This window comes from Atractosteus spatula, chromosome 19 (genome assembly GCF_055471065.1).
Source record: "Atractosteus spatula isolate fAtrSpa1 chromosome 19, fAtrSpa1.hap1, whole genome shotgun sequence".
NCBI classification, from domain to species: Eukaryota; Metazoa; Chordata; class Actinopteri; order Semionotiformes; family Lepisosteidae; genus Atractosteus; species Atractosteus spatula.
This window is the reverse complement of record NC_142724.1, coordinates 11,152,773-11,224,861: the sequence shown is the minus strand read 5'-3', so window position 1 is coordinate 11,224,861 and position 72,089 is coordinate 11,152,773. Positions and strand designations below refer to the sequence as shown.

Here is a 72,089-nt window from a genome sequence, read left to right as displayed (position 1 = left end):
GCTCAGAGAGCTAAAGGAACTCTTCACCATTCTCTCACACAAGCATCCACATGCTGTAGTACTACCAAGCCAACACTGGATAATCACTGTGGTTCGAGCTGCAGTACTGTGTGACCTGTGAGACAGGGGACACATGGCTCACCTCACACTTCACAAGATTCACAGTTTCACCCAAAGTATCACTTTTGATGATCAACGACATCAACTGCAGGTCACACAGGAAGGATGACTAATCCTGTGCATGAAATGCTGAGGATGCTCTCTGAAGCAGTTATAAGGGTAACACATTCCTAGCCAAGGTGCTCGCTCAGAGTGCAGACTGAAGTCCTAGGTAACAGGATGTCACCTCTGAGATTGCCTATGCAGCAGTGCACGACTGGCAGACAGCTGTCAGGATAAGGTAGACCTTAGTTGGCCAGGACCCAGCGAAACAAAAGTTCTAGTGTTTTACCAGGCACCTGCAGACTTGCAGGAACATCAGTGAGACACAGGCACTCTCTGTAAACCATACTAATGGAAAATGTAAATTTTGCTGACATGTGGACAAGTCAGAGGAGTACTGTATGTCTGCAGGTCCTGACAGTCCATGTGCAATAAAACAATTGCAGCCACAAAGCCAGCTTTTTAAAAAATGTCAGTTAAGGAGGTATAAATACAAAGTATAATATGTCCGACCAAGTGACCTGACTATTAATTCAAAGTTAATAAAAGTAGGAGTTTTAATCCCAGTGTTTTGGCCTGCAAAGTTTTTCACATTAGGTCTTGCACAGTTTGACTCCTTAAAACTCCTTAATTCAGTTCTTAAATATCTCACTTCACTCTTCCCTCTTGATCAGCACATTCAAATCATTGTCCCAGTATCGTTACTAGAGACACTTTGCTGCAGGAGGTGCTGACCTTTGGATGAGATGTTAAAACAAGATCCTGACTACTTGTCATGTAAAATCCCATGGCACTTTTTCGAAAAATTTGGGGTGTCGTGTTGAAAGTCCACACAAAGTTAGTACGAGCTGGCTTATCTCAAGTTCACTCGTAATATAATGTGTTTAGTTCACTACAAGTAGCTTAATTCAACTTCTTACTTCTCCGTCTGAACTCCTGCTGGTGTGCAGTGCCTACCATCAGCAATCATTCTAGGTGCTACAGTTATTTGTTTACTTATTACTCATCTTATTATTGCTTAATTAAGAAATAAATTAGCAATAACCAATCCTGATCTTGTATAACTGAACCATTATATATATAGATAACTTCAAGGTTAGAGACTTGGAAACAGTGGTAACTTGGGCTCACTTTAGAGATCTAACCAATTCTAACAAAAGCCAAAGTGTCTTTCGTCACTCCTGATCAAGATGTGTCTACCAGTGAAATAAACAATAGTATTTCTGCATCTAGGCTAGGATGATATTTTTCAAAAATCTTGAAAATACTGTAAAAAGGACATGAAGCAGCTTTTCCATCAGTAGTGTTTACCCTGTTTGGCGTGTTCCGAGATTGACAAACCACAGAAATGTTCCTCTTTTTTCCTTATCTAGCATAAGAAGCTACTGAGTAATTTTCCCTCCTCATCTTTGGTTAATGAGTGTTCAAGCAATGAGGGGGTGTGAGAGAGCAAGACCCATAGCGTGGTAGGAAAATGACGCAGCAAGTGGAGGCAGAAGATACAAAAAATAAAAATCAAAAGCATGTTCCTTTATTTGCATTAATCCAATCTCCAAACCATAAAAGGGGTCGCAATCATGCCATGAATACTCATAAACAACCAGATATTACAGACACAGATCATTCTAATCAGCTAGACCGAGTTAAATTCAAGTTCACGCCTAAGTGAGCCTCAAGTTTGTCCCAATTTCTATTAGAGCTCAACAAGACTTTCCCTGGATGGGAAACCAGCTCACCTTCCCATTGCTGATACCGATCCGTACAGGATACCTAGTTACAGGACATAGCAATAGTATCTGAAGGGAGGAAATTAACTTGAAAACGTATGCTTATGGATTCAAGCCTTTAACAGCTCATGTTTTCTCTATTTCAGGCATGTTTCACAGACAATTAGCAGAAAAGCTGTATTACATATTTTTAATTCCTTCAAATATGTGTGTCTGACTACAACAAATAACCTGGTATATGTGAAGAAATGTCAAAATATAGAACATGATATTTTTCAAAGAAGGGAGTGGGGGTGTGCAGTATCTATAGTATCTGGCCTTCAAGGCGTTGCTATCAGACCTCTGCATGCCTTATATATTATGACAAAGAAGCAACTCAAAACACTGGAGGCCAAAAGTAGTGTGGTTAGACAAAAAGGGAATCATAACTATTCGTTATTTGTTAGCTGGCATGTCCAACAACAACAACGTCTGCTATTGCAATGTTCTAATCTATTGGAAAATTCCAGGATATGAATCCAAATATACCATTGTCAGATGAGTCAATCTTTCAGGACCAAAAGATTTATTTCCAGGAAAGAATAAAAGCATTCCCAAAATGTACATCTCTGATGGGGAATGGGCAGGAAATTTCAAAGATCAGGGGGCAGAGAAGCAAGGAGAGAGTGTTGCAAAATAGAGTAGGTGTAATAAATGCCACCCCCTTTAATAGACAGACACTTGTGCAAGCGTCTCTGTACTTTCCTGAGCAATGTTTTCAGCTAGCTGCATAGTGTTTGACAATGATTGCTTGGTGACTAAGTGGAATGGCAGCTGTCTGTTCATCCAGACCAGGCAGAGTGTTGGCAACTTCATCAGTCCCCACAGCCTTTTCCTGTTTTAAAGGTTATTCCTTGAGAATGTGGCACTAAAAGTGAACTGCTTTCTCCCGACCAGGTACTGCACTTCAAAAAGCACACAGATTCTAACATTCAGCCTGCATCTCTGCAGCATGCACACCTTCATTGTGTTTGTTTTTTCCTGATTTGCTGCTCGCTCACAGAACTACAGTTGACATACTGGGAGATCTCTATTTCAGCGAAGTGCTTGGAGCTCAAATGTGATATAGCTATATAAGTGTCTGAACAAGAGGGTTTGTGATCATGTAATTAGCTGTAATTAATGAACAGAAAGTGAGGACTCGTTTGCACTTTAAATTATCCCATTAACTCTTGTCACCCTCTATATACACAAAACAGCATGAATTCAATTAGTTTTGTTGTTTTTTTTTTTTGCAAAAGCAATTATTTATGTTACCTGATGTTGCTCTCTTGTGGCAAGACCTTTTAGTATCCTGCGTGTTTTTACACTGTTTTTAAGACACTGCACCAAGAACTGGTCTGGGCTTCTCCAGCTTCCTCCAGACTTATTTCAAAGTGGCCCCTACATGCAATTTATGATAGTGGAATAATATTTTAATTGTTGTAATGCAGAAGATCCTAATGTAGATATTCTCATCTGCCAATTATGCAGAGTTGTAATAGGACTATGATATAATATTTAAGTAGAATATTTATATAATTATATGTAATTTTATTTTAAATTGTGCTTGCTAAAACGGCCATATATACACATTTCTTCTAAGTGCTTTAACAATCTTCTGCTGACATTTTATTTCAGTGTATGTGTGTTTGTTAGATCTTGTGCTTCTCCATTCCACTACTTTTTTCTCTTAAATTGAGTTTTATTGTTTAAAGCTGTGCATGCAATCAGTTTGAACAATGTAGATCTACATTTAGTAGGACAGCATCTGCGTAAACAGAAAGGTCTGAAAAGCTAATGTCATAGGGAAAATCATAGCTGTGTAAATTGGTACTGAGCGGATACCTAGAAACAACTCTTTTTTTTTCCTCTTTGCAGTCTTCCAGAATTCATACATACCTTATTTCAGTCCAAAAAAGAAAATATACATGATAAAAACAATAAGCTCCAGGAGAATATGTTCAATAGGGAACATGGTTCAAGTTAATTATTGCTATCCTTTCCAAACAAAACAAATTTGCCCGTTATAGTTTAAGGGTATATTACACTCTTTTGCATTCTTCTTACATCCTATGCTTCAGCCATTGCAATATATTTAATACCTAAGGCTGGTTTTGCCAGTAATCACAAAGTAAACGCAAGATTGTATTATTGCTAAAGTAAAATAGGAATTGCACCGTTAGACAAAATAATCCTATTTACATCATGATAAGTAACTTCTGGCAGGCTGTTTCTTTTAATTACTTTTCTATTTTATTTTATAATTCCTTTTAGAACTAATAAGAAAATATCATGTAGGATGCAGTGTATGTATCGTACTAACAAAGAAAATATAAAAAAAGCATACATTTTCCTTATTAATGGTTCCAATGTCTTATTACTCTTATTAAAGGTATTTGCTATTATTATGCGCAATAATAAGGTGATCTTAGCAGTCCTGGGTTCTATTCTTGCTTTTAGGCAAATCTATGTAAAACAGAAGACGTTGTTTTTAATAAAATAGACTATTTCCCCCCTGAAGACTATTTAAGCTAAAACGCTTAAGAGACAAAAGTCGAAATGATAAAAAAGCACATTTTTCATTGCCCTCTGTGATATAAATTTGCATTCATACTCTCTGAGGGAATTAGAAGAGATTGCAGAGCAATATAGCAAACAGGCACTCTACGTGGATATCACAGGCTAGCTGCTATCAAAATTTAGCTTTGCTTTCTGGTGATTCATTAAAGCAATCTCTATGTTATTTAAAATAGGACAGTCCCAATAATGGTTTTTGAGTGCTGTATGAGCTTTAGATTTTCGAATTTTCAGATAACCAGGAATTTTCTAGTTGGATTGATAGTTGCAATGAATTGCTCTTACATGTTTAGGTTTATTGCCAAACATGCCATTAGGTTTTTCACACATACAGCATTGATTTCCACTTTTTAACCTAGAGTTGCTGAGCTAGTTTATTTTAGGAACTTGTTGTATTTGGATTTGATGGTTTGGGACTCTTGGGTCTCATTGTAATGGTCGAGCTTCTAGAGAAAAGAAAGAGGTACACTCACCCCTCTTGTGTTCTGTATTTTCCTCATTAAGAGCTAAAAGCGCATATTTGCTATTTGTCCAGATACCCATCCCACACCACAAGGAGGTGTCTGCTAATCAGATTTGGTTTAAGATGACTAAGCAATCCAAGGCATTCCAAGAGAATGGCTGATTAAATGCTTATATACATATGACAGGTGGTTATGAACCCTTGTATTCAACTCCAGGTTGAATATCCTTATAACTACTCATACAATTTAAGTTGTACAAAACTGTGAAATTAAAGATGCAGTATACAGCAAGACAGAATGAAAATAAACACTTGTACCCTGTAGTAATAGAAGGGGCCATGCGAGACAGTATGATGACTCTAGCATTTAAGGCGTTGCTTAAGACCTTGATCATGGAAATGTGTCAGACGTTCAACATTCATCAGAACACCACATGGTAACCTACTTCCAAAGGCAATGAATGGATAAGAGATGGCACAATGATCTACAGCTGGGAAAGTTGGTTAAACAGAAACAATTAGTAAGGGAAATCTAGGGAAGTCGTAAGTCATACAACATGATATTAGATCACTGACAGGGCTGAAAAGCCATTTGATACCTTACAGGGTCACTGAGGCTTGCAAAAATCAACTCAGAGGTTAGGAAGATGTTGAGACTTGGGATTGGTTGAGCTTGTGGTTGGGTCCTATTGTGCTACTGTCAAAGCCAGATGGGACTTTCAGATTCTGTAGTGATTGTAACTCAAGAGCATCTCCACATTTGATGTTTGCTCTGTGTTTAAGACAGGTGAACTGCCAAGCTGACTGTTACCTATAGCACTACCCTAGGCTTAACAAAAGGGTTTAGGCAGGTTTCTCTAGGTCAAAAGAGAAGGCATTTTGTGCTGCACCACAAAGGACAACACATTTCTTCTGGCAAAGTTAGAAAAGGCAAAGTTTAAGAACTTTTAAAAACCTTTATTTTAAATAATGCATAAAGCGTTTCATTTTAGATTACTTCAGGATTGGAGTTAATTCAGAAAATACAATAAAAGTCATAAACTGTTAATAAAATGAAGATCGACATTTCACTCAGAAGCCTTGACCATCTCTGCGGTTATAAGTGTAATTAATCTGGGTGATAAAGCATTTTAAAGGCGATGTAATTAACAGTTAAGAATTTAACGCATTTTAAATTTTGTCATTTTATTATATATGTGAGCAATTAAGCGGTTATATAGGGGTAGCTGCCTACGTGCTTAAGCAAAAGTCTTCAACCAATGTGTGCTACCTGTTCTGAAAAACAGATGTGAAACTAGGACCTTGCATAATTAAAGACATTTCAAAAACCCCAAAAGCATGGAAGAAAATTTGCATAAAACACAACAAAGAAATTAACAGATTGGGTTACAAATAAGTGTTCTTATAATTCACAAATAAGTGAATTCTTATGAGAATTTAAAAAGGCAAAGAGGAAGACAAAATACTGGAGCAGATGGCAAGAGACAAGACAGAACCACAAGAAGGTTCATTGAAGACTATTGGAGAGACCTTCAGCCAGCACTAAACTGATACAGACTAATGATGATAGATACAAAGACGGATCACTTACACTCACCTTAACATCTAAATAATCGAGTCTAAAGATGATATCATTAAATACAAAAATGGATCAGAAATCTCTACAATTACACACAGCCACTGTAACAGGATTTAGCCTCAGACTTCTGAAACACAATATGGAGCGTGCCGCCACCCAACAATATTGCCATACCTCTTCTATGCTTATATCCAACCCTTGTCCAGAGCTTTGATGTAATATAAAAACGAGGAAAAGAAAGACTTTTAATGAATCCAAAACCCCAATTCAGTCTAATCAAGCAAGCATTGAGATGAGTCATGCTTCAGTGATCTCTCTGACCACTGATGAGTGTCAGGAGGAGAGGCTGAGGATGGAAAAAAGTGATACAGTACAGTATAAATTCTAATTATTTTCCATGTAGGGGTCTGTGAAATTGGCAGTCCTTTCCATTGGCAGTCAATAGAGCCATTTAAGGAAGTAATGGTCGCAGTCACATCCACCCTGTAGCTGGAAGAAAAGAGGGATATATTCTATGGTTTATGAGACTCTTACAGAGGAGAGGATGAGATGTCGGGGGGGAAGGTGAGCACAAAATCTGAGAAATGATTTTATTAAGGTAATGCAGACGTAATTAATGAATCCTTGCAGTAATTGGAAAGGTGTGGGATGGTGTAATATCGTAATGATAGTCATCCTTTCCCCACACCCCTCCTGGCCGCCAAACCATCCCTCATCATCCCCCCTGATCTCAGGTGCTTAACCATGCAAATCCTCATGACAGCCTTCTATGTCTCTGTCTGCTTAATTGGGCAGTATAGAGTTGTTTATAGATATTGCAGACATTTAGGCCTCAGTCGGGGGCTGCTCAAAAATCATTAGCTAAGGCCTCAGAAACAGGGCTGTCAAGTGTCTTCCCGAATGTCGGGCGGGAAAAAAAAATGTTGCTTCATCGTGTGCTGTATTCTTTTTGGCATCTGGACTAGGGAAGCTTCCTGTTAATAATAAAAATAATTATTTATTAAAAAAGGAGGGAGGGGAGAAAAAGGGTGGGAATGAGCCTGAGTAGAAGGAGATGAAGTATTCTTACTGGTAAGGGACTGCGATTGGTTTTATTCCATCTACTAACTGAAGGCAAAGAACGTAGCCCTGAGGACCGATTACGCTGTTCAGATTCTGCTTATCCGATTCCTGCCCCCTCCACTGTTTTTACCACAAGAAAATAAAATTGACCAGGATTTTCTTTAACTATTCTCATGTGTTCTTGACAGGGAAAACCCCAAATTCAGCCACTCTGAGTAATGTAAGGACCAAAAGCTATATAAGTATCTTTTTCGCTTTTAAATTCTCTGTATGCGTGAGTCCTGCTCATAGTTAACCTATAACAGAGCTCACGGAGAATCCTGCAGGATTCTGCCTCTCTAAACAGCGAAGGGCTCATAATCTTTGATTTAATGATGTTTCTCTCTCTCATGCTGAGCACCGTCCTTTGATTTTCGTTTTTGTAGACTAAGAAACAAAGCACAGCTTAGGTGTTTGAAATTCAAGGATTCTGAGATTACTGTGCAGGGAGAAACCTTCAGGACAGCCATAAACAGCACTGTGGGGTGCATGAGGCATCTCCATACCCCACTAGGAGCAAGAGGTTTTTTTCAAATCCATGTTTCTAAGGCCCTCTCATCACATCTTCCAACATTCTGGGGGCTGAGACATGAATGAAAGCTGCAGCAGATACTGCATTTGTGAGATTAATATTTTTATTAGTCTCCAGTTCATTAACCCCAAGGACTTTTTTTTCTGAAGGAAAGTTACACAAAGACAGTCAATTACCCTGGAGTCTAGATGTTACTGCTACTTCAAAAAACCTACTAGAAAATATTTAGAAGCTTTCATGAAAAAAAAAACAGTTTCCAATATGTTCTTACAGATAAAGTCTGTCGTTTTCTTCAGAGTCTCTCAAGTTAGTCTCAAACTGTGGAGATTGAATTGCATGCAAAATATTTTAATTTGCAACGTCATGCATAGAGGCTGCTGTCTCTGTGGCTTTTGACCTATAGACTTAAGCATTTTTATCACTCTCCTTTGAATAACACCATTAGATTGCAGACAAGGCAACTTTCTCTATTGCCCCAAGGACTTTGGAAAACATTCCCAAAACCCATTAGAAAGTACTTGGTGTCCTTAAACTTCATTTTAAAATACATTGTAATGTTACCCTTCTAGTTCTATTTTCTCTCATTCTGCCAGGTTTTGAAATGGCTTTAGTTTTTATTTGCCCTTCATTTAAATAATGTATTTTTCTCATCTCTCATGCTTAGTCTTTTATGAATGTCCCAGTATATTTAATTCCCCTTTTCTTAAGAAATTCAATTCTAGTACTCTGGTATTATTCTAGTATTATTATTAATTAGTACCAACATATTTGGTTGAGAGTTTTATCCAAGGCAATTTACATTTGTACTCATTTATAAGGCTACATGTTTTACTGAAGCGATCAGAGTAGAGAGCCTTGCTCAAGGGTATAACAGCAGTGTTGCAGCTGAGATTGGAACTCACATTCTTATTCATCCATCAATTTTCTAAAAGCATCATCCAATTCATAACCGGGGGGGGAGCCTGAGCCTATCTGGGCAAGCAGCAAGTATAAGACAGGGTACACCCTACATGGGACGCCAGTCCATCACAGGGCACACAGACAGACTGAAACGCAGACATGCACACATTCACACTGTAACGATGTGTTGGTCAGGACTCTATGCAGACGGTATAATCCAGAAGTAAGTGAAACGGACACGGGGAGGAGACGACGAGGAACTGGGCAGGTTGACAAACTGGGGGGCGTGACAACTGTGCACTGGTGCTCGGGGGGACGTGGCCAGGACGAACAAGTCCAGAGGAGTCCAGGGGGTAATCCAGGGAGAAGTGCAAAAGTCCAGAGCCGGGTGATCCATCCAAGACAAAGACAAGACAAGGTTTTAAACATCGGAACGGGATCCAGTGCAGGGATGGAAAATAAACGCGGGTTAATGAGGCCAGGCACTCCCAGCCCCGGACCCAGATGGTCAGGACGCCGTGGTGAAGCCTATGTCGTTGGGTCTGTCCTGGACCCGCTGGTAGCTGGGCTTCTGGGCATCCATCTTCAAATGCTGAGCCGAGAATAGTAAGAGCGTCTGGCTTAAATAAGGAGGGGCAGGATAGGAGACAGGTGCACGTAATCAACTAAAATGTGAAAGAGCTGGAGAGCCCTTAAGACGAGGGATTACGATCAAGGCACACACCAGGACCAATTTTCACAGAAGCCAATTAACCCACCACTATGCCTTTGGAATGTAGGAGGAAATTGGAGCACCTGGAGGAATCCCATGCAAACAAGGGAGAACGTACAAACTCCAACCAGCTAGGATTCCAATGAACCCAGGACACCAGCTCTGTGAGGCAGCAATGCTGACCACTGTGCCACCCATTTAGCTACAAATATTGTATGACATCATCAAACAAGTTGGAGTATTTTTACTGTGATCCACAAAAAGACACATCAACAGAGTGCTTTGAGATGCTCAGGGTGAAATTACTACAGAATGTCTAAGTCAGGGAACGGAGCCCAGTAGCACAAAACACTTTACTGTGTTCCCTGAAGCATTTCTTGGGTTTAAGATTGCTGCACAAATCAGTCAAACTTGAGGGTATTAGCCAAGTTTAAAAAAATCTCAGATATTAGTATTAGTATTAGATTTAATATTAAATATGTAATAACATTTAATACTAGTTAAAACAGATTTTATTCATGTTTATTTAGATTTTATAACATTCAACACTTTTAAGATACTTTATCCTCCTAGGGCTGTTTTTTTTATTTTCAAACTAGATGTCAGTAAAATTTTTGCCTGTATCTTCTCTTCTCGATTGTCCACATTCAGCAGTGTCATTGCTCAATGAAAAAGCAGATGGGTGTACTCTGAGAATTTAACTTTCGAAGCAATGCAACATCTACTCACTAGGGTTGGTTCACCCATCCGTAATCAATAGACTCCATACACTGCCTACTAAAATAAAGCACCAGTAGTTGAAACCTGTCCTTGTAAAGTCCAGATAAAGAACCAATGACAGAATCACTGAATTCTGAGAAGCCAACTGGGGAATTGCTCGAGTATAGCTACAGCTATGGCTGCTGTTACAATTAGCATCATGATAGATCAATAAAGAAAACAATTACAGCCATCAGGTGCAGTATGTACATTATCAAGGATGATTACCCCTTAGATATTGGCAAAATGTGATGTTATCAGATGAGCCCTGTTCTGTGGCTCATTTGTCAAAACTAAAGCATATTTTTTACTGAAGAAACCACACAATGTTTAGTGAGGTTGAACTATGGGAATACCATTACTTTGGCTGCAGTAGGATAATTTTGAAGTGGCAGGAATTAATGTAGAGTCTACTTCTTGTTTCCAGTTGTTAACTCACAGTACAGCGTTAAACTGACCAAATTTTGAGACCTGTGATCCACCTGTTGCTACAGCAACACCACTGTTAATGTAATGCCTTAATCATATACAGTATGAATAATGCTTTATCATACACAAGAAAGGTCACCCAAGATTTTGTGCATCAATCTGGAATCAAGATTCACTCACTGGTTCATAGTATCATCAAGATTTTAACCCATTCAAACACTTCTGAGATGAACAGCTAAACAGCTTGTCCTTTAAAATATATTACACACATGAGCAGAGATGTTATCTAAGTGTGAAAGCAGCTCAATGTGTCCTACTTTTCAAGAAAAGCTATACAGCTGCAGAGGCTATCAGTGCTGGCCAATAAATCAATTTGTGGGGCTTGATGAGCACAATTACATTTTTCTTGTAGTGTTTTTAGTTAAAGTTTGGAAATAATACTGCGTAAAATTGAGGATGATATAAATGTTTTTTCCTAAAACATAGATATCTTTGTATGTCTTAACATCCAAATATCTGATCTTTAAAAATGTGTGACACATTGATGAGGATGAGGAAATTGTCTCCAAAATGTGATGGAGAGCTGATATTGTCCTCTTTATCACAACAATAAGTAGGCAGAGTTGTTGTGTGCTGGTTGATCAATCAAGTGAGAGCACTTATTTGAAACATAGCTCAGATATGAGAAAATGTCCATTTTAAGACTTATACATTAAAGAAAAGAAACAGACTGCCCAGACAGATCAACATACTTAAAATGCAAATCACAAGGTGCTATACCAGGCAAGTCACACCTCCTCTCTTGTTATTCAGCTTTCTTAGCTAAAAAAGTACTTTTTCCAACACACCTAAATGTCAAAATATATGGTACAATGCAAGAAATTAGAGAATTATTTCCTGTTAAGGAAGACAGATATTAGTGAATGCTGTACACAGGGTTTAGAAAATTTTGAATGGAGCTGTACAGCATATGCAAGCATCAGAGAATAAAGTAAAATGAATCATTCACCAGATAGACTTCACAGGAAGGGATGTGTGCTGTATTTTTCATCATAGTCCTATTGCTCATAGTCCACACGCCTCTGCCTCTGCTCACAAAGTGAAGGGCTGTATGACGATGTCTAGTCCAATAGCCTTTCCTGCCCCATCACCTGGGTGTCATTGTCAGTCCTGAAATTTCAAACGTAAAGAGCTTCCTCTGCTGCTTGGCTGCTAGTGCATTCTGCAATCTTCCTGCAGCCTGTCAATGTGTGACCACAAAACGAGGTCATCCATCGTTGGTTGACCTATCATTGGATGGACCATTGGATCCATCCATGTTGGGCTACAGATTGGTGGGGGGGGGAGTCTCCATTATCCGTAAAGCGCTTTGAGTGGAGAGTCCAGAAAAGTGCTAGATACTGTAAGTGTAAGGAATTATTATTATTATTATTATTAGGATGTCACTGTTTGCCCCACAGATTGTGTATTGACATAATTTCAACTATTGGGCCCATTTAAATAGTTTTAAAATTGTGGCTCTGTTTTTGTCAAACAATACAAATATATGTGTATCGTGTACTGTAAACTGCACACTATGCATTTGTATGTTCAGGAAAAACCCTTTTTAATCAGCAAACATCTGACTAAGAAAAAACTAAGCATTTGACAAGTTATTTGATTTTTTTTCTGTCAAAGTCAAATTAAAGACCACAAACTCCTATTGTCTGCTCTCTCATAAAGACACAGGTCTCATTACTGAAATGTTTCTTTCCATCAGTTCTTTCACATATCACTTTCCGAGTGACATTGAACTTCTCATGCCCTGGCCACAGACACACATCTCTGAACTTGTGCAATTACTCTTCATCCTCGCTAACAATTTAGTAATGAAGTATTGATTTCCAGATTCGTTCTTATGGACGATATTAGATTTTGTTTGATAAACTGTGCTGAGTGTCTAATCTCCACTGTCCCTTTTGCGCTGTCGGTAAAACAAAGTGCCACTGGAGAGATAATGACCAGGGAACATCGATGAACTCATTTCATCAATTTGTAACACTTGACAATGAAAAACAGGCACAATTTTTCAAGTGGTAATGTCCAAGTTTATTGCGCAGGGTACGGACTTATTGGAAGGCAAACGTCCTGTGCAGCATTCATCTCTAATTTATAGCCCCCCAGTGCCAGTAAGTTTTAAAGGAAATGTTTGTATCCAGTGAAGATATTAGTGTTGCACCTGGGTTGTCTGATTTCACAGGACACTGGGGATCTATGTGTCATACCAAAACGAAAAAAAGCAGAGCATCAGAATGATTCCAAGTTGAGAAAGGCTTTGCCACACATTAATCTTGTACAGATGTAAACCACTAATCATGTGGATGTGAAGACATGGTTTCCTAAATAAACCCCATTTTCCTATTTATCATCGGTAGGCCAAAAACCTTCCCTGTTCCCATCCATGATGCGTAGCAGCTCTCAAAACATTTGTGAACTCCTGCAGACACACGCAGGGCCAACAGAACAGGGCCTGCCGCCCGGCTGCCTTGTTGAAGAGTCAAAGTGGCCAGCTTCTCCAATGCTGGAGTGTATAATGCTTGCTGGTGATATATTAGGAGCTTTGGAAAAGTATAAAGGTCCAAAACCTGCATGATTTAAATGACTGAAAATGATTGAAAATGCTGCTTCATGTATACCCAGGGTTATTGAACTATCAATCTGACAAGCGGAATGTCTAAGTTTATATTGAAATCCAGTTCCATTCTATACAACACTGAAGTGCTGCGAATCTTGTTCAGTTAGTCAGGCAGCGAGAGGTTCATTAATTGCATGTAGTCTATTAAGCCCATAAATGCAATGGGATAAAGACCTGAATCTTTCTGTTCCTGTGTGCACTGAAATTAAGTCCAGAAACCTGTAAACTACTGCCCTCTGACAGCTGAATTTTTCAGTATATGACTCCTTGCTCATTTCTTCCCACTAAATGCCATTTTTCAAGTTGGCTGTTATGTTGTAAGAGATGACTGGTGATTTATATGGATGTCTGTTTATTTGTCTGTTACCTTCTTTATCATCCTTCTTACTCTGGTGCATGGATGGTATAGTCTATCCTGGCTATGCATAACCATTTTATGATAGTTATTCACATTTTTCTTACACTGAAGAATGTTCTTTTTTTGCTTGCCAAATATGGGTCATATGGGTATTAGGCAAGACTAACTAGGAAGAATAATGTGAAACATTATTAAGTTACAAGCACAGAGAAACGTAGCTACAGAAATGTAGATCTCAAATAAAATAATTGTTTATTCATTAGTCCTTATTTGCAATAGAAATCCCGTGCTGAGCAGCCTAGAAAGATGATCACATGATGTTAAGCCAATATGATTCCTTCGAAGACACTTGAATCAATAGAATGTACAACAGTGAGATAATATTTTATGTACAATTTCTTCAGGTTAAGTGACTCAGTGGTCAACAAAGCAGCAGGTGCTTATTGTCTTAAGTAGATAGATTGTTTTAATAGATTTTCTTTTGTCTAATTGATTTCCTTTGCCATTATTGTGCCACTAAGACCCTGTGTTTCCACTTCTGTACTGATCTTTTCCGTCATCGGACATTTTACATAGTTTGATAATACACAAGGACAAATACTATAATATTAACAAGGCAATGAGCAGACCATGTGAATACCCAAGTTCATGGTACAGCTTTCAGGAGGGGCCATAAAAATAATAAAAACATGTGTAGGAGCATTTCACACCAGCAGCTCAATAAGATGTGCGAACATATTTGATTTAAATAATCACGATAAATAATAAATACAGTAATACAACAGTAATTTTTTGTTTTATTTTTATTTGTTTTTATAATAAAAACATACATGGTACATGAGAACAAATTAACCATTAATCATTTGTCTAAGCAAATAAGTCTTTCAGGAATGTTTAACACTGCCAATACAGAGAGCACCTCCTAAAAGCTGACTAAAAACTGTCCAATTGAGTTATGATCTGGAGTAGAAGTAGTTTGAGTTTTTACATCAGATGTCTAAAGCTGGTATTTAAGAGCACATATCTTTCTCGTATCTTGGTGAGAAATGGATGGATTTTAGGTGGAACAGAAAGAGTCTTAAATGTTCAAAGAACGTTATAGACAGTTCAGTGTCTTTCCCTGAACTATTCATAAAATGGCCACATTGACGATCTGTGATGTAATACTCTGATATCATTCAACAGAAAAAAAACAAGACATTGAAAGGCAATAAAGATCACTTTATATCACATACTGTATGTTAGAGGGCTGAACAACTGATTTTTTCAATCCCTCTCACTGGTGGGGATTCAGATATAATGTGCACCTCTGTGGTCTTTATTACTTAGCAGAAAGCAGAAAGAGACTGACAGCCACACAAACACCTTATCAACACTGATCCATACCACAGCCGTTTCCAAGATAGGATAATGTTACAAACAACTGTGGCTCCTTGACAGCCAAGATTCGCTTTGCAGCAGGTCTTTCCAGACCGCAGAAATTTCACAGGTGAATGCACACTTCGGGCTCTCGGAAGGCTTGGGTGAAAAAACGCAAGAGAAAAGGGTCTTATCAGCCCTTGTGTACGTGTGCAGATAGGTGATATCTCACTCAACACCACTGGTGTGATTTATCAGTGTTTGAAATTGGGAGTGATAAACGCTGTCTCTTACTCTAAACAGCAAAGGGAGAAACCTTCTCAATCCCATTCCCCACCTTCCTACATGTTTTCTGTCTTTATCGGGGGGAAAAAAAGTACTGGGTGAACAATTAGAAGATTTTACATTTTTCAATGTCGCCTCAGTCATCACCCAGAACAAACCCCAGTAGACTAAGCCAACTCTTTTTCTGTGATCTGTATGTCTGGTGGTTTTCAGCTATTTTGTGTTCCAGCCAGGGAAAACAAAACAACACAATCCAAAAACATTATTACTCTTCAAGTGGTGTCAAGTAACATGAGAGAAGGCAACTTATTACTTTCAAAGGATGATCAAATGAACATTCCATTTACACAGGAATTTCTTTGGGATGAATAGTATTTCATGGTAAGGATAGTGGCAACCTAGAGCCTATCCTGGAAGCACAGGACACAAGACAGGACAACTAACTGGACAGAATATCAGTCCCTCGCAGGGCACACACAAATACTGTACATGCACATGTAGGCACACAGGGACAATTTAGGGATACCTATTACTGCTTCAGTTCTGCATGTTTTTGAAGGTGGAGCACCCAATTGTGGTGTTAGATTAAAATGGGTGTCTGCTCCTTTGTGGTTGAACTGTTGTTAACCGGGGGTCAGAAAACATTCCTGTAAAAGGTTTAAATGAAAAGAAATGAAGCCACCCACTTTTAAATCAGTTGTACATTTCAGTTAAATAATAACTTGTATAGCGCTTTTCTGGACACTCCATTCAGTGCTTTACAGGTAATGGGGACTCCCCTCCAATATGGAGCCCCACCTGGATGATGCAATGACAGCCACATCAGCTGTTATTGGAGAGGAGAGCAGGGTGATGAAGCTATTTCATCGATGGGGATTATTAAGAGGATGTGATTTTTAAAGGCCAGGGTGAAAGGGAGATCTTCCCAGGAGGTCTCACATCTAGGTACGGGCCAGGCTCACACCTGCTTTGCTTCAGGGGGGTTTGCCAGCTTTGAGTTGCAGGTTGATATAGCTTATTTAACCCTTACAAACTGATAACATGATCTGGGGTTAGATTCTTCTGTAACCTTTGCCTCAGTATATGGAAACTGGTTTTGTGGACTTAATATACTGTTAGTCGCGGGGAAAAAAATACTGGACAGGACCGCAGTAGGAGGTGGGCACCAAACCGAACAGAGAGAAAACCATTTCGGGAATCAAACCCGGGGCTCAAGAGGCAGCAGAAGAGTTTTGAACAATCGTTGATGACTGACGTTCATTTATTGCTGATCATTTTATAATGTAACAGCGGTGAGCCTACTAGTGAAAGAAAAAAAAATATGCTGCTCTAATTAGATAACCGCCCCCAACATACAAATACAATTCTAAATTGGAAAGAGCAGTTGAAGTAAGGTTCTGTGAATGATTTCTACAGTGATGTGTAATTCTAGATTTCAGCTTCAGATTTTATATATATAAACACATAAAAGAGTCACATATATAATAATTTGAAGGCGTCGATGTAGAAATCAATTTATCAACATCAAAACATTGCTGGGGCAGATACAGGTGTGCCCTGAACTAACATGCTTTGGAAAAGGCACAGAATCTCCCAAAAAGTGGTTTTAGATGTAAATTTACTGGGTTACAAGCGATGTTCTGATTCAGTCTAATCTAATCAAAATAATGATTTGACACATAGTTCATGCACTCATATATACTTTTGCATTTGCTGGACTTTGACTGTTGCCTGTGGTGCTCTACAAACTTCATGTATAAGACTGAGTTTTAAGAACGTTTCCCAAGGTGGCAATTTATCAAAGAAAAATTCTGCAGCATACAGACATAAATCCTGTAAAATGTGGGGACTTAAGTCCTGTTCCTGCAAATACCCTGCAGAATTTTTTTAGCAATCCTTCATAATTTGTAAGAAAGGGTTCTACAGGATCCTATGCAATGAGTTCCTTTTGAATCTATGAAAAAGATTCCTGAAGGTCCCAAAGTCCTGCAGGACATTTACATGCATTCAAAGGGATTGTTAGTTATGGTTGCATTAATTCTATTTTTTTTTCAGTTGAGAGTCTACCAAATACTGTAATAATAACAAATAAGACAAGCACACAGGGCCTTTATAGACTGTGCAAACCATTTCCAAACATAGTGATTTCTTCGAGTCATCATGACAGATTAAAGTGCGAGGGACTGGAAATGTCCCAAGAGTCAGTCTATTGTACATTGCAAGAGGAGCAGAAACTCCTCCTGCTACACAATTCACAGAGGACCTAAAATAACACTCCTTCAACCGACAGAAAGCAGTACAAATCGATAGATCATCCTCACTGAGCTGCACATTGTTTCCATTCTCTTGCGCTTGCTGTTGTATGGAATCTCATTCAGACACTGACACTTATTATGTCGGACCTCGCAGTGATGCAGCCATTATGGATGGTCCCCCTCTTTCCTGTTGTTTCTTCACACAAGGAGTCAGCCCTACACAAATGAAAGCAAACAGCACACAATGGTGATTACAGATAAAGAATGACGCGTCAGCTGGGACTCTGGAGAAATGCAAGCATCTTCAGGCCCACCATTTTCGTTCACCATGGACTTTAAAAAATGATCCTCCCTTCCTTTTTTAGAAAGCATTTCATTTCCTTTTTTAGAAAGCTAAGCAAAAAGCCAAACCATTATGGAATGTAAGAGTTGATGTTTAAAATGGCTCCTCCTCCCCCCCAGTCTCTATAAAGTAAAGAAAACGTCATTGTGTATTTCTTGCAAAACAGATCAACATTAAGGCTGGCCAAAGAAACTTTCCACCATCATCAGTTTGTTGCAAAAAACAGAGACAATCTAACTTCTACTACTCCTGATTACTAAAAATAACGTTTTCAGTTTTGCTTTGACGCATGAAGAATTTTTGCATTTAGTCACAAATGTGAGCTACATATAACATCTGATAAAAATAAAATGTTCTTATATGAATTCACAACTAATAAAAAAAACTTACTGTATTAGAGTGAATGTGTGCCAAGTGTGAAGTCAGTGGTGAACCACCAAGTGTGATCTTGCACGCTGTTGTGTCTTTAATGATATGCAGTGATATCAATGACATTCCAGTTAAACAAAGTAAAGGGCAAAAGGCCACATACATTTAGAGGTATCTAGAAATGCAGGGGAAATGAAACAGTTTAATTATAATGTTAGGGTATCCATGCTTTGGAATGCTACATTGAAAAAAACAATACTAAATAAAGCATCTGCTTTATGATTAAGTGCTAGGTTTGAGAAAAACTCCAGCGCTAAAAATAGTTGCATCTGGCTCATTTCTAATTTGCTGTTAAAATGGGGTTTATTTGTATGTTAATTACTTCTGCCCTCAAATTTGGTTGTGAAAAAGTACAAAATGCCATTTTTCCAAAAGCTGACCACTGTGGGCCTGCAGGAAGCTTTGACTGAAGCAAACATTTGTACACTACCACTACCACTGATCTTTCCTGTGCTTAAGAAGACTGCAAAGCAGCATATTGTAACGATGTGTTGGTCAGGACTCTATGCAGACGGTATAATCCAGAAGTAAGTGAAACGGACACGGGGAGGAGACGATGAGGAACTGGGCAGGTTGACAAACTGGGGGGCGTGACAACTGTGCACTGGTGCTCAGGGGGGCGTGGCCAGGACGAACAAGTCCAGAGGAGTCCAGGGGTAATCCAGGGAGAAGTGCAAAAGTCCAGAGCCAGGTTGTCAATCCAAGACAAAGACAAGACAAGGTTTTAAACACCGGAATGGGATTCGGTGCAGGGACAGGGAAAAAAAGTGAGTTAACGAGGCCAGGCACTCCCAGCCCCGGACCCAGATGGTCAGGACGCCATGGTAAATCCTATGCCATCGGGTCTCTCCCAGACCCGCTGATAGCTGGGCTTCTGGGCATCCATCTTCCAATGCTGAGCCCAGAACAGTGAGAGCATCTGGCTTAAATAAGGAGGGGCAGGATAGGAGGCGGGTTCACATAATCAACTAAAATGTGAAAGAGCCAGAGTGCCCTTAAGAGGAGGGATTACGATCGTGACACATATGCTGAGATATTTTTAAATGACATGCACATGCAGTGTATTAGATAAACACTGGAGGGAAAGGAAAGCTGAGCTGTATTGACCTGCATCTCCCACTTGCGGTAAGGCACCTTAAGAGATTGATTTTGTCCTGAGATCGACTAGTGTCCTCTTCTATTTAGTTTTTATGGGGCTACTTAATGGGTGGGCTAGAATAATGCTAACTGTATCAATCAACAGACTTTCTGTACTAAACAAGCATCACACCAATGATAGTGACAAAACAAAGGGCTGCCAAGACATTTGATTGGGGATGTAACATACAAAACAGGAATAAATGCATTTTCAGTTTCATTGACAGTAGATGGTTTTGTGCACTTCAGGTGTAAGAGTTAGTTATGCGTAATTATTAAAGGGAGATCAACCAGGGAGATAGAAGCATCAATCAGACCACCAGAGAATATCTAGTGCTTTCTGAGGAGCTGTGTCTGACATGTCACTCTCTGAGTGTAAGGAGGTTCCAATTGCACCTGAGGGGGAAGTATAATGGCTGTCATCTGGAAACGCCTCCTGTACAGTAAGTGCTGTACCATCTGTTCTGTATGCAAGCTTAAAAGCAGATTATTTATTTTAGAGGAAGCTTTCAAATTCCGGTCTCTAGGCCTGTGCTGTAACTAATACTAAGTATTTCTCAGGATACAAATGATGGTTTGGTTAATGTGCACCAGGAAAATCTGAACCTCACCAAACGCCAGGAATTGATCTCAGAAAACTAAAGTCCCATATGGGCACATTTTCAAGACCTGCCACCAAATCTGCAGATTAAACATTGCCCATTCCGGTTTTAAATTATGAATGGTGCCCAAGGGATCTCAGAACCAGTGCAAGTACAGTGAAAAAAGGGGGAACAGAACAAAATGAGACATTGCAATCTTGTGTCCTTTGCTGCAAAGCTTGTGAATAAGCCTGAAAAAAAAGAACTTGGCCCACAAAACATTTTTTTCTTTTTTTTTCTTTTTAAGCTGATCATTCGGGCTGGACAGATTTGACGAGAAATGGGTTCTTTTATAGCATGTACAACAGATCAGGGGGGTGCGGTGGGGGGGGGGGGGTCTGGGAGTAGAGGGGAATGGAAGAAAAAAAAAGGTGCTTCAGGGAACGTGGTGTAAATGAACTTCCAGGAATGACACAGTGAAGCAATGAGGCGTGGATGGAAAATATACGCTGCACATCATCAGATAGAGATGCCAGTCGAAATAGCTTCATTGAAGTGTCAGTACTCATCCGTCAATCAATCATCCGGAGGAAACAATAAGGATGCAGAGATGGGGCAGCTTTTACAGGGCTTACTCATGGGTATCGGAAACAGCACTTAAACGTAGTTCTGACACGAAGGAGGAGGGGGGGGGGAGGCAAAGTGCTGAGATTGTTTTCCATACCGAGGAGACCAGAGAGAAAAACAGGGGGAAAAAATAGAAAAGAAGCAGACAGCTGGGCCCCCTTCAAAAAGATACTGAATAGCAATAATTACAAATATTCCTCTCACCAAAAGAGTTCTTGTCTTTCAATGATTTAAAGGACAAAAAGCACTGGCTAGCCTTACTATTGGAGGAAATAATGATACTGAAACAGAGCACTTCTGGTGCCTACTACAGCCTGAATGGGATGTGACCCAGAATGGTGCTTGTTGTCTGAAGGGTTTTTAACCTGCCTAATTATTAATATTTAAAGCAATTAGCACAGATGGACTAGCAGAGTATTGTGATGTGGAAGTTGCTGTTCATATGCAGCCTTGTAAAGACATAGTACTTTCATGGGCTGTACTATTTGCAGATCTACCATGCTGGACAAACCCTGAGAAGCAGCTTACTCACTGAGAGATCTGTACCTCTGATTTATGCCTGTTGAGACTCCAGAAACATCTGGGAACATAGTAAAATATTTGAGGGAAGCTGAAGTGTCTAAATTATACCCTGACACCAACAATGTTTTAAAAAGATCTTCTTTTCAGGAAATACACCACCACTGAGGCAACACTAGCTCTCTTTCTCAGGGTTAATGAGCAATATACTGTAACACTTGTTGATGCTAGCCATTCTGTTTACTGCTACGTCTCTTTTGTTTGCTTTGTCATGTTGTGAAGCTCGGTTTGTAATCAATAAGAAATGTAAGAATATCTGAAGTCTGGAGAAACTTGAAGTTTCCCAGATCATGGTTTTCCCATGTACTCATCTCCCACAAGACGCTGTGTAAAATAAACCGAAATAAACTGAAACTGAAACAAACACAACAGCTCATGCAAATAAGGTGAAACCAAAGTTAACAAACACACTCACACAATTGAAGTGCTACTGTTACACCTCTGAGTCACGACAGACCTCAGGGTTATAGTTATACTTTTTTAAAAACTGCACCATCCTTATTAAGGAAAATCTTTCTTGGCAGACAGCGGATTTTCATTTATTGTTGTCACACAGTGAGGCGAATGAAGCTACTAATTACAAATTTAAACTGCAATGAATAGTACGCTGTAGTACAATTGCAGTGCTGCAGTAGTCTTGCTGCTCATGGGAACAAAAGATACACATGTGATATTGCTCTCAAGTCGTCCTGCACAATGCATCACAAATTTATAAGAAAAGATGCGTGATATGTGAGAGCTGTTTTGCTTGTAGATTTGAAAGAATAAAGATGAGCTATGCGGAACACACTTTTGTTAATTCTGTCATTCTAATACACGGCTCTCCAAGTCGAAATAGCATAGCAACTGTTCATGTTCTCCCTTTTGTCAAAAGAGGCTTGTATTTTTGATAGCCTCTGCTGTTTTCTGCCTTAACCAGTTTCTTTCTCTCTGAGCTCTCATTCCCTATTAGGAAAATAAAGTAATTTGCTTGCAATTCCCTGTATTATTAGTAGTCATAGCAATATTTTTTTCCCCTCCACCAACCCCCCCAACATCGGAGGACATCTTTATTTTTAATACATTTTTCTCTTCCTTAATACACCTCGTTTTCATTTCCTTAATACACCTCTTTCTCTTCCTTTACTTCCTTTACCAAACCGTTTTCATTTCCTTCCACTCCATATATTCAACATAACACTCGATATTTACAACTTTGTGTGTTTTTTTTCCACAGGAACAATAAATGACAAAAACTGCACAGAAGTGACAATTAAGCAATATCCTTTCTCTATCCTTTAGATCACTGATCTGTGCGTTTTAACAGGAAACAGATATATAGAGTGTAACAAGTAGTTGTAAGGACAAATAAACAATTTTCACATTTTCTTATAGAACACCAAAGAATATACAAGAGAGATACATAGATTTATAACAGTTAGTCATTGTCCATAGAGAGAGCAGATGAGAAAGGAAAGCAGTGACTTCACAGAGGTCAGACAACTTGAGCAGCAGCCAGTTTACTGTTATCCTTCTTCCACATCCTGCCACCTGACTCAATCTGCATTCCTCTCAACTGTCTATAAGGCTGAAGTCATAGCAATATTAGTATTATGATTATATGTCAATTGTAGTATGTGAGCTGTAGAAAAAACAGGAGATCAGTTCTGGGTTCCTTGACCAAGTCACCACCAGTCCAGAGGATGGGGTGAGACCACTTGGGAACGCATCTGTTTATAAACAGGCTGCTTTTAACAAAAATAACAGCATCCCATCCTGCAACCCCTCCTCTCCCTCAATTCAAGCTTTGGTCATATGGTTTGTCACTAATGTGTAATCCGCTAGGGCAGTCCTGACCCTTTTGTGCAATACCACAGGAACCAATTAATTCTACAGTGTGCTCCACTGAAAGTGCATAACCAATCTACCTCACTGAATTCTAACAAAGTAACTGGCACAAATATTTCACATCATCATTGCAGCTGAAGGAGTCAGTGTTTTGAGCCAGGAAAGCATGTGGCACGTTTAGCAGTTCCACAGAGCTACTAACACTATTATCTCTATTTCAATGCATAACTCAAGCATTTAGGGAATAAGCAGACCATGGTGCCCCTGTCTGCATATTTAGTGTAAACACAATAACACCATCAAGCTGGGACTCCTGAGTGGACCAGTAATGGCTCTTATTTAGAGAGCAGGTTGAGCTCACATATACTGTCAATGTCACTGGTCCAAGACTGGGCTACGTCATTTGCCAAATGCTACTGAGATTCCCCTAGCAGTAGAGCACAAATGGAGGATTTCTACTGGAGTCAGGTGGACCTGAGTCTTCCAGGGTGTCCTTAACTTGCAACTGAATGACTACTGGAACCTGTCAGGCACCTGTGAGCCTACAGTGATGTCACAGAGAAAGACCCTTCTGTTTGAATTGGTGCCAGGTTCCTGCCTAGTTTGCAGCAAATGAGGAAGAACTCTGAAGTCTGGGCATGTTAGAGCAATGCACTCGCAGGTCCTCATCCTCCCAGCGTAGTATAAGGGTTGTAGCTGTAAGCAAAGCTGATATCTGGTGATAAATAAGTGGAAGAGTGGAAAATATAAAATAAAATACCAGCCTCCTAAACACTGCATAAAAACACTTGATGTGCTATATTAGCACAGCAAACCACTTAAGGCTGATTTGGGGTGAGTTTTTGGACAGACAGACACACACACTTTATTAATCCTGTGAGGGAAATTGCAGTGCAACAGCAGCTAGGCATAGTCAACACAGTACACTGTAACGTCCAATACAATAATACAACAATATAATACAATAAGCACAGTCAGTGAGAAGTGCAATAAAAATGGATTGTAGAGAATTGCACGTAGTATAGAAAATTTACAAAACCAAACCAGAATATACAGTACGCAAGAAGATGTATTGCACAGTATAAATATTTTGCACACCAGTTGTAAACAGAGAATTCATGTTCAGTCCCAAAAAAGGTCAGTGTTGCCCCTGCCCAGACACACAGTGTTGTAAAGTCACTGTTGACTGTTGTAAAGTCTTATGACTTTGATCCATCCATCCATTTTCTAAAGGCTTTATCCAATGCAGGGGTGCAAGAGAGATGGAGTCTATCCTGGAAAGCAATGGGCACAAGGCAGGATACACCATGGTCAGATACACCAGTCTATTGCAGGGCACACACGGGACACACTCACACTCACACCAGGGCCAATCTTCCCAGAAGCCAATTAACCTACCAGTACATCCTTGGACGGTGGGATGACACCAAAGCACCTTGAGTAAACCGCTGCAAACATGAGGAAAACATATAAACTCCATGCAGATAGCACCCCCGGGATTAATCTTGGGTGTTAGCTATACTAACCACAATGCCAGCCTCATATTTGGATCCAGAGGTCTTAATTGTAATAGAGCTGTTGTTATATATACTTGTGAAGCTATAGTCTGCCTTAATTGCACTGCTCTTTTACGGACCATGGTTGCAACAAAAGTGCAGTGTCAAATGGCATTTTCCAATCCATTTCCCTTCTGTCCAGTCTCTTTCCTTTTCTTTCCACAGCGAGGGGAGGCTGGATGGATTTGTTTTGCGACCCCATACCCCACACATCAGACAAACTACAATCTTCAGCTCTGCATATAAAGAATGGGAGAAGAGTGGTGGCACGTGTTTGATGTAACATGTATTTATGTTTCCTTCCAGATTTGTGTTCGTTATTAACAGATTATTTCCAGTATGAGCCCTGAGGTTATGAAACACCAAACAGATGCACCAGCAGCTGAAGATGAGCTGGTCCCATCCTGATGGAAAATGCTGAATAAAATCCCCTTAATTCAGCTACTAACAATCTGAAGAACGACAAAGAAAATTATATCCTGGGGTGTGCATTCCGTAAACTAGCTGTTACGTTCTCCCTAGCAGCTGTGCCAGGGGCTGAGTCAGCAGTGTTTCATCAGCCTATTACATCACTGTCTCCTGGCATCTCCACGACAGTTGCTCTGGAAACAGAGCACCTGGAATTGGTTAACAGGAGCTTCTCGGCCCATGTGTGGTGCACAATGAAGACTTTGATCCAACAGCGTTCAGGGCTCCATCATTGTGTTTTGGGGCTAAGTTACTCGAGCCTGGTAGCTCTGTCTCCCTGCCTGTTCTGTCTGTCTGTTCCAGTCTGCTCTGGGACCTGGTCTGGTTTGCTCTCTCTTGGAATCTTGTCTGCCCGGTATACCTGTCTCAGTCCCGTCACCCTGGTATTCTTTCTCGGATCTCTGTCATCCTGGAATGGATTCCCATCAGCCTAGAATGTTCTCTTGGATACCTGTCAGTTCGGGATGCTCTCTCAGACCCCTGTGAGCCTGGAACTCACTCTTCTGGATTCCCTACAGCTCAAACCTCCCTCTGTCTGCCTCGTTCTGAATTTGAATGGATCTCTTGATCTCGAACCCTTGATACTTGCCACCGGGTGCAATCCAAGCTTCTGTGGTTCTCTTTGCTCAATTTATATAATAGGCATGGGTGAGAGTAGATAATGGCCAATATAAAAGTAAGTGTAGGGAGAGGTGGACATTCTGTTTTATAACACAACCCCTAACACCGGAGAAGCCATTTTGTGCTGGAGCCAAGTCACTACCAACTTTCAAGAAGTGACCAGATAGGATTCTGGGATCTGCATTACACAACCAAAACAAAGAAAATCGGTTGAATTGCCACCTCTTGATTGGATGGTTCTTAGTTTTCTTACAGGGAATCTTCCATGGGACGGAGGGCCTAGTTGAAGATCACTAACTGAGAGAGTATCGTGAGATCAAAGAATGGACAAATCCCACATGCACCCCTAATCGCCATGGCAACAATAAAGAGAAACCACTAGTGAGGAGCGGGTCTCAAGTCAGAGGAAGAAAGTTAGAGCAGCTTATCCTGATAACCTCCCTTACATTACCCAACAAACTGGGGACCAGAGCCAAAACTGTGGTTTTCTCTGCGTCTAAGAGGTTTTTCACGCATCCTGCCTACATTGTGTAAGGGTGAAGAGTTGCAAATACATAAACACGACATGTGGCTGAGATCACAAACATGGCTAGAGACTGTGAACACTGACTCTATCATGAAGAAGGCTCAGCAGCGCCTTTCTTTCTTGAGGTGCCTCAAGCGATGGAGGATGCCAGTACCTGTGTTGGTGAACTTCTACCGCTGCACCATTGAGAGCATAGAGATACAAGAGATACAAGAGCATATGGACACTGACCACTAGATTCTTCAATAGCTTCTATCCACAAGCAGTGCGATTGGCCAACACATTTAGCCATGCCCCTCGGACCACACCTACACCCTCTACCTCATTATGATTTCTTATTTATTGCACATCTCCAGTCATTGTTTACACATCTGCATTGTTTACATTTACACTGTTTACTTGTACATTGTCTACTGTTTGTTTGTATATTGTCTTGATACACTGTCTGCACTTTGTGTTTTTATACTTGTTTTAACAATCGAGAGACTTTCTGTAAGTAAGAATTCCATTGTACCAGTACATGTACCGGTTACATATGGCAATAAAGTTCAAGTTCAAGGGTTGCAGCTTTCTCAGGCACTGGAGACCTGTAATGGTGGATTACATCTGGAATGAGATAGACACTGTTTGGCAAGGACCTTCAGAGAAATTTAAACAAGAATGGAAGGTGGAAGATTATGAAGCAAATACAAAAATTAGATACATGAGATACACTGGAGAGTGGAGCCCAAAATAAAATGTTATAATTTCAAAGAACCAGGTAATTGTTTAAACCTAAATGCTAGGAGTATTAGAGAGAAAGTACAAGAACTAGAAGTTATTACATTAACATGTGATTATGAGGTACAGTAGGTATATTATGAATCAGGGTGAGGACATTTATTTAAAGACTTGCATAGACAGGTGAAAAGAGATATTAAAAAGTCAAGAGAAGGAGGCCAACAGAGGCTAAAATAGTTAGTATTATTACTACAGCAAAAGATCAGCAAAGAATTAAGTTATGTATCCCTGAAACAATAATATATAGGAAAGATTTAAATATTGAAAGGAAAATTGTGGTTCTTTTGTGACAAAGATGCTCCATAACTTATTGAGGTAACAGTCACCCTCTACAATACCCCTGTACCCCATATGGAGGCAGACTTTCCTACCACAATAAAAGAGCAGTACGGTGTCTAAAAAAATCACACCCTTTTTGTGCACAAGTTCAAATATCAACCTTTCGTTTTAGGTTTAAAGTAAGGGTGTAATGTAAAAAAATAAGCCTAACATTTTGAAGGCAAAAAATGAACGAAAGATGCCAGCAAACTTCTTGGAGTAACCTTAAAGCCCTTTTTGGCAAGGAGATTTCTGAGATATTCTTTGCTGCAAAATATCCCATTCAAAAAAATTCATCCCTCCTCAATAAGGTTGGGGATTAAATCCCCTAACACCCGGTGAACGCTACCAATATATTCCTCACGGCGGGGTTATCAATTCACAGGTATGGTCAAATATACCATGCGAATTTATGACACAGGAAACAGTAAAAATAGTTGCATATACAATAATATTTTCTTTGATCCAACACACCTTAGCATAAGAAAAATTGAGCTCTTTTAACCGAAATAAAAGATGTGGGTCATGACAAAATCCCCTACTTTATACTATGGTTCGGGCGGCAGCCTTAATAAAAAGCCTAATTGGAACTCGCGCGAAATTTTAAAAAAAGGTCAACAAAGATGGCTTCCCTTCAAGACGCAATTGACCACGCCGAAAGGTAAGAACATCACCGTTGCCATGAGTTCACAAATATAAAATTAATTTCTCAGGGTGGAATGCAATAAGGCGTGTCGAATTAACAGACACTCGTTTTATGGTAGTCATCGAGGTGAGCACACGCTCGTTACAGTATTAAAAATATATTCAAGTTTACAAAGGAAGAAAAATCAACATTGTGGTTGTTCCTTTATTAGCATAAAGCTGGTTCCAAGCACAAGGCACAAGAAGCGCCTAAACAAATCTCCAGGACTTGATACTATTATTAAGAAGAAATGAAAAATGTTATTCATGGAATGTTTGCAGAACCTTTAGCAGTTTATCAATATGCTGATAATACCTATTTAATGGAGAATCCAAAAATTCTCCCATCCAAACCCCATCCAGAAAAAGGGGGTGACAAAACCGCAGCAAACAATTTTAGGTCTTACTTAATCCTTATTTATTTTACATGTAAGGTTGTGGAATCAGAGCTAAACTAAATGATCCTCTTCATGGCAGTAATAGACATGGATTTACCAAAGGTGTTTTAACAGCTTGTTAGAGTACCTTGAACACGAAACAGCATGTGATCCTCATGGAAGATTAATTCTTAAATTATAGGTGGTATTGCGTTTAAAAATAAGAGCATGAGGCTCTAGTTTGTAAGCTGCAATTCTACGCAAAGAGTTGTGGAAGAATGGAACAAGCATCTCAGCCATGTTGAAGCTGACACACTAGCTTCCTTCAGGAAACTGATGGATGAACTCTTTGAATCAATAAGCTGCAAATCACCCAATTAACTGAAGCTGAACCATTTTTATGTTTTCTCATTTTAATGCGTGCAATTTAAGAATTATTCAATAGGAAACAGTGCAAATAAGGTGTGAATGCTCACATTTTGGATTCTGTAATGATTGCTGTACCACGTGGATCTGCATTAAGGGGTGAGCACAGATCTTTCTCATTGAAAGCTGATCTATATTCTGGTTGGTAATGTCTGTAAACTGGACTAGTTTCCCCAAACAGGAAGATTTATAAACAAGGTAGAAGTGGTAAAGGCAATTAAAAATATTTCAACAAGAAAACTGGGCAACGACGGGCGGATAGCACAGTAGACAAAATATACAAGTGCATTATCACGCAAAAAAGTAAAATATTGGAAATAGCCTAAAGTGTATAAAAAAGACTTGAATGTTTTTTTTTGTTCTTGTAGACAATGTGGGGGAAAAAATTAAACAGCGTAGCATATAAATCAAGGCATGATAACATTTTCTGTTAAACTAGTATTTCCTAATTAAAGTAGTGTACAGTTTTGACTGTTACAAAAATATGGAGGCTCTGGAATCAGTCCAGAGAAGAGCAAATGGAAACATTCCCAGGCTCAAATGGATGTACTATTTTGACAGACAGAAAATAATTGAATCCTTTTAGTCCTACCAGAAGACGAGCAGGAAACTTGATTCGTGTATTCACAATCCTCAGAGATTAAAATCAACCCAACAGACCTCTTCAAAATCAGCACTGAAGTATGAACTAGAGGAGACGAGGAAACTAAGGGGAAGTCATTTAAAACTGAGAACGTGAGGCAGTTTTACACAAAGGGTTGTAGGAGTCTAGAACAAGCTACCCTTCCATGCTGTTGAAAGATTCCCTGGTTTCTAAAAAAAATGGGTAGATGAGATATTTGGATGAGCTAGCTATGAGCAACTCAAGACTTAAATGTGCAAAATGTTCTCCTCTTGTTTGTAACCTTCCACATGTTCTGTTTTTATTACATACCTTTCGGGGTGCCAGCAGTTTCTTGAGATGTGCAACATGGTTCTCCATGTTGCAGGTGCCACAATGCCAGACAGAAGAGTTGAAGTTGATTGGAGGAGCAGCTTGTCTCTCATTAACATCTCTGCAGGATTCCCCATTTGCCTCACGGCTGGAACAGCTCTGACTGCCTTATCCCAGCTCTGCCTCGGTTGTGTTTAGCTAATTTTGGACTGCTGCTTGGGGAGTCCTGGCCCATTGGCTTCTACAGTCTTGTACTCTTCGTCTACAAGTGTACCCTTTAAACGTCAAGGGAATAAAATCAATTTTAACAAACACAGCAATGTAAAGTCACATCGGTTTTATTTACAGTTTATTTTTATTCCCTAAGCTGAGCTTCTTGATTCCTTGACATCAAAATAAAACATGACACGTCATATATTATCTATGTATGAAAATCCATTCCATCCTGGTCCATATGGGCACTGTACTCTCCTGACACTTAAATCCCTTTGCTGAGCCTTAGCTGAGAGCGAAGGCTTTTTAAAAAAACTACATCTTTCCTCTCTCCTAATGGGATAAAATAAATATGCCTGTGCACATTTATGTGCCTGCGTTTCATCATTTGACAGATTATGGACAAACCCATTATTTTAGTCTTATGATGTGCTAAATTGCTCATCTATGCATTTTTTTTTTGTTGTGACCAGTATTTTCCATCATGAAAAATTATTTACCAACTTAATGCACAACTTTTACTTATTAAACTAAAAGTAAATCTTCCATGTGTGACTAGGATATCCCTGAACTTTTTCATTCAAAATCATTATATATCCATTCAGATAAGCTTGAAAGATATTTGCTATAATTATCATTGAGAGCTTTGTCACTGTTAACTTAAATGTTAGCTTTCTTCAGTGTTTCAAAGTGTAAGGTAAGATGGACAGAGGTGAGCTGAAGCAGTGACCTGCCGCGGTAGAACTCTGCCTGTACAGAGCCTAAAGTAATTTGTGAGATAATGAATGCAAGCTAAGAACTATATTGTGAAATTGTGATGTCAATTTTGTTCAACACACTTTCATTGTAGTTTTTAAAGTTTCACTAAAGCAAAACAAAAATGTAGAAACAATTTTTAACAGGCTGTTTATGAAGCCTGTTATAAAATGGTTTTCTTCTTCCTTTATGAAGATCTATGGCTTTTTCTGATTTGAAACGCACACACTGCACCACATGGTTCAGTTTTATTTCTACGGCTTGATTTAAATGCAACAGTTGATTTCTCTCACCTTTTCATTTCAGTAATCTCCCCAAATGTGAGGTTTTCTAAGTGCTCTAACAGGTACTTGTACTGTACATCATTTTGTTACATGGGAAGGCCCAGGCACAGAGGTAAACAGCCAACAACAAGCAGTTTAGTCTTCCTGTCGGTTGGCTGCTTAGGTAGAGTGAAAGGAAATCCAATTACATTTGGATAATTAATCAGTTCAGCTTTTGACATTTATGGTCATTTATTTTTTCCTTTTTGCTGTGCCTAACAGTTTGGGAATGGACAGAGGCTGGGCTTAGATAAAAAATGTACAGACAGACACAAGGGAGACAAAACTGGCAAATACCATTTGGATTGTTATAAAAAGATGTTTACAGCTATTAGACTAAAAACAGAAAAAGAGAAAGATTTAAACATCAAGCATAATGATACCTAGCATTGCTTCGAGCTAATGTTTGGTAAAGCTAGCTGTGTAAACAAGGAACATTTCATCCTGAAAGAAAAAAACAGTATATTAGCAGAGGTGATTTTGAGCTTTGCAATTTAAAGGTCAGAAAGGTAAGACAAAATTCAATTTAAGGGGTGGTGGAGATGAAAGTTACTAAAATAATTCTACTTAGTTGCACAGCCGATACTTTCATTTTAATGGTATTAAATTTGCCCTGGTTATTAAATGCAAGAGTATCACTGTCCTATACGTTTTGCCTTGTCTTTGTGTGTTATCTGCAACACAGCAGTAAAAATAGTCTGCAAGCGCAAAATGTCATAAACACTCAATTAAAGCACTACAACACTAGAAGCACTACAACAATGTGGAAATTGAATTAAATAGCTTGAGTGATCCCGTTATGCAGTAACCCAAGAAACCAAGCATGCAAAAGATTAAGGATGTGAAAGAGTTAATGGCATCAAGAGTTCTGTTGCTGGTTGGAATGGTGATGCAGAGCAAAGCATAGGTTAGACCTGAATTCACAGGAACATGACCTGAGGGATTAAAATACCTAATATATGCCAAAAGTAAAAGCCCGTTAAACGGAGACAAGCTCTTTTTGTTATACAACTGCTTATTCATTATGAAAGCAGGACATCCCTCCCCATGGATGAAAAAGGGTGCTAATCAGAATATTCCACATCTTAAACTTATGACAACCGCCTACACAACACAACAAGCCAGATATACAACAATCAACAGGGTTAGAAGGCTGACCCAACCTCAAACACTTGAGCACCTGAACTAGTAGTAATTTGACCAATTAATAATTGCTTACACTTATATAGCACTTTTCTGGACACTCCACTCAAAGTGCTTTTACAGGTAATAGGGACTGCTAGAGCACCACAACCCAGACTCAACCACATCACAGCACAGATCAAACAGCAATATCTCACACACTGGGACACACACACACAGACACAACATAAACTGGAATGTTACAGAACCTTAAACAGACAATACACACTAGCTGAATATTTGACCAAAATAAAAAATAACAAACAGAAACAGACCCTGACGAAGTACAGGCTCAGTGACCACAACCTGGCCATAGAAACTGGGCGACACAGGCAGACCTGGCTGTCCAGAGAGGACAGGCTGTGCTCCCACTGCCAGCGGGGAGAAATAGAGACAGAGGTGCACTTCCTACTGCACTGTGACAGATACTCTGGGATTAGAGAAACATTCTTCCCTAAATTCAGAAATCTAATCCCAGAGTTCCCACACCTGCCAGAATCACAACGGGTCCCAATCCTACTGGGAGAGGGAGGAGGGAACTCAGTTGAACTGGCAGCCCAGTATGTGATCTCCTGTCACAGCCTGAGGAACAGTGAGTCTGTCTCCCAATAATGCTCCAGCCGCCTACAGAATATGTCAATATTGTATAATATGTCTTTGTTGTAAATGTCTGTAATATGTCTGTAGATTTTATTTTACTTCTATTTTTGTTTTGTTTCATGTAAATATCATTACTTTCATTTGCTTTGGCAACACTGATTGTACCCATCGGTCATGCTAATAAAGCACCTTGAATTGAATTGAATTGAATTGACTCCCTCCACCACCACCAATGTGCAGCATCCTCCTAAGCTTCGAAACACATCAGTCCACCCTGACCCGTAGCATATAAATGAAAGGTAATTAAGAACAAGGGTTTGCAAATCCAGTACCAGATATCAACAGTCTTGCAGTTCTTCATTCCAGTACAGTTCTTAATCCAATTGAACTCATTATTGGTTCAATTTAAGTAGTTTAACAGATGGTGCCAACTTTTCAGGTGCTGCTGCTGCTTCAAAGAGATGTATAAAACCCGCAAGACTGCAGCCCTCCAGGACTGGAGCTGGGAACCCCTGTCCTTAAAATATGGGGACGGGCTCATCATTAACATTTACAGTTCTTGAAAGCCAATGATGTCTGTAGGTGTTCATTCCACCCAGAACTGCAATGTTATTTTTCTATTTCAGGGTTAGAAGGAAACAGCATTGATGAGTGCATTTCAAGGCACAATGAATGTAAAATGTACAACGTAATGTGTAAATCCTCTAATTTACATCACAAAATAGACTAAATTTCCAGGTATGTGCAGCTCCATATTGCCATCACTGTCTGCGATCCAGAACGAGGCACCAGAACTTCTGGTGATGTGAACCAGCCCTATTACATTGTAAACAAGCCGGCTTTTACGATGAACCATCAATTAATTTATTTTGTTTCAAAGATTTAATAACCGGTTTGAGAAATTGGGACTGCAGTTCCCCTTCAATGAGCAGTTTTTCCTTTTACAGAGAACCAATTGGTTCACCATTCACCCATCCACGTTATAACTGCTTCATGCAGCCCGGGGTCATGGGGGAGCCGAAGCCTATGTCCCCAAACAACGGGAGCAAGGCAGGATACACTCTGGATGGGATGCCAACCCATCACAAGGCACACAGAGACACACGCACTCACTCTCACACCAGGGCCAATTATCCCAGATGCCAATTAACCCCCCAGCATGACTTTGGACTGTTTGAGAGAACCAGAGGAAACCCACACAAACACAGAATTGAAGCCAGGACACCTGTGCTGAGAGGCATTAGTGCTAACAACTGTGCACCGGGCTGTCCCCAGCTGGTCCTGAAACTCTAGAATTGGTACAGGATACTCATATAATCAGCCCATGATTAAGGACTTAGCTGGAGCAAAAATCAGAACAGTCCATGTTCCTCTAGTGCCTGCACTAGGACCCACTGCCTTTGAGATATCTCTGACCTGTCCAGTAATGTATTAACCAAGCTCTACATGACCCCTAACTCTTTGCTGTGCAGACAATTGCAATTAGTTTGACTCTTTTCTCCCCTGCTTAGTTTAAAGTAATACTCAGTAAATTTGACCAGTTCTCAAGCCGATATTGAACTGATTTAGCTTAAGAGCTTAGCTATAATGAAAAGCTGTAGACGAAGACCTGGATTGGATAGCTCTGCTCACAGAAGTACCGAACACCTCTGATTCCTCATTTTCCCAATGACACAAGTGTGTGAATGAATTTATTATTCAAAACCTATGGCAAAACAAAAATAAGAAAAATAAATTGGGTTTTAACTATGTGTATTCGTCATAGGCTGGGCAATAACCTAGGCATGAATGACTCCAGTCCTGGAGTGCCAGAAGGTTTTCTTTCCACTTGAGCTCTTAATTACATAATTAAAGAGGCAGCAGCCTTTAAGAGTTGACCACCCCTTCTGTAAAGCCTTGTCTATTCATACAGTTATTACACACCTCAGAAATAAATGCAAGAATGCATTCAGAGTAAATGTAAAAACAAAAACTTTTGTTTATTTTATTATGTGGTATTAGTTCCACATTTCTCTGCTGAGAACGGTGCCCAGCTGTAATAAAAATGAACTCAAAGGCTCCACAGTAGTGGTGTAAATTCTAGCTTTTTGCCTGGATGTCACACAATCATGATTTGTTGTTTGAGAACTCTGCTGTGGTTGCTCGATTTTGTGCTCTGTGTTTTATTAGCATACTAATCATTTCCGTGTCATGACTATAAAAGAGACATTTGCTCTACTTGTGGTGTAGGGGGATAAAACTGAAAATATTGTCTCAGAGGGGTTACAAATGATTATGAAATTACATTTTGCAGCTTTCAGAGGCATTAACAAAATTATGTTTCAAATTATAAAAAACATAAAATTGGTTACAAATGAGAGGAAGCCATCTGGCCCACCTAGCTTGTATTTTTTTGGTATCCGTGCATTTGAGATTTGAAGCCTTAGAATCTTATTTCTGTCTGTACATGATGATCTAGAACATGCAGGTCTTTGTGCTCCCTGTGTTGACTGCTGTTTCCTAAAATCGGTGTTTTGGTTCACTCGTATGCAATATAGGAATGCAAAACTGAAGGCACAGGAAAAAAGACAGGATATAAAAAGTGCAAGGCGTAAATCCATGAACTCCAGGAAAGGCTGTTCTTGTGCCTTTACAGGGTTTCATATAATCTGGATCACTCCTTTGAATGGTCAGTTTTGTCTGTGGTATAGTTTGACCCCTGAGGACTTTACACTTCATAGTGGCTGAAGTCACGTTCCCTTCCAATTGACGAGTTAACGCAATCACAATCACAACTCTTTGGTGACAGCCATTTTATTGCTGCTCTCTGTGTAATGTTCGTATTGACAATGAGCTGAAATAAAACTGGTTATGGGAAGCCATGTAGACACATTAGCTCTTCAAATGGTTTCATTTTATTTAATGTAGATTTTCAAATTAGTAATTTCATGGTAGCAAAAAAGAAAGAAACATCGAGCATAATTGGCTGTTAAAGAAAATTATTTTTACTGCAGGAATGGAAATGTATTTTCAGGAACAAGGAGCCAATGCCTTTATATTAGGCCTAATAAAGTATTGATATTCCAACTGCTGCTGCCTTCGAGTTTGTCTTACTCTGTATTTCATTGACAATATAAATGACAAAATAATGGACAATGCGTTCTGAAAAGCAGTGTGGCTATTGCAGGGTTATTCTGAAGTGTGTTTCTATTCACTTTAACAGAGCACACTGCCTAGGTTGCCTAGCAATATAAGTTGCCGAGAACATGCAGGAGTTTGGTTTAAAAACAAGCTTTAATCCTAAGTCATTAAACTGAAATCCTTAGACAAAGTGCAGGTGGGCTTCTGTAGAGCCCAAGAAATGTTTTTTTAACTCGTGGCCAAATGTATCATGCACCTCACTCAGGAATTCAAATGCTTTAATCTTTTCTCAGGTTTAACAATATACTCTGTTCTCTGTTTAGTCATTTGGTTTTAGATGTGGGTTGTAGCTTTGTAGAAACCATATGATTTATACTTGTCCATTTCAGCTTAAGAAATAATTTTAAAATTGGCTGAAACAAAGGTAACATACAGGAACAAATGACGTCCACGGACAGTATGAATAAGTCTCCTACAGTATCTTTTATTTTTACTTCTGTTCTCACAAACTGAATGTTTTTGTAGTTTCCACAGTCCCGGATAAAGGTCTGTCAAGTACTGTATCTGAATTCAACCTCCAGAGCTAGAAACCTTTTGTTATAGTAAATATAGATTATTCAGTGGAAAAGTGGCATTATTTGATAAGATTTGATAAGTAACACTTTTGATAAAGGACTGGATAAAATATATTTGGCTGCATGTACTACTTAACTACACTGAAGGTCACGACATGATGAGAGACTACTAGCACCTGTTGTCACAGTTCAGTGTTAACCCAGACGTTATTTTTCAAGTACAATTGTGAGGGACAAGGGACTTATATTTTGCTAAGTCATCATGGGGCGTCATATGAAGTTATGTCACATGCCACCCTAAACTGTAACATACAAATAAGCCTTTCAGTCTCTCAAATTTTCAGGTGTTTCTGTTCAATCTCACAATTGTAAGACCTCCACAAACACTTTCTACTGAAGTGCCAGTGCCTATAGCCTGACCTCCAACACAGACTGCCACATCTCAGTCAGGGAATTAACTAAGACTCACTGAGGAAGTCTGCTTCTAGGACATCATGTAGTTAATAGAAAGGGACACTTTAGCAAGAATAAAGATTACAGTGATGAGTGCTCTGGGGAGGGGGACAAAACAATGAGAGATCTTATATCACAGCATAAGACATCAAGATTTCAATGAACAGCTATGCAGGCCATTCGTGAATCTGTACAATACATTAGAATTAGTGTATACCTATAGTAATATGTAAAACAAGTTTCACTGTTGGAAAAGAAATATAGACTAGAAATACAGAACTCTTATATTTTAGTGAGATATAATATAGTTTCTAGCTTAATTGGAAGTAACAATTAAGGGAGGTTTAAATAAATTCATTATTTAGAACACCTAAGGAAAATGGAAGCATACAGAAGTATTCTATATAGTGTTTTTACCCTAAAGCCACTGTTCATGTGTTAACACACATTCTGATTTAGTCATTTCACCCCATCACTTGAATGATATAACGACATATATAGGCATGTATACAATGCCTAGGCCTCAGCACAGTTCCTTTAACATTATGGTTCCTATTTCATCAGAAATGACCAGACTACCAATTACCATTATCAGAATGCAGCCTGTCCAAACAAGGGCTTCAGCAATCTCAAAAGCACAAGGCACAAGGCAGGACTGAAATCACGCAACTGAGTTCTCCCTGGACATGTTGGCCCCCCCATTGCCGGTGGGAGGAAGCTGGAGTACCCAGAAAAGACCCATGAGCAGAACATGCCAACTCTACACAAACACGTGCCTCAGCCAGAACCAGGGCCAAGGAGCAATGAGGCACCATCATACTGTCAGCAATAACCTATTTGTGCACAGAAGAGTACATATCAGTGGTATCGACTAACAAGACCATGCAGGTTTACTTGCTTTGCATCTCCTCCTGGTGGCTAAAAATAGTATTTGTTGTTCCAGCGGTATGTTTTTTATTTCAAAGGTAAATATCACAATGCATTTAGACTCTGTTCAAATGTCTATTTTTCACCGAGTTTGAAGCCTGGAGTTTTAAGCCAAGGTATTATGAGCTATTAAATATTTGTTTTTAATATTGAGCTTGCTGGCTGTATAGAGCAAAGAGATGTCAAGGCGTGAACAGTACTTAACCTTCACTATTTTCTTGAAGCGGCTGGTAAGACATAGTGGGCACGCAGAGCACACAAATGTGGAAAGAGACATGCAAAAAAGCACCGACCTAAAATGGAATGTCTTCCATTTTAGTTTCTGAAATAAGTGAATTACAAGGTTAAAAAAAATAAAATGTGCATTTTATTTCCTTTAGGGATTTAGAATTACACAGCAGAGAAAAATGAGGTTTGTGGGGGGGGGGGTTTCTGCAGTACATCTGCACCAAGTTTCTTAGAGTCTAGGGACCTGAAGATGATGCTAACTGAATGCTCATTTTGTGTTTGTGATTGTTCAAGCCCATGGGCTATATGCACTAATGTGAGCTAATGCAATAGATTACACAGCATAAGCCCCAAGGAAAAGACAGCAAACAGATGTGGTATACTTAAAAAAAAAAGTTGAAAGTCTTTAATGTGCTCAAGACTGTCCCTTGTCATTTGGTGTTGGCAGAGAACAGCATTGTGATGTGTTTTGCATGTTGCTCCTTTTCAGGGTTTTGTACTATGGGCATTAACAATACAGCAAACCCACATGGGTGTTTCCTGTTGAGAGAGAGCAAGAGACAGAGGAAAGAATATGGCAGGGTGTTTACAAGGTTCAGGGGAATTCAAATTAAAAGGGAAAAACATTACAAGTTTTGAGAAAGGCCACTTTATACATTGTCCTATGACGATATAAATAGGCATTTTTTCAGCTGCCTGCTCTTTTATATAAACTTGTATATTACCTCTAGTGATAAGAGAAACCATATCCCAAAACTTTCACTAAGCATCTTTTCACACCGATTTTAGATAAGGCTAAATTTGTTTTCAGCAGTGGAAATGTATCACAGCCTCCCCTAGATCTCTATAAACCCATGGTTTAGTAGCCCGATACTACCAAAAAAATAAAAAATGACCTAGTCATGTGACATATACAATCTTCCTCGGGTGAAAGTGTAATAGCTCATTTTAAAACCGGATTTTGAAAAACAAAAGGTAACAAGCACTGTTTTAGCATCCTGAGTTTAAACGGGAATTGTTGTCAACACTGCCCTCTAGTGATGAAACGTCATCTGCTCATTTGAAATCAAAGTGCACCACATTTTTGCATGTAGTTTTGTACCTTTGAACATATTTAGGAAGACCAACTACTTTAATATAAAAGTGTTTCATGTAAATAAATTCCATTGAATGTTGCTCAAACAAGCTCTTGAGACCTAGAAACACCACTTGACTTTTACAAATATTCAATTTACGCTTTAAGAGCATATAGAGCAAAATTAGTCTACTTAAATCTTCAAACATCAGGAAAAACAGCTGCATGACTGCAGTCCTCGTCACAAATTATTCTCGTTCTGACAGTTATACCTTGATATATCAGCACTGCTATTTCAAACAAAACTAACTCGGTAAGCAAAAAATGAAAAAGGGAACTTAAAATTCTAGTTTGCAGAAGCTAGACCCCAACTTTGGGATCATATATTTTTGCCTTGGTTAGGCTTCTAAATGATGAATATTCTAGGACGTTTTTGCTGTGGAATCATCACCTCTTAGTCCTTTGGTGGCTTCCAGCTGCCTTTTAGTTCTTTGTTGGCCATGTGATCAGCAACGTTTTTTAAATTTTACAATTAAGTGTCATAAATTGAATTTGGTGCCACCAAACAAGGAAATGTAAGTGTTCCATTTGTATGGTGAGAAACGTAGATTTGTACAAAATAAAGATAAAAAAATCAAAAGAATGACACACACCCAAATTGCAAAACACTAGATCTATATTTACAAGTGAATGCAGTGACAGGTTTCATCTGAAGTACAGCAGACAAATTAAGTATACTGCTTACACCCAAGTTACTTCAGGTTTCACACATCATGAAATAAATAAAATAACAAATGGTACCTTAATATTCAAACTGTATATTACACTGTAAGAAGACTACATTTATCCCAGTGCATAATACTGATGGATTCATGTCATTTCATCACTTTGGGTAGGCTGCCTTTTTTCAGCAACCACAATGTTTATAAAAACTAGGATCCGCACTCTAGTTTTAATTGCTTTTCCTGCAAAAAGTAACAGGATTTATCCTACAAACACCCTAGTTTTTAACTTTAAGTTTTAGACACTTCTATTATTTCAAAAAACGAAAAAATGGAATATATTCAAACATACCAAATGTTAAATATTTTAAATAGAAACGCATAAAAAGCAATTTTAAAAAAAGGTAGAAATGCATTTCTTGTATTGAATTTTAATTTTGCGTTTCCAATAGCTAGATTGACCCCCATTTAAAGTCAGTTCATAACTCATTAGCTGTAACAAACGACAGCTGAACACTGCTCATGTTGTTAAAGTGGCCAAAAAACCTTGAAGCGAGAGGGGAAAGAGCAGCAACAGGTTCACAATAAATATTGGTAACTGAACAATTTTATATCAAAACTGTATAAACTAGCAAAATATTCCATGAAAGTGCAAAATTAAAAAATATATATATTGGATATGTACATATGGCTCAGCTCAGGAACAAGACCTAACTAGATTTAAACAAATCCAGTAATACAATCATGTATTGACAGATTCTGTTATGAAGAGAACCATTTAAGTAATGTTACTGAGGCAATTCAACATTCTGATTTTGTTCTGCAAAGTCTAAAAACAACTATGCATTATATCCAGATAGAGCAACAGGTATATAACAGGTCTTTGGGTTCATTTAGCACAATCTTTACTGATCGATCTGGAGTTGCGCACACATATGAACATGGTGCTATTGTGCGAAATCATAAGACAACAATGCAATTGATTAAAATACAGCATTCAGGAGAAATTCACATTTCCAATCCACATCCTATTGTAAGAAACAGACACATAACAACGTACCAATATGAAACTGTACACTGAGCAATGTTTCAAGTTTAGACCAGGACAGATAGGGGAAAAAATCTTATTTTTGTATGAACACTTCAACACCACTTTTTCCCCCAACAACAAAAAAAAATCAATTTACTTTCCTAAGGCTGCTAATCTATCAAACTCAAGGGAAAGGATTCAAATGGTGCTTCATGTTAAATCATATGCACACAAATTTAGACAAAATGTACCTGAAGGCCAATACAGATTTCTTTCACTGCAAGGGATGTTAATCCAATCTTCCCAGTAATTCATAATCTCCATTGCTCAACTGCATATCCAGCAACGCTTATTAAAAAAACTAATACAGGAATACAGTTGTAACAGTAGTATTGTGGAAGTAACAAAAGTCACATCCAGAAACATAAAAGGCAGAGGACTATTTTAAAAGCATTTATCAGTGCCTGCTATTCCTTGAAAATATACCTACTTTTTCATTGTTTCTGCACAACTGATAGTCTGGTCTGAATCTAAACCTGAGCGTGGTTGTAACCGAGTAATTGTTCAACATGAAGGATGCAAAGGAAGGTATTTCCACATTGAAGAGCGGAATTCAAAGTTTCCCAGACTAGGCAAGTAAATATTACAGATCTATCCAAAATCTCAGTGTCGCTGCAGATAATGAATTCAATCTCACTTCAAGGAGAAATAGATCCCAGGTACAAATAACTGTTTTAGGACATTGTGTGGGAAGAGCACAATGCAAGGTTTAGTGTAAAAGCATTACCTAACACTTTGTGCCAAAAAAAATATGGCTGAAGAGTACACTACATTATTGAATTTCACTGTTTATTTGTCCAAAAGGATCTGTAATTAAATTGTGTAACTTCAAAATAATAGTGCATTAAACTGATGGTGTATATTAATTTTGGGGGGTGTTTGGTCCATGTCTTCAATATAAGTTTTTTTTATGTAATACAGTGAGGAAAAGCAAGAGTAGTGTTTTAATCACAGATTAACCCTGTGAGTCTGTAAAGGCAGGTTCACCTATAATTCTGCTGTTTCACCAACACTTTATGTGATGAACTACATGGCGACTTCTACACTCCTCATTGTAAACGGCCATTTAGAGAACTAGGGTAGAAAGGGGTGTGTGCAACAGTATTTAAGAAAATCGCTGGTCTTTAGTACAACAGGCCCCCCATACCTGGCATGTTCTTGATCTTTGCTCAAACCAATGGGAGACATGGCTCCATTAGCAAAGCTGAAATGAATCCTTCTGAAACAGCTCAGTAACAATGTGCCCATAAAGCCTCTGAAAGCAACTCTAGGAAGTCATTCCTGGCACTAAAAGGGAAGTGAGAGCCAGCACAAGCAGCTAACAGGCAAGTCTGTCAGTTCCAGCAGAGAATAACCAACATTCAGAACTATTCACCAAAGCAAAAATCGAACCAGGAGAACCTGCCTAGGGGTGCAAAGTGTTCCATCATAGCCTGGCCAAACGATCCTTTTACATCATCGAGCACTTAGAATACAGTACTTCTACACAACCAAGTGTTTAGAACACTGACTTCCTCTCCTGAATCTATTCAACAGAATGCATTTTTAAACTTTATTAACATTATAATTACTATTAGAAATTCTTTGCAGATATCACTGCACAGTGCCTCTTATCTGTTTCTGCACCTTTGCAGGCCATCTTCAAGCCCATTTAATTCTAAAGCACTTAAAAAGTGGAAGAAAAAAAAAAGATGTACCCTTTATAACTAAAGGATGACTAAGTCCTACTGGACCTGGAAATGGTTTTAAGTTTATACATCGTATTTATCGTGACCTGAATTCCACAAATATGACTCAAGACCGCTATTATGTCCCCACTCCTCAAATCTCTCTAGGCACAAACTTTTTTTTATTTGAGTTCTAAATATAGTGAAGCTTTAGCTGATTTGAAAGTTGTGTATGCAAAGATACATTTACACATTTTTTTGTAATGGCACTGCCAACACTATAACAGTAGTGTTTCCGATATGTACAGGTCACAGCTTATTCCAGTGGGTTGAATCTCTCTTTTCCTTTAGGCTTCCATGTTGTGAACGAAATGGAAGTCATGGAGTCTTCAGCATTCAAACCTAAAAAAAAAATACAGAAATTAGAGGGCATTTTTCCCCAGTCGCATACTAATTTAAAGCAATTTGCAGCAAGTACAGGGAGGTTAATCAAGAAATTTACCATCATCTGTCACATCATATTTTAAGCATTCTTATCAGCAGGTCCGCAGCGTGCATTACTCATAGGGCTGGGATTGTTTCTCCTTTGTAGTACACTTGAGTAATGCTGATAGAGCGATGGCCTGTTCCCTGAAAGGAAAAAAAAAGACAGCTTAATTAAAGTGTCATCAAGAGCATTATGAAAGGCTTTCACTCGCATAAAAACAGTGGTAGTGATGCTTACAGAAATCATAGGTAGAGAAGATAAATCAATTCAATTGAAAAAAAGTGGATTACCTTCGCGCAATAAAGAAATGTTTGGAGAAATGGAATCTTAAATGATCTCAATAGGTCTTAATACAAAAGGGTGTTTTGAGTGATCAAACAAAAAGTGTTCCATTTTAAATACGGAAAAACCACCTCCATGGACCTAAATGAGTATTTCCTTCTTTGTAAGTGTTTATTAGAAGGTTAATTTAAAAGTATCGTATGCAGTTCTGCTTCGAGGACACTAGTTCCACATGGAGAGTTCAGAGCTTTTTTTCATGACTCTGTCAACAAGGTCCATCAGGCAGCAAGTCAGGCAGACTAACACAACAGCAGAGTGCCAGAGAGCCGATGTGAGGATAACACAGGATGAGGGATTCCAGAGCACTTGTGTCTCCTCTGGGCAACAACAACTGGCACGGTGAATAAGCCATAATGGAGGTCTCATAGCTTAATTAAGTTCACCAAGTGGAACGCATCTCCTCATGTAACACTCGAAACAGGCTTTTAAACCGAGTCTCCAGTCAGTTTGAGAGCAAGGCTTCATTTACAGTAAACTATGTTGCCAGAAAAACCACATCCTTACTCTTCAATTACTATTTTATAGTTTTTGCTTTGCTTTTTTTTTCCTTCAACCACAAAACCTGACTAAGGATTATATTCTTTAAATAGGAGGTCAAAAAGGGGTATGTGATTTACAGTAGTCAGAAAAAGTAATATTAAGATGCTTGACATATCAAAGTGGAACCTACTGATTTTCAATGTTTCATTTGCATTTTTCAAAAAAACATTCAAAGTCACCACCCTGTGTTCTGTGCAGTGTTGCATGGCCTGATAATCACAATTCTACTATCCTTTATAACTGTCATTTTAGGTATAATCTAAATGCCATCAACAGTGGTAACAAAGACCAGAGAAGTATAACCAATAACTTGGAAAGTGGTGCTTGTATGGGTTTTTAAAATTTAAAACTGTAATAAAATGATACAGTTCTTTAAAGGACAATATTAGCTCTAAGAACAGGAAATACCAGCCTGCACAGTGAAGACATTTATCCAATGCTGACATTAAGCCCTTGATCTCTGTAAAGTTATTCTTTACCATACAGAACAAGGTCTGTTACAGGCAGAGCACTAATTTTTAAAACCACTACATTTAAAAAAGGGTGAAGAGGATAATGTGCAAAACCTCTCCTTTTATTACTTAGACAACCAATGGTGAAACCCAGATAATCTACTTGTTTAGTTCTGTTAGTCACATTCCCTGTGACATGAGCTAATACAATGAACCGAAATTAATCTCATCCATCACTAAAAAGTGCTTTAGCAAGATGTCGTATAAAATAATCCTGCATTTCAACGATAAGATGGTACACGCATGATTTTTGTTAAATGCCGGCCAGACGTCTTTATCCACAACAACCTACTTACACATTTAGAAATACATATTTTTAAGTAAAGCACAGGTGCAGAACCCTTTGGAGTTCAATTGTAAGGACAGATGCATACCTTCTGATGCAGCAGATGCAGTTCCCTGGCTAGCACTAGACACTCCTGTGTTGTACAGCGAAGCGAGGTCACTCGGGCTGTATGACCGCAGGATATTTATTACTTTCCAATCTGGATCCATTCCATTGGCCGACGTTGAAGAGACTGGCTTGACTGGCGAAAAGGCATGAGGCATTTTGGAAGGCGGGCTTGCCTGTGATGAGGATTTCACACCCCGTCCCACAGACAGCAGCCTGCCATAGCTATCCCCTTTCCTCAGCCCGGCTGTCTCCGAGGTTTCGCAGACCGCTGCCCCGGAGAACTTGATCCTCTTGCTGGAGGGCTCGCCAAAGTCTACATGTGGTGGGTTTCCAAACCGGCTGGAGAGGCACGTTCTCGCCGCGTCGCTGGGCCACACAATGCCATTCCGCCCCTGCTGGCTCTGGGGCCCGGGCCCTTCTCTGTCCGCAAGGGTCTGCCTTATGGAGACCACAAAATTGCCCCTTTTGCCGTGGGCTTCGGGATCTCTGGGTTTTTCCGAGAATCTCAACTGGCCTTGCCGGACATCGGTCGACCCAAGGCGAAGGCTGCTGCCGTGAGCCTCGCCCATCCAGTAGCGCTGTGTGTCGTGATGGGCCGCCTTGCTGCAGTCGGCCTCAGGGGCGCGCGCGGCTGCCTGAGAAGGCCGGGCTGGCTGCGTTTTCTCCGCTGGCTTGGCTGCCTGGCGAGGAGGAGATTTGGTCCTGCGAGGATATTTCCTGGAAAACGGCGGCAAGGGTTGAACGTCATTTCCCTCAAGAGCAGGCGGGCAGCCGGTGTGCCGTTTCTGTTTGAGGGCAGCTATGGAGCTTCTTAAGCCATTTTTCTTCGCAGCGTCAAGCTTTTCTTTATGTACCAATTTCTGGTGCATTAGAAGGATCTCTGGGTATAGAGTTTTGTAAGTACACAAAGGACAGGTATTGGTGAGTAATGTGCTCTTGGGCACCGAGGTAGCAGAAACAGAAAGGGACATCTTAAAGGACAAATCTAATGGCATCTCAAATGACTCTTCTTTCATTTCTTTGTCTTCCATCTTTGAGTCGAGAGATAAGGCATGCTTTTTAAGCGCTTCATCACTCGAGCTTGACGGATGACCAGCTGCAACAGCTGAATTCTCACAATCTGTTTTAACTGCACTGCTCTGTGTAAGTTGGCAGGAATTCTTGATAACAGTCTTGCTTGAGCCCAGATCGCTCTGAATCCCAACATGAGATGCGTTTTCGGACCCCGCAGTGGACAAAGGCCACGATTTAGACTGCTTTGCATTATGGTTGTCAGCTGCAATTTTGGTGATCTCCTGAGACGATTTCTCCTTGGCAGGCGCAGACCCGTCGGGTGCTGGCAACGCTGGAATTGGCTTACTAGAGGGCTCAGCAACAGGCTGTTTGTCTTTATGACGCCTCTCCAAGTGGTATCTCAGTGAGGTCTTCTGAGCTGCAGCATAATCGCAGAATTCACATTTATATGGTTTTTCCCCTGTGAAGAGAGGAGAAAAACATCAGTGTGGAGGCCACAATGACACTTGCATTGGCCTAACAGCAAGGGGATTATCACACTCACTGAATGAAACGTCTGATATTTTGGTCACAAGTATCATCTAATGAAAATTCTTCACCGATGTAACTGGTTAAGATGGTTGTTGGTTTTGTGTTCATGCCAAGCTCCTAATCATTAGCATTCTTGTCTTTAACTGATCTGCTTGTAGAGATTTTTATATAAAAATTCCTATGATGTTGTTATACTCACTTACTTCCCAATTGCGTTTTTTACTTCTCATCTTGCAGCTACAAATCTGGATGAGATCCTTGGACTAATCAAAGATGCGCCAAATGGCCTCCGTTCATTTATAACTTCTCTTATGTTCCTAAAACGTGCTCTTTTGAAACATATTCCTTAAATATTCAAAATTCAATGGTGCAAAACCCCAAAATTAAAATAACTTAATAAAAACCACAGGTTACCTGTATGTGTCCTGAGATGAATATTGAGGTAATAGTTTGAACGGAAACTCTTTCCACAGTAGCTGCATTCTTTTGAGGATGCAAGAATTTTCAGCTTTCCCTTTTCTGAACCATCTTCACTTTTGTCTGTATAGAAAACAAAATTATATTCAGATTAAACTGTGCACAACACCTGCTGACAAAACATCATCCGTTTAGCTCCCAACTGAAATAACCCCAAACACTGTTTTGCAACAGTTTTGCTATTTATATACAAAGACGTATTCGGGCTAATTTAAGATGCATTGCTGTTGCGCTTTAACAAGAGTGGATTTTTTAAATGTGCATCACACTAAATACCACTAGCAGGATTCTGCAGATCTGGGCATTGTGCAAATTTCCCAGAGGTTAAATGCAGGTCACTACAAAGAAGTTTATCCCGCTGATACAAGCCAATACAGGTTGGGCAGCTGCCCAATGTGGGCAGGCAACAACCTGTGAGGTAAAAGCTTAAATCAGGAACTCTCGAGGAAAAAAACTTGCTGATGGTGATTAAAAAACCTAAGGAGTTTTTTTTCTTGCTTGTAATGTGTCTACACCAACAACTAACAGCAGAGGGGGCTGAAACCAAGACAAAGGAATAAGTAAAATACTGTGCAATGGAATGAAGAATGAACCCAACTTTAAAAAAAAAACAATTTAACTTCTTTGTTCTTAAGTTTTTCTATTTCATACATAAGCAATTTAAAGTATTGAACTTCAATACTGTATTTGACTTTCATCTGCATCATAACCCCCATCAAATATATACTTATAACATCATTTTTGTAGTAAATCCTACTGGGGGAAAAACAGTGCAGAACATGTATAGACAGCTCATTTCATTTCATTCCAAAAATTGCATACCTCAGAAATATGAAAAGTAGAAAAAAACTACCACACTGTATAACATCAATTCAGCTTTTTCAATTCCTGCTAGTTCACAAAAAGTTTTCATTTGCAAGTGTTGTGGTTTGTTCTGCAGGTAGTGGTGCATCATGTGATGCAATATGTTTGAGATAGATTACATTTATGTCAGACGCAAGGTGAAGCTTAATGTGTGAGTTTATCACTGTACTTTATTAGAAAGGGGCTGATATGTCAGTACATACAGCTGCCATTTTGATATGGGTCAGGGTGTGTTGTCTATGCACTTTCATTGTATAGCAGCTAACAAACCGTCCAGAGTTATCAGCTAAAAAATTACATCAGCAATCAGCTTTCTCATGGATTTGCATCTCTATTTCCCCTGCTCCCAGATACTTCCTCTTTAATCACAGAACACCAATTCATGACTGTACTTATTAGTAGAAAACCTACTCATTCCTGGTAAGGACTGTGGTAACTCCAAGTCAGTCTAGGAAACAGGGGGCACAGGCAAGACACCAATCCAACACAGGGCACAGCAACACTTCACAGACTAACCTAGGCAGCATGTAATTGGAAGGCAGGAGGAAAACACAGCACCTAGCAAAACTCTTGAACATGAAGACCATGCGAACTCCGAACAGCAGGCACCCAAGGCCAGACGCAAGCCCAGAATCCAATAGGTGTAAGGCAGAAACACCAAGAGTAATTCATAAAGCCCCTCAACTGCTTTTCTCTTATTCTCTTATTTCCACTTACTATTTTTAAATTCTGCTACAAAAAAAATATGCATGGTTTTACCTTTGCTTTCACCGTGCCTCTTAATTTAGGAATTTACTTAACTCTGAAATGGGGTGAAATTCTTTGGTCTCAAAAATGTCAATGTGATTAAATAAGTTTGCCTGCAGCAACATTAAACACATCCTGATATAATGGTTAAAAGCATACCTGACTGAAAGGCATCGCCATGCAGTCCTTCTTCTGAGCCATCTTCAGAGCACTCTTCAGTTCTGTCTAACATCCCATTGTCACTGGAGCTTGTGCTTAACTGCTTGCCATCTATTGAAGCTGTTGGACTTTCAGACCCACCCCTATCCTTCTTGTGTATCCTTGAGTGAAGCACCAGCTGGTGGTAGGTCCTGAAGGTCTTCCCACAGTCTCCGCACTGAGTGGGCTTGTCCTTGCTGCTTGCGGACTTCTGATCTAGCTCTGGTGAAGGGGTTTCCCTTCCTGCGTGCTTTGATCTCTGCTCATGTCCAAAGCCCTCTTTCACCGCCTTTTCGCTCTTGCTTGTGGACCAGATTTCATTCAGTTCCTCTTTATCCGAACAGGAGTCCTCATTATCCGTGCTGACATCCGGGCCAAGCTCTTTGGTCTGTCCTGGACCGACAGCTATTTTACCCTTGGTAGCAAGCTGCCAGGCTTGGTAGGTGTTAAACGGGTCAAGCTGGGCAATCCATTTCGCAGACTTTTCAGATTTTGCATCCGTTTCTGAGGATCGGGAACGCAGACCAACAAATTGCAAGAAGGATTCTTTGGATGCTGGAGCAACATTTGCGCGCTGCCTGTCAGTTTCCTGTACTCCTTCATCAGGCTCAGATTCCCGGATGTGAATTTTGCTGTGCTCCATCAAGATCTCTTTATTGTGGAAGAGGAACCCGCAAACCATGCACATCTTGTATGGAGAAATCACACTGACCGATGTCTGTTCTTGGACAACATCGTTGATGGTTACGGGAGTTTCCAGGTCTTGCTGCGCCTTGTTCTTTGACCCCGCCTTCCCATGTGTCCTCATGTGGTTTTTCAAGAACCAGGGCTCCTTAAAACGCCTCCCACAAACGTTGCAGCTGTAAGTGAAAGAGTCTTTGTGCTTCTTCATGTGACACTCCAGCTCCGTTGCGTCTTTCACGGGCTGTCCACACACCTCGCAGCTGACGCCCTCCTCCTTGTCACTGGGAGGACTTGGCTTGGCCCTGCCTTTCTCGCTCCGACTCAGAAACTCGGCTTCCACACGCAGAACCGCCGGCCCAAACAGGGTGGTCGGGTGCTGGGTCAGGACATGGGGGCTGAGCTCGTCCTGGTGTTTAAAAGTCTTCTCACAGAACATACAGTCCAAAGGCGTGCACCCTTCCGCCTGAGCCAGAGCTTTCTCTGGAATGCTGGTGTGCGGGGTCATGCTAGAGCCTGTGCCTGGCATGCTGGCATTGGTATTTGCTGTATCCTGACCCAGTCCATCGGGACTTTCCATGTATGATATTAAAGGATGAGTAGGCATGTCTCTGACAATAACAAAAACACCTTTATAAAGAAGAACAAGGCTGTGCCAACTATCTCTCAGAAATATAAACTACAAAAGCCTTTGAAACAGGGATGTTTCACAGCTTTTAGATTGAGCACATGAGTTTGAGGTTTGCAAAATAATCAGGCACTTCCAAGAAATCTTGTCTTCTTCCTGCACTTCTGCATGTTAGAATTGTGTAAACTGGGTTTCTTTGTTCTTCAGTCAATGTTCATTTATTCAGTATGTGATCCTGCAGGTCTGCTCCTACATGAGCCATCCTTTATACTGGTGCTGTGGTGAAGCATACTGAGTTACATGAAAGGCTTTTCAATAAAGGATATTAGTATGATTACGTTGCGTCTCTTTGTTCTGACACATTCAGCAGTAACCGGTCTTGACAAGTTATGGACCAATCAGCACCTGTAATTTAGAAAGAAAAATAAAACCATTAGATGTGACACCTGTAGATCTATTGTAGAAACACATATGAGTGAATACCATGAACCAGCCCCTTACGTAACATGATTAATTCAGTTTATAAACAGAATTTTAAACTGCAAAGACATTAATATCTCAAACACTTGAAGAGTAAAAATTAAAGGAGGCTTCAGCTAATACTAGATACTTTGTGTTACAAAACAAAACAGGAAATACATCCTTTACCAGTATTTTACACAAGCATTTCCTCAACTGTTAGAAGCATGTGGCAAAATGAGTAGAATCACAACAGCTTTTGTTTCTTTGAATACATCGTCACATTTCATCCAATGTCACAGACTTAACCTTACACATAAAGGTTCTGGCATTCTATACTGCAAATATTGCATTAACAGACTATCTTTTCCTATAACAGACACAAAAGAAGAGTTTACAAATGTATGCTTCCCCAGGGTGACAATGAACCATAAACCACAGTACAACTACTACTGACTCAAAAAGAACTCTCAATCTGGCAATGAAATTATTCAGAGCTATCCTTCCTCATGCTGCAGCTGTGAAAAGGTAAGGAGGTTGTGCAATCTTTAAACTTTCCTCCAAATGTGATGTTGCTAAGTACAACGCCATTTTCTAACAGTTCAGATCAAATCTAGAGCACACCTGAAACAACGATAACATGATTTGGAAGATCAGCAAGGCTTTGGGAAGTCTTTCTGAGCTAAAGGCATACGTTACAGGCAATGCAAGGAATTTCACAATCTGAAATCCTGTGCTGGTGCTGGCAGCAAGTCAAGACTAAACGAAGGTTCTTGAAAGTTTCACTTTCTACAAAGTTAAAGAACCATAGAATGCTGAAAAATCTGCAATAAAAATTCTTGACATTAACACTGCACTTCAGTATATAAATCACAAGCAGAGCTTTCATGTGCCACATTTAGGGCAGAAACATACAGAAAGTAAAAGCAGGAAGTTACAAGCAAAGAAAAACGCTCTCACAGGCAAACAACAAATATACCATTTCATATCAGTAACTCTGGATAAAAAATTCTGAACAATGGCCAAACTGATTATTTTCCATTAGCTTCACTCTTGAATGATGAGAAAACTATTAAATGGCTCAGCTGAGACAGAACAATTATACTTATATAAAATACATGACCTAAAAATGTTTAACCTGTCTTTCATGTATAATTTTAAAATTAAAATTCGGTATTTCCAACACACCAAGACAATGTCAAAACAGAATTTGATTTAGCGTTTGCAGTTTTAACCTTAAGACAGACAAAATAATTAGAAAAGAACAGTGTCATTAATTCACCATCTTCCTGTACTTCTTTTGCAACAAAGTCAAAACTTCTACCATGTATCAAACCTTGGGCAATCTGAGGAACTCCAGCCACCCACACAGAAACTCTCTCAAAGAGATCTAGTGCTCTTAAGTTGGGGGGAGGCTGTAGTTAAAAGATCACATAAACGTGCAGGAATAAAAAGTGTAAAAAATTTAAATATTCCCCACGCACATAATCAAATGTACTGAACTCAAGCGAAAGGCATGGGTAGTGTCAGGGTAAGGCTGTTACAATCTACTATGTTATGGTAGAGTTTACTCCATTTTTTGACAAGTGATGTATTACATTATACATTCACAATGATTCTTTTTACATGTGAGCTGATTCTCAATGTTAAAGCAAATATAGCAGTTTCCTCTCAAAGACATTATGGACTCAAATAACTCAAATTAAATATTTGCAATGTGCCTTAATCACACCATCTTGGTTTGATAACTTTATCCACCAGCACTGAATGTCAATAAGTACAGTGGCACATGAAACCAGTGCTGCATGGGTCAAAGTGGAAAGCAGGGCAAACCAATAAAAATTACAGACACCGACCGGGAATCCAGAACATTACAGCCAACTTATAATTCCTCAGATGTACATCTTATCAAAATACACAATGACAAAGTCACCGACACAACATTTTAGATAACTGTATTGTGCTGCTCTACACACTCAATAGCAACACAAACAAAAATGACCCAGCAGTTTTTCTTACAATATGCGTACTACAATAAGCATTTACACAATCCTCCATTTTTAGTTCTGGATACAAACAAGTCACTTAAGGGTTTTTGAGTTCAGTTCCCCTGTGTTATCAAGTGACTTTGCCTAGGAGAGCAGTAACCCAGAGAAACCCAAGCGACACATATCATCTTATCTTGGTTGAGGGGCCTAACAAGGTAGCAGAAAGCAGCTTCTTTTCAGGTCGACACTATATTAAGAAAAACATCTTCCCTTTGAACTGAAAATTGAAACTTGTTCTGTCGTTTTGCAATTTACTGATTTTATTTCTATAAATCAAAGCTGAACACCACTTCTTGGGCTGTATAGAAAACTAAACTGGCCCAAATGTTGTTCCCTGCATTTAGAAACTGTACTTTAGCTTAAAATGAGTCAGAATACACTCATGTAAAGATAATCATTAGCAAAATACAGTCTTGTGACCCCAGAGCTAAGTCAAGGTCAGTCTGTTAATGGATATCTGTTATGGAGAGGGGAGAAATACTGCTATTTGATACCAGGTAGTGTTTTTTTTTTTGCTTTTTAAATTTCATTTTTTTGGTGCTATAAGTGAAGGCTTTAATCACTCAGTAAAAAATGCCTGCAAGATTTTTGGAACAGCTTTCAGGCCTTCTGAATGAAAACATCCTCTCTACAGTGAATCTGTGAACAAATGAGAGGGAAAAAAACCAACCTCACCTTACCTCACTTGACATATTAATAGGTAGAACTTGGCTGTGAGGAAATGGCAAATTCATATACAAAAAGTAAGTGGATGTAAAAATGTTCATCTGTATTATTCCATCTAGAGACCTATACCAGTGTTTACATGCCATTGTTATGTAAAAAAGTTATTTTTAAATCTGTATATTTAATCTGTATTCTACACTAACCATTGTATGAATATACTTATAACAGTTGCTAAGCAAAGTTGCTTATTTTGTCAATTTAATCATGCAATTAAGAGTATGAATGGATTGAAATGCTGCATTTACAATACAGTATGCTAACTTATAACAGGTTATTAAATAAATGTCTGTCCTAAACATTTTTAGCTGTGTGAAATCGAGTTAATCTAAAATAATGCAGTTTATATGAAAAACCAGAACAGTTTTCATATATTGTTTACCATTCTTATGTTAATTATTGACAGCAATAAATAGACAAGAAAGGCCCCAAACAAAGAGCATGAAAGTCTTCATTCTCACGATTCACTATTTCCTATACTGATTGTGTCGATACAGTAACTGGTAAATCCTAGCCTTCAAACAAATGTTAGAATACCGATGACCTTTCAGCTACCGAGTAACAATCCAAAATCACTACAATCAGTTCTGGGTGTGTTTAAGATAAAAAAAATTATAGACATAAATGACAGAAAGAAAAACACACCTTTATGGAACTTGTTCAAACCCGAGCCTAGAAAATGTCTGCAAGTAAGTCTGATATTTGAAAACAAACTCTATGATCTGCCCTGTAGCTTGGCTAATAAATATTTCCAGCTGGGCTCCTATGCCAGAGATCTCTCCCTGATGATCAATGTAATGCTCCAGCTGTGAGGGCCTATATACCATTTCCCAGTTGGACAGGAGTAGCACCTTTCATCCGCCACACAATTCTCCTAAGCAACACCATCCGGGGAAAACCGTTCTCCAGCACGTAAAGCACAATACCACAAGTTGCATGAGACCCAGACATGTGTGGACAGTAAAGGTGAACATCCCGAAGAAAGGTGCTTTAAATGTGAAAGTGCAAGCCCATCATCGCAAATGACTCAAGCAATGGCTGCCAACACCAAGGGACAGCAGGTGCTTCCCTCTGTAACTAAAGGACTTTCCCAACAAGAAGTTACCTTCTAGTTTATGAAACAGGCCCAACATGAACAATACGTATTCCCACTGCTGTACAAGAACACCACAACTCCATCTGTTACGCCATTTCCACAGAGCTGCTCCGGGTGTTGGGTAATGAAAAGTATACTTGTTAAGAAATCTAAAGTCATTCTGGCTCCTCTCCTGTATACCACCATAAAGATGTTCCAACAAGAAAAGCTACAACAGCTTCACCTCTTCACACAGGCAGGATTTTAAATACAACTAAAGCACCGTGTGGCGATATGGTTCAATTAAATGCTGCTTCTTATAAGAAATTAAACCAGCAATCTTCAAAATTAGTATAAGGAGGTAGAAGAAGAAGGAAAAATAGTTTGGTCTGAATTTGTTGTAGACTTATTTGTTTTGTTGTTCTGCTTTGCAGACTGCTACTGCAATTATCAGTTCACTTGTCAGTACAAGATAACTTGATATCAGCAAACATCTTTCTCTGCAGCTGTAATGAATAAGCCCAACAGTCTTTGACAACACCTCTAAACTCCCTGGTTAGATTACATTCTTGATTTTTAATCCACTTGGCAAGAAGAGAGTCAACGTCCTAATCAACCATCTGCCTTTTGTCACCAAGCCTGAAAATGCAGAAACTACAATCTTTTTTTACACAAAGCCACAGGTAATGTCAGAAATAGAACAAGAAATGATGAAAGAAGATAACTGAGTAATTAACTTGGATTTTAACAAATTACTGTTTAGTCCACATTACATATAAAGATGTTTATCAAATGTGGATTTGATAATAATAATAAAATTTATTTTATATAGCGCCTTTAAAGGTGGCTTCTCAAAGAGCTTTACAGGATGACAATAACATTAAATAAGAAGAATACACAAGATAAGACAATTATAATATACAATTACAACAATACAACAATTACAATAGAGGAGACCGGGGATGGTGGTACTAAGAAGAGCAGAGGGGTGAAGAATGGAACCAGTTCAGTAAAGGCTTTTCTGAAGAAGAGGGTTTTGAGTCTGGATTTGAAGGAGTTTAGAGAAGGTGACTCTCTGATATCCTTGGGCAAAGAGTTCCAGAGTCTTTCTATTCTATTTGTAAAGGTTCACTGTAATTCAGTAACACTGCTGTTTGAAATATATAAAACCATTACACACAAGGATAACTAATACCAAGAATACCATAACTTCTCAGTCATAAAAAATGCTTTCAACTACATTTTGTTGAGTGTGCCCTTCCCTAAAAAGCAAAAATTCAATCTATAACATATCTTAACTGAAATTTCTTTGTTTTGTTTTCTCTTCCTGAAAAAAACGCCTTGAGACTGCAAAATATTTTTCTATGACTAGTTTGTGTAAGCTGTACCCTATTTTCCAAACAAATGTTAATGTTTGCAGCTCTCTTGGTGTCTATTGTCTACCCTGTGATCAAGTATAACAAGTTTTGTGGAAACTAAAATTCTTCCAGTTCTGGTCCGCTCAGTGTGGCAACGGGCCAACAAAGCTCTTCAAAAACACCCCCGGCTTCACCAACACTTCTAGTTTCTTTAGAAAAGTCAGTGGCAGAATAACTTGACAACTGACCCAGCAGACTTGCCACTTATTCAAAACTCACAAACTAAGGTGGTTTATCTCTCACAGTTCCTGTTCTCCTTTTCATACCATCACAAATCAACCCGCACCCAAAATGTGATGGCATTTTCAAAATTTTCCAACATTTTTAAGAATATCCGTTTCAGTTAAAAGTATACAACAGTAAACTAACTGTGCATTATTCTTGATCATGTATGCTAACTATTCACATTTTTTTAAAAAAATAATATCTACATCATGATAAAAATAATTTGCACCAGATTATGTCTTCTGTAGTACACTTTAACTTGGTCTACTACCTCTCACCGACCATAGATAAAACACATGGCAATCTGCTTGTGGTGGATGTGTCACAAATTGCACTTCTGAAATGTTCTGAAGTCTCAGAAAAACTCCAGAAACGCATCAGATCATCTTTACGGGTCCCCTAACTACAACACACACACAACTGCTGCATTTTAAATCAGGCTATGAGCTTTTACTAACGCAGCTTGGCGGTATTGTATTCTCGTGGACTCGACAATATTTCACGATCCACCACCTTTCCTTTCAGAAGTCCCGTCTTAACGACTGCAGCTTATTGTACAGGCAAGACATTCCCTCTCCAGCCAAGAGCAGGCCAGCTGTTGCTTTTCCATGACTTAATTCCTTTGTTGTGGGGCTGCGCTTGCAAACCCATTCAGCAATCGCGCACACACACATACAAAAAAAAAAACAACCTCCACCAACACAGTACACTCTAGAAACCAACATAACGCCAGGCTTTTTTTTCCCCAAATTAACGTTTCGGGGGGTCACGACTAAACCCACCGCGGAGGTTTTAAAGCGCTACAGCTCCCCGGTCCAACACAACGGCTACTGCAGCCTTGCAAAACGACGGTTGTGACATCACCGCTCGAATGAATGGATCTTGGAAAACAAGGAAACAAGAAGTTCAGCATAATGTGCAACAGCGACGTATAAACCCCCCAGCGTGATAGTCCAATACATAATTTGGTCAGGATTGGCAACACCTCGTTTCGGGGTTTGTTTGTTTTTTGATTTCCTCCTGTAGAATGCACACACCGAGGATAGCACCAGAGAGAGACGACCCCACACCCTGGCGATCGTAAAACTATCCATACCGCGGATAATTTCATCTGCTCGCAGGGACGTCAGCGCAACTGAGGATCCCGACCTGCTGATCCTCCACCGGGCCCTTCTAGCCAGCCGCACGGCTCGCTGGCGTGAAAAGTTTCAGCGGGGCTATTGTCGTGTTATCCGAGCTTTCGATACCTATTCAGACGCACCAACCCCCCACCAGACCAGCAACACGCAATCATTCATTAGTCAGCAAGCCGCTGCCTGCTATTCAAACCTGCACTTCAGTTACTTCATCCGTGGGCTTCGCCCAACTGCCCACCGTTACGACTGTAATACGTGTATGCAATCCGCGGAAACTCTCAACTTGTCCGAACCCCCATCTTTTGTTTTTTTCCGGGTAGAGATCTTCACCCACCAGGTATGAAAAATCCAATACGAGCTCTCTCCCCACCCCCCCCCACCCCCAAAAAAAAAAATCGTCGAGTGCTCCAATAAGTCAGCTTCTCTAAACACCTCGGACCTTTGGCACCAGCCGGAACGAGCTCCCGACTACCAGATTTGTCTGAAACTAAAATGGGAAGCAGCACACTTCCGATTTCGTTCTGATGCGAACTATTTCATATTCATTACGAGTTTGCCGAACATCTTCCCTGACACGTGTTTATTTTTTTTTCCTCTCTCCACACTTTCAGTCCGAAACGATTGTAGCTGCGATAAGCAACGCTATTTTGTTTTTTAGGCAATCGAGATGTAGGCGTTTGTATCAACATCCAGGCAAACATCCACACGTCTGTAGAGAAATACGCGTTTGCTTTCTATTCATAGCTTGTGTATAGATTTTGAAAGTCGAAACAATGGCGAGAATTGTATACACACATTCATATATATATATACACACACAAAAGTATGGATCCTCGCGATTTAAACTTCTACTACCTTAAAGTCCGATAAATAACCTTGAAGTCTTCCAAATGTCTCCTCCTAATAGTTCCCTGCCTCTGCTCACAAAGCAAATCTCTTCTTCATGATCCTACACAAACACTGGGCGAGTTGCACTGTTAATCGACTTTTTTGTGGAGGGGGGGGGGGTGGATAGGAGGGGGGGGGTAGTGACGTTTTCTTTTGTCCTGTAATTAAAATGAGGCAACTACTGTTTATCAATTTTGCACTCAAACAGACCGTAGGGACAAAAGACAAAAAATTCACCCAGATGAAGCAAAAACAACCTGACAACCGATCAATTAACTTTCAGGCTGCCTTTCGCCAAACAAAAACCGCAACGAGTTGTTTTCTTGTTCAAGCGCATTTGGGACGTTGCGCCTTGAAAGTCTTGTACAATAATCAGAAATAAAATGAAAGTTGTGGGGGACTTCCTGAAATACATACAATGTAGAGACAGACATGAATGGCTATTCTTTATTCTTCGGGTGCTTCAACAGTTGGAGAACCACGCTTCAGCTTTAGAAGGGGATATTCCAGCCTGCCCGCTTCCGACAGTATTTCGTTGAATTATTTCTGACCCAGTGATTATTGATAAAGCTGCCTACAACAGTCACGACACAGTCAAATGAAATGCGAATAACTTTATTTGGGGGAGGGGGGGGGGTGTCTATTATTTCTATACCCACTCGTGCAAAATGTCCGAAATTGGGTCTACAGCCCTCCGTGGCGAAGTATATCACAGTCTCGACCTATTTGTGATTCCTCAGCCAAACCCTTTGTTTAATATCCCGTCTTGAGAGGGAAGATAGAGCGACGGTTTAAGACACACGGACAGTATTTCCTGCTTTGTGTGCGTGTGTGTGCTCAGTGGAGCGTGTGGTTCGCTAACATTAGGATGATTGAATTGCTCAAAACTCCAAAATCAACTAAGGAAAAAGAACACATGATAGGAAATTTTGAAGGAAAAAAAACCCCACAATCTCACCGATACCTACCCAGGACTTCACATTCTCGTCAGCCTTCCCCTGAGTTGCCCGTGTCAGGTGCTGGCTTTTCTCTCCTCCGTGTGGGAGATGAAGAAAGTTGCTGTGTCTCCTCTGTTTGTAAATCTGCAGCTGTTGCGCTCGGCGCGCGCTCTCTCCCCCCTCAACGTATTGTTGAACGTCACTGCGCGTGCACGAGTCAGGCCGCCGCCGCGCGAGGTTGCGGGGGGGGGCAGGTCACGTGACGCCAACTTATCTATTCGTTCTTAATTTATTGGATGCGTTTATCCCCGGTGACTTATACATGATTTACATTCCGACACACTCAACTCTAAAAAAAAAAAAGTGATTTAGTCAGGTAACAAGCAGAACTAGGCTAATTGGAAGGTTTTTTTCTTCCGCGGAGGGGTGGCGACACAATATTAAGTGGGTCATACTTAAAAGTACCAGTTAATGCACCTACCACACCCCGCGTGTGTATCACTGTTTAAAAACGTAGTCCCTTAAAACACCTAAACTAGGTTGTTTTGTGCGGCACCAATCGAATGTATTATGTACCGCATATGTTGAGCACTTTTTGTTTTCTGAAAATGCTGATGTATCAAGTATTGGTTGAAGTAATTAATGTCTTGTGGAAAAAAAATAATTAATTCCAGTTGGTATTTGAACAAATGTTGGCAATTTGCTGCTGTCGTTTATCCTACAATAAACAGGGTGTTAAGCTCGAATTTGCACTCTTTTAAAGTTCCTAAATTACTTTTTTTTAAGTACTGTATATATAGGTTTGTGAATAGAACGGAAACGTAGACGTATACCATACATTTCTGATGGAACCATCACCTTTTCCCTCAGAGAACAGCGGGGAAGCTAGGTTTTGTTTGAGAAAGGGCAGCTGATGTGTTTTACATACCCCCAGCACTGATTCCCATAGCGTGCCATGAGCTGGGGGAGGGGCGGTGACACAGGGCAGAGTACATGTACAGCTCTCATCCACATGTGGATCCTTCTTCCTACCTCTCCTCCACCTGGCTGTGGCAGCTGGCTGAAGCCAGCATACAGCGAATCATTATTAATCATTTTCAAACGTTTTAGTTTTGCATGTCCTACAGGTCTGAGACAGAAAACAGGAACAAACTAGACCCAAAGCTTACCTCACAGAATTTACTCCCATTTCCAGAAGAACATGCAGTCTTCACCATTTAGCAGAAGGTTCTGAACCTGCATTGATCTTTCTCTCTTTGCTACACATTTTAAAGCAATACAGTTAAAAAACAGCATTGTATAGGGCCTCAATATCAGCGACACATTACCTTGTAGTGGAACTACTGTTAACTGCAATCAAATGCACTGTAAAAACAATTGACGTAATTCATTTTCAATTCAAACTGTAGGGTAACATCATTTATTGTGGAAAGTTAAAGTTAAAGGACTTTTTATCCGTTCAGGTCCCTTCCAGCTGTTTAATCTTATTATTTAATGTCCATAAATGTGGTTTCTGGACACAGGAGAGTTGCTTTGGCGAACAGTATTTGAGATTTTTCCCACTGTTTAACAAAAAAAAACTTTGCATTAAGCAATAGCCTGCTTCTAAAATGGTAAATGCAAACTGAAAGAAATGAGAGGACTGGAAAGAGGCAGACGAGCATGTGAAATCCGTGTAACCTTTGCATTGTATTTAAAGCCTACACATATATGAGGGAGAGATGGTTGAAGACAGCACAATAAAAGCACGAGAGAGAACGACTGTAAAGAGAGAGTGAGGTAAAACATCCCCCCCCCCATCATGGACAGAAACTCAGCCGTCTGTCTCCCCAAAATACGCAAACTACCAAGTGCTTTCTACGCAGACCAGGGTGTTACACTCAGGTATATGGACAGTTGAAGAAAACTTTCTTTAGCCCTCTTTGCCCAAAGGGAATGTATGTTTTTTTTTTTTTAATTTGGTCCACCAGAACAAGGTCCATAATCAAATGTCCACCTTCTTCAAGAGGGAGAGTGCTGAAAGTGGTCAGATATCATCCCCCTGGGAGTTCCCCTGAAAATCGCTGTTTGCAGGAGGCAGCAGGAGGAAGTGATACAATGAGAGTTATGCTAGTTACACTAGCTGCCAGCCCCCTTTGACACAGAAGACTGTGAAAATGTGTTCCTTCCTGCCCACATTGAATGGTAGAACAGTATCAACAGGTGAAGAAGGCTCCACGGCCGAAACGTGTTTTCTTTCTTCTTTTTTTCAGCATGGAATAAACCTATTACTTGTTCCAAATTAGTATATAGCATTATAGTTTTTCATTTTTATTAAATATGCAGAAACAAGGAACGTCCACACCATCTGAGTCCACTGTGTTATTCCATATAAAATCAAACTGACTGAGAAAAAAAAAACTTTTCAAAAAGTTTTTTTTCAAGAATTCTAAGCTTCCACCAGCTCTCTTTCCAGTTTCAAAATGATTTTGTCTAAGGTGGGTTTGCAAAACATAACCCTTTTCTCTGGTAAATTATTTTTGTGTGTGTGGTCCAACTCAATAAAATAGCTTATCTTGTGGTTTTCAGATTAACCTGCACATTGCAATGTGTTGAGTTTTCATTGTAAACGAGCAAAGACAAATAGAAGCAGCCAACAGAAAAGACACTCAGGTAAACCAATTTACCCACTGAAAACCATCTATAAAGCCTTTAGGATCTCATCCAGAGAAATGTCCATTTGTGATGTACAAGTAAAAAGAAAAACGTTTATTTTAAAATAAACCTTTCAACTTTTCATCTTTATTTTCAACAGGAACATAGGGTAGATAAAAATCTGTGCAAAAAAATCGAAACTTTTATTCTTTATTTATTTAGGGATTGGTAATAGAATGCAAATTTTATTCTGGTGTGTCTAATCCAAGTATATTTCAGTATAAACTCTATATATAAATATTCAATGTTGTTGAAACATCTGATTTTACCTCCTTACACATGCTGTATATTCATATAGATAGAAAACCTCAAAGGGATTTTTTTAAATTTGTAATAGGTCTGCATTTTGTCTAAATAATGTATATTGTACAGGAATAAATTCCACAATTATGTTAACATAAACATTAATGTAAAACAGCCACACCCTCCCTCATTTGACCCATCTGCTCAAATGCTCAGGCATTGGCGTTTACCTTCTAACATAAATGCCATTATTTAATTAGGATAATTAAGATTAATAAATTAGACCATAAATCATGAGTTTGCCGAGTTCTAGTTTCTAAATCAATTACATGCATTCACAGAAAAACAAATACACATATAAATGTGAAGAGATGGTCTGATGAAAATTGTTTTTTAAATAATTTTAACGGTGTATCTAATGTAAACCTTTTTTCTTAATATATTATTTTTACATTGCATTTCCAAAAACTAGATATGGTTGATGTACTTGGTACCCAGCAAGATGTGTTATTTTGACATCTGCAGCCCCTCTCTCTTTGACCCTTGTGCTACTACAAATAAAAGCATTTCCTATTTCAGCAAAAAGGGTCTCAAGTCACAGTTGTCTCACAAGCTTAACAGATCCACATCATTTTGCTTTTTCCATCACATCTGAGATGAGAAATCGACTGTATAGTGCCAGAGAAACAGCCCACTTTACGTACAAGCTCAGGAAATAGCTGGGTATCTCAGAAGAAAAAAAGAAGCATTTCCTCTTTGAAAGCGTAAAAAAAAAAGAAAGAACAGACTGCAGCATAAATGTAGTATAATCCACCTCCAGCTAAAAGAGAATAACTATTCTTTACAGCAGTGGCTTAGTTCCTTATTTTACCTTGTGACCTTCAGAAATGGGACCGCAATTTTTATACTGACAACTTTACTCATTTCAGTTAAAAATAAATTTTGAATAAATGGAGAAAAGAAATGAACATGAATGATAAAACTGAAGTAAAGGAATCACATTTGACTTACTGCTGCTATTCTGGGACAGCTCATTGGCATCTTTGAAAGCCCATCAAAATGAAATTGTTGCTCCCGGCTTAGAACAATTTTTACTTATATCTCAGAACAGTAAAGGTAAAGTTTTAAAAAAAGGAATATCTATGTAACAGATCTTTTGTAGGTATCATTTGAATTCTCTGTCTGCAGAATAGCAGTGGTTGAAATAATTCTGCCATAGGGACTCCATTATTTTAACTGGGCAAATTTTACATTTATATTTACAATTTTAAGTCAGAGAGAGGTGTCATTAACTGGAGCCTGCATTTTCAGTATGTCATTTCTCTGATACCTATGTCCATAAATGGCATTTAATGGGTTAAGCCACTCTGTTGTGATGCAAGAGATGTGTCTTGAATAAGGATAAAACATCATTTTTATTGAACAACAACACAACGGATTTCTAAGACAATACTTTTGACAATGTAGCATGTAACAGAACTCTAATGTCAAATGGCATTGACAAATGACTGTGAAATAAAACACCCTGCCAGTTTTATTGATTATTTATTTGTTTTGATTAAGCATCAGCAAAGTTAATCTAAAGATAATTAAAGAACCGTTTATCAGTTCCTACTTCCTGTTTGAAAAAAGGGCAGGTGATCTAAAGAGAGAAAAGTAAAAGTTTTAAACTTCTATTTTAAAAATGCATTAAAATAAAGAAGTAAAACCCATGTATTTTCATCTTTACTCTATCTTTTCAGGACAATCAAACAAGTGACCATGACAGAAGAAAATGCATTCTTGAAATAGCGTTCTCCTGCAAACCAAATTAATGTGTTTATGAAAAATCATTTTCAATTTATGCAGGACTGTGTTCGAGATTCTGTGGGAAGCAAATTGTGCTTGTAACTGCTTCCTGCATTTTTTATTACAACCATAAAATTAGCACAACACAGTTCCTCAAAAATATATCTTTTGTCTTGTGTCTGCAGTCTCGAAACTTAATCTCTCAGCCGTTAAAACACAAGGACATTATGCTTACCACAGGCATCAAGATTAATGTTTACATTAAAAATGGTCACATTCATTCCATACCTGCATATGTTCAGTATTGTTTAAGTATGATTTCAAACATAAAACCTCAGAGGGGCTCATATTTAAGGTGCAGTATATGCAAAAAAAACAATTATAAAGTACATGTTAAAAAACTATTGCATCGTAAAATTACAATGGGAAAAACTTAATTGCAAAATGTTCAGATGAAACCTTGGAAAAATATTTAAAATGATATGGCTTTGGACATATGATTTAATGTACACATAAATAACAGAAAAGAGTGAATAGGTGATTACTTTCAGGATTATAAATATACATTGATTAATGCATTTATAATAATATGTTACTAATCTGCTTAAAAGGTATTGTATTTATGAAAATTACAGATAAGAACCTACATACTTATTTAAGAAATTGTCCTTTAATGGAATAAATTATAGTTTGGTGGCGTTTGCTGCTGTTTAAATAGGATGTTCTTGCAAAAGTGCTTCAGCTGTCTACATAAAACCTACCCTACCCTTACAGTTAATCACCTAGACTGCTGTGCTCGAGTGTCATGCATGTCAAAGTACTCCACACCCCTCCCCCATCCCCCTACCCTAATTGTCAGAGTGCAGCTTCTTTCCTCAAGCTAACTGTGGTACAAGTGGCCTGCAACTTTGTCTGTAGACAGATCCTGAAAAGTTTCACCATTACTCATCTCGCCTTAAGAATGTACATAAACCTGTACCAAACCAGATAAAACATACACTTATTCCATCCCTGTAGTGACAGAAAAGGCCAGCTTGGGAAGATTCACTCAGAGGTGTAGAAACCAGACAAGCACACGCTCGAAATGGCCTTTGCGTAGCTCAACTGTCCCACCTCCCCTCTTGTGAGGCAGCTCTCGTCCTGGCCTAGCGAAGGCGCAGCAGCCCTGCTAGGACTGACAGGCCTGTTCTTTGGAGGGTGTTTGAATTAGGAGCAGGTCACACTGAGCCTAGATAAACAACAGGATGCTGACAAAAAAAGGTAAAGAAGGGCTGAAACACACCCACATTTGGCATGTAAATGCAACTTGGAAAAGTGAGCTTTTTGCGTTTCTGTAAAGCTTGGTTTCTGTACTGTCTTTCGGTGCACAAGTGAACAAGGGCCTTATTTACTCTATGCATGCACTCTAAAGTCCTTAGGGCATGGACAATGACAGCAGCAAAGACCCCATTTTGTATTGATCAGCTCTGGTAAGGGCCAATGAGAAGGAGAACAGCAACAATCTAACTAATACTTCCCAATAGGCAACACAGTAAGGAAGACTCCTGTCTACCATCACTGACCTGGAAAGGTTTGCATGAAGTTGCTTTTTCGGGAAATCAGGACTTGTCCGATGAGATCAAACGGGTCTCAGCTTTCCACAACAGTGTTGTGATCAGCTGTATCGTCAAAGCATTTTTTTCCCTACTGTTATTAAACTGCCTGCCCATCTTCCCGTGAAAAGACATTTATTTCACATCACGATTTGGAAAATTGCTGATGGCACCACAAAGCAGAAACCAAGAAAAGCCTGTATCTTTCTGTTTCCTGTTTTATTTTTATTCCCCTCTTCAAAACCCTTTCTGTATAAAACTGGAGCAAATTCTGCAGAATAATTTTGTATGGTTCTGGCATGCAGTGTTGTATGTCCTAGGAAAGGAAAACACGTTTACTGATGAGTTATTCATTTACAGGAACAATCTATGTTTTCATTAAAAAATAATGAAGTGAATCTTTAAAGCAGAACTCTAATTCATATGCACGGTATGGTACTCTTGAAACCAAATGTGTCATATTTTATCCCTCTCAAGCTTTCTAAGTAGCATTAAAAATGAAATGTAGAAGTATTAGTACAAAATGAAATAGGATTTTGTAGTATAACTAGAAAATCAGAGGCAAAATATAATGTTGTGATATATTAATGATAGAGCTGTTTATAAATATTGGAATAATACCTGATACATCCTGGCATACACTAAACTCTTTTGTTTATAGCATTTGGAAACTGTCACTGCAGTTGGCAGGGGAATGTATCTGTTTATTACACAGCAATCCTAATCCTCCTGTTCCCTGAGGACTACTCTCCCCCCACTTATTTTACTGCATAGAGGAAATGATTTAAAGATGTAACCATTTCAGTCTCTGTCTCCAATTTTTTTTTTCCTGTGACACATGCATGGTCCCAGATTTTGCTAATTATTCCATCAGTTATCATAGCCTCTTATTCCCAGCAAGAGCCATGGGAACTCATAGCCAATCCAAATAGTCACGTCTGGAACATATTTTTGTTGCAAAATAAATCTCTTCTCTAATCAAATAACTTGCTGGAATACAGTTCTGAACAATAGCCGCCATTGATTATGTGACTTTGATTTGAGGTTGTATTGACGTTTCCATTTGAACTCCTTTTATTAAAACCTTTATTACACTATTTTATGCTTTAATCTTTGATTTTTACATGTACTTACGCATGCAGTATGAATAATACTTTACCGCAATTCAACATTTTCTAGTTATCCTAGCATCCTTGGAATTAAAACTGTCTTCTCTTTCACACTCACTAATGAGAAAATATAGACATGTTCCTAAAATATCAAGTTACCCATTTACCAATGTATTATTTTCGAAATAGTTATGACTTTTTATTGTGCAATCTTCAAGGGTCAAAATATTCTAAGCTGCACAATGGAAGCAGAAGATGAACTGTTTTACCCACCAAGTAGGCAGTGGAATACTAAGTGTATTTGGTGTCCACAGAACTGTTTTCTTGGCACTTATTTTTCAAAGTAACATTTTTAACAAATGTTATAATAATTTTACTACACCATGCAGTATCGTGTTCTGCTATTAATTGAACTGGACACATTGCTCATGAAAACAATTACAAAAGCTCTAAAAATAAAAACAGTTTGTTTAGATAAATCCACATCTTTAAGATAGAAGAGTCCTAACTTGCTATTTCAGCTAACACATATTTGTTCAGTTCTATAGCTGTCCTTATAATCAATGATACATTGAGTATCCATCATGAGACAACTTCCTTCTCAATATCTATGGTTTTACTATGGCAAATGTTCTTTTTATTATTAAAATGGAGACAACTGTCGGTTCAGAAATTTAACTATATTAGTAATCTAGGAAATAGAGCAAAGAAGGAAAAACAATATTCTGCTTAATCAGACACTTACCTGCATTTTAACTTTATCTTTTCAGATCTAAGAAGATAAGCAAGGCAAGGCCTGGACACCTGGGTGGAAGATGTCCAAAGCAGGTGTTTTTGGACCAGTAGATGACATTTTTTCCACTGGACCAAACTTTCCAAACCATTGCCAAGGTATGATGACCGGAGACAATATGGGTTTACATATCCAATTAAATTCCAGGCCAGAAACCAGCAGGTTTACTATGTCTCTTTAATTATCAACATCACCATTGTGAATGTCTTGTTATTTCAGGTAACACCCATTTAAACATGGACATATTGCCTACTCATCATGAGACAACCTCCTTGTCAATAGCAATTTTATTATGGTATGGATTTTTATTGTGGTATACATTATCTCAAAAACGAGAATGTACATTCATCCTAGAACTTTAGACATTCTGGTGAATTAACTGATTTTTGACACACATCACCAATACTTGTTATACAGTATGTCTTTGCATTACAGAATATAGACAGAGCCTTATTGTGTTAACACAAACCCACCTACATAAAGAAGATGCAGTATGTCTGCACCTGGAGTGTAACTTTCTGGCCAACACTGTAGAGCTCTGAATGCTACAATAAGACAAACAGGGCTGTTGTTTTGCAGAAAGTGTATTATTTTAAAATGTCTTGTTACAATATATAATACCTGGACTGTGTAAACTGAGACAGCAAAAGTAAATTCCTTCGAAAGAATAATATATACAGTATATATAGGGAAGCTGGTTCTGGGTGGCTTACAGATTGTCTATCCTTGGCCAGGGCATTCATAGATCTTTTATATTCTTGCATACCTTTCGCTTGGTAGGTTGTTGCTCAGATATAATGATGAGATGAAGTGAGCTCACACATGGAATACATATCCAGACATGAAAATAGAGAACCTGCATTGATTGGAAGCTAACCAGCTGCTTGACGTCTCAGAGTACATAGGAAACACAAATTACGTTTAAATCCGTTAAATTCGATAGACCCAATGCTTCATCAAGCCAATACATTACTCTCCAGTGTAACACTGCTGCAAGCAAATGCTCTTACATGCTGTATTGATCTCAGCAGCAGAATCCTATGTATTTCACCCTCCTACTCCTCAAAAATAAAGACCCTGATAGTGGAAATGGCAACTTGACAAATAATGCTCATTAAAGTTCTTAAAAATAATATGCAGATTTCATAAGACATAAATAATACAAAGGCCTTGAAATACTTTTTGGCAAGTTCCTTCTGCATGGCAGTTTGAATTCCTATTCCACAATGTTTACTAGTTTTCTATTGATTTCCGAATTTGTAAATAATTATGCTGTGTCCTTTATTACATAAAATATATTTAGGTTTTAAGAGAAAATTAGCCTTTTATTTAATAGAAGTGATAGCTTGTATAATGAGCTAAACTGTTGTCAAACTACAAGTTATTTTTCTGCTACAAAAGCCGTATAGCATTTCTGTGTAGGTGACAGCCAACTTCAAATGCAAATTGAATCAGAAGCTTGTGGGTGAGGGGCAATGCTAAACTTTGTATTATTGCTCCAGAGACCAAATATAGAGGCTTACACTGGAAAAAAAAGAAAACTGCAGGGGCTGTAGGTAACTGCAGTACATTTATAACACACAATGTATGTAAACCCAGTTTTGAATACATTAACCAAACCACCTGTACTTAATTACCTTATATTCTATGAAGATCAATGTAAAGAACAATGCACATTAATTATTTTTCTTGTTTTTAATGTTCAGTCAGGTATTTATCGTTACTTTCACATCATGATACACTTTTATGTACTGTATTTTGAAAAGAAAGGCAATACACATATCTGATTTTTAGAGAACATGACAACTATCAGAACAACTTTCTCGGCAGAGAATTCTGCAGAAATTAACAGAACCCACGCAGTATAGTCACTTGATTCAACTTAATTTACACTTTCTGTAGGAAATGTATTTTTAGAAAGAAAAAGAACAGTGTGTGTACAAAAGATCATCAGAATTTCAAGTGTACTTAAAGCAAGTAGCAGTACTGTTTTACTTATTTAAAGAAAACATATCATCTTAAAAATGAAAAGCACATGGATTGTGATCAAAAGACATACATTACACATTCATACAACAGCAGTCATACTGGTTTCTCTTTTGACTTTGTGTGCTTGGAAAGTAAGCGATCATAGCCAAACAAATTGGGCAGATACAACTAGCTATGTATCCTTCTTTAGGCCAATGTTTTTAGCCTGGGTATCTGTGATCCAAATCAGTCCAGTATGTTAATCAAAGGTCACATGTGACACACTGAGGCCTCCTGCTCATTTCCTATTGTGCGGGGATGACAAAGGCTTTGTGAAAAGCTGGTAATCTGGAATGACATTATTATGTCTGAGAATGATGAAATGCATTGAAAATAAAAAAAATACCCATTTCAATATGCATAACTACAGTTTTCCTTCCAAAAATATCATTTTAAGGCAATTTTTACACAGTAAACCAAAACATGTCCCAGAAGGCTTGCAGATATCTTTAAAAATATTGCTTGTTAAAATATAAATAATCATATAACACCGTGACATAAAAAAGGATAACACACAACATTTTGGCTGAGCAGCCATTTTCTGTAGAGTCTCTTTCAGGAGCCTCTTTCAGGCTCTGAGGGCAAAACTTTGTTTTATTTTGTAATGAACAATAAACACTCTTGAAACTTTGGGTGCTTATGTGCACAGTGTAAAATATGGATTCTTAAAATAGTATTTCGCATTTTGTTTTGGGATTACTAAGTACTTGTTAATTGTTACAAAAAATGTCAGGTGACAATTATACATTCAAAAGCCCTGAATCACCAGTGTTTCTGAGTTGAGTGATTACAAACAGCAGGGGAGGGCAGAGAAGGAGCTTGATTTGTTTGCTTTCACACTGTTGACCAGATTAATTGATCTCCAAAGGCTCTTTGATTTTCCCTCAAATGCAGTCTCAGGATGAATATTACACAACCTGGATTTTCCCCAGACACACTGAACTTCAGACATTTGCAAGAAGATGTAGAAAATTCTGAAAACAAATTCATTCAGATAAATGAAGGAGAAAAAAACAGGAAAAAAAAACATTTTAAATCCCAAAACCTTCTTTTGTGGGTAATGTACTGTATGTGTTTTTAGAGTGAAATGTTAGTATTGAAATAAAGGCTCAAATGGTAGTCACCTAAGATATAAGATGAGATCAGGCATGGAAAAAGACTTGGAGCAAACTTTTATGATATATTGATCCAGAATTCCAGAATTCCTTCTTTTTTATTGGCACACTGATGAGCTAAAAAGATTTTTACAGTCAAGAACAATGTAAATCAGTTTTAATTCAGTAAAATATTACTGAAATTGTCTTCATTGACATATACAGTGCATTAGTGTGGGACTTGGTGATAAGCACTTCTGCCTCGCAGCTTTGGTACCTGGTTTTGATTCTGTGTGGTACAGTGTTTGCATGTTCTTACTGTACCCACAGAGCTAGCTGTCTATTTGATGATGGATGGAGAGATTACAATAGATGAACAATAGCTTTAAGGAACTTAATGGATTGCTGTTTTCAGCTAAAGAAACGGATTATTAAAAAATGTTTCAATTTTGTGATTTTCTATAGCAATTTAAGTGCATTTAGGACTGAGAACAGGAAGCACTTTCTTAACAAAGGGTTGTAGGGGTCTGGAACAAGCTGTTGACGCATGCTATTGAAGATGATGTTATATCACGTCTTTTACCATATAACTGGGTGAGATCAATGAATCAAAGAAATCTAATCTGCTGTACCAACAGGCCCTTCTTCCTCCCTTGGAGAAATTAGCACTGCTGGGTGGCCTAGAGAACTGTGTCACTGTAATAGGCTCATGTACCAAATGAGGCCTGTCGCACCAATGTTCCTATAATGAATTAAACTCTAGATCATTTGTTTCAGAGATACTGGATCAGAACATGGCAGAGAGAATTTATTCTTTTTGACAAATCTTAAATTTGTCATTCACTATGTAGAATTCACGTTTGCAGACCCTGTGTGTTATAATACTCCCTGAGGGGTGGAAATGACCAGCTACATATGGACCCTCTTTTATCAGGAAAAAAGAAACTCTGAAAATAAAATAACATTTTATGACAAACACACAAGCGACCGGATTTTCCTTCTGTCAGTTGCTGATTTAATCTTATTCATTTTCTTTATCTTCAGCCCATTGTATTGGTCTTGTTCTCCTTGTTAAGTGAAGTAATACCAGAAATAAAGTTAATGTAAATGTTCAAATGTGAAATTGTAATTCAAACTGAATGTCGAAGTGCATTTTATGTTTACTTTTCTTCACTGTTTTCCACTACTCAGTAATTACTCTATGATTCTCAGATGGGAACAAATATTTGCTTGCTGCGTTTAATCAAGTATAAAAAAACATGCCACATGGGGTGTCTATATCATTGCTTTGTATATGCACTACTTTCTACATGCTGCATTTAGTTCAGTACTTACTATTAAGTTTCTTTATGGCTTGCTTCCTTATTGCAATTTTATATTCTTTGC

The 72,089-nt window shown here is 38.9% G+C and overlaps 1 protein-coding gene across 2 annotated transcripts; it reads right to left on the bottom strand.

The window, feature by feature from the left end:
- Positions 1-40,216: 40,216 nt before the first annotated feature.
- On the bottom strand, positions 40,217-59,467 carry znf217 (zinc finger protein 217). 2 transcript variants are annotated; one of them, XM_088937085.1, is made up of 6 exons: positions 59,393-59,467; positions 49,105-50,857; positions 47,272-47,397; positions 45,293-46,786; positions 43,540-43,667; positions 40,217-43,439 (listed from the first exon to the last, which is right to left on the bottom strand). In XM_088937085.1, the coding sequence occupies exons 2-5, from the start codon at positions 50,429-50,431 to the stop codon at positions 43,561-43,563; spliced, it is 3,054 nt and encodes a 1,017-aa protein (XP_088793211.1). In that variant the 5' UTR covers positions 50,432-50,857; positions 59,393-59,467; the 3' UTR covers positions 40,217-43,439; positions 43,540-43,560. The 2 variants fall into 2 exon arrangements, with proteins under 2 accessions (XP_088793211.1, XP_088793212.1); XM_088937086.1 differs by lacking the exon at positions 59,393-59,467 and adding an exon at positions 58,392-58,442.
- Positions 59,468-72,089: the final 12,622 nt, after the last annotated feature.

Coding starts and splice junctions, on each gene's coding strand:
- znf217 (XM_088937085.1), bottom strand. CDS start 50,431: ATGCCTACTCATCCTTTAATATCATACATGGAAAGTCCCGATGGACTG. Junction 47,398..49,104: donor TGGCGATGCCTTTCAGTCAG/GTATGCTTTTAA, acceptor TTTTCTATACAG/ACAAAAGTGAAGATGGTTCA. Junction 43,668..45,292: donor TGCATCTGCTGCATCAGAAG/GTATGCATCTGT, acceptor TTTTCCTTTCAG/GGAACAGGCCATCGCTCTAT.